Raw genomic sequence first — 71062 nt, 5'->3', positions numbered from 1 at the left:
AAGGATTCAGGATATCTTTGACAGACAGAGGAAGAGGGGACTCTCCCAGCCCCGCACAAAGGCCAGGATGCGGTCCTTTGGGGGACTCCCTGAGCCTCACCTCTCAGCTTCCGGTTAAGTAACTTCTTTTTTCATGGATCCTCTGACTTCCCTTATGTGACAGGCAACACGGCTCTGAGGCTTGTGTCCTGATGTTTCCGCCACCACAGAGGGACTTACTCGTATTCTCTCTGATCCCAAGTTAACAGCAGCTCAGGGAAGAGCTCTCAGCAGCTCAGCCTCGTTGGGGAGCCCGCCCCTGCACAACTCAGCTCGAGGCAGCAAAGGGAGTGGCACCTACAGCAACGTGAGGGGGCCTTATGGGGCGGGGGAAGGCCTGCTACCAGCAATCAGTAGGTGGCCCCCTCAAATTAACCTGGAAATGCACTTGGACTCAAGAAAGGGGCTAATTGGGGCGCCTGGGTGGCTCAGACAGTTAAGCATTGCCTTCTGCTCAGGTCATGATCTCGTGATTCTGGAATGGAATCCCGCCTTGGGCTCCCTGCTCAGCGGGAAGTCTGCTTCTCCCTCTGCCATTGCCTGCGTGTGCTCCCTCTCTCTCAAATAAATCTTAAAAAAAAAAAGAAGAAGAAGAAGAAGAAAGAAAGGAAGAAGGAAAGAAAAGAAAGGGGCTAATTTGGTTCCTACTGGTGATTAAAAACAAAACACAATCGCCTATTGATCTGACACTCCCCTCAGAAGCAGCCCTCTCCCAGTCGCCAGGACTTACCAGTCACTCCATCACCCGCCTCCCATGCCCATGGTGTTTGCCCACAGACCTGCAAGCAGGCCTTGCAGGTGGACCAGCTGCCCTTGAAGGGTCCCCTCTTCAGAGCCTTCAGCGGCCATCCTGGACCCTAGGACTGGGACCAGTTTCCCAGCCTGACCTCTCAACCTTTCGCCTCCTTCTACAATCATACTTCTCCTATCAGCCAAGGCCCAGCTAACCCCAGACCTCCTCCAGGAAGGATCCCTGACCTTTCCAGCCTCACGATCCCCTCCCACTGACCTCCAAGGGCCTGCTGCCATATTCACTGCTTACATTTCAAGAGCACCTGCTGCCTGTCAGTCACTGAGATTAGGAAGTGGCCTTCCATACTTCTTCAAGCACCACTCCCATTACACAGAGAGGAAGCAGGCTCCTTGAGATTCAGTGACTTGCCTGGAGTTACACCGTTGGTAACCAGGTAACCAGATAACCAGGGCTTGAATCTGACCAATGACCCACCTCAAAACCTTTGCTCTACACCGAGGGTCAGCCAACTGGTGGCCCCCACCGGTCAAATTCTGCCAAGATCAAAGCTTCTGAGCAGCTTCAGAAATACGAGGGTTTTTATGTGGCTGGGAAAAAAGATCGCCAAAAAAGGGTAAAAATTTTGGCACGTGGGAAAACCACACAAAATTAAAATTTCATCATCCATCAATAAAGTTTTATTGGAACACCGTCACACCCATTCGTGTAGATACTGTCTATGGCTTGTTTTCTCACTGCAGTGGCTGAGCTGAGGAGTTATACTATTAGACAAATAGTTTTACTATTTGTCTCTTGGTAGAAGTTTTGCCAACCCCTGCTTGCCCTAAAAGGCACCACCAGCCTGCCTTATTTTGTTGTTACCTTACCTTACAGCTCCAGGAGTCCTAAACACCTGCCTGCCTCTAGGGCTTGCCATCTTTCTGTTAGGCTGAGCCTGCCATGGAATCTTAGAGGGAAAGCAAGGTGGGTTTTGGCCCTCTCTCATCCCCCAGGCACCCAAGACTTGCCCCAGATGGGACTGAAATTTCAAGGCCCGAGAACATCCAGAAAATCTCCCTCAGCCAACCTCTACTGGCATCCCCCAGGGCTGAGCCAAGCTGTCCATCCCAGGGTGGGCCTCAGGAGACCTTTGTTCCAACAGGATCTGACTCATCTGGAGTATGCTTGGGTCTTGTTTGATTTTGCAAGGAACCAGCTTCAAGGAAAGAAGCAGAAGGAATGGTTCTTATCCAGAAGAATGAGTCCAAGAGTTGTCCTAGGAACTAAATGGAATCATGAAAGAAACCACTAACCCTAAAGACTGGCATGTGCTTGATGATCTGAAGCTCTTGGGAGGAGGAAGAGGAGTGAAATGGGGAATTCTGGAGACTCCCAGCTTTTGCTGGCCAGTGTGGGTCTTTCATGTAAATTAGAAAAAGGCTCCCCTACCTCTAGTGCATGGGACTCTGCCCACACCAGGACACCCCTGGTGAGTGGAGTAAGAGCTACACTTCAGCCCTCACTCCCACCTCAGGCCAGGCACCTTTGTGCAGTGCACATACTTCACAACTGTCTGTGGCAGCCCTGCTGGACCTAGAGTAGGGAGGCCCTGAATGGGGTTTTCTGAATTCCTCCTTCTTCCCTCACAATTCTGGTCACTACCTCCACAAACCCGCTTGGGCTTCAGTTTCCTCTTTTATATAATGAGGATGCTAGTCCTGTTTTCCTCAGGCAATTCTGAGGATGAAATGAGGGAGCAGATGTGGAAATCAAGTGTGGAAGGTTTTGATGTTAACCGAATGACCAAATGGAAACCTGCCATTTGGGGTCCTCTAGAAGCTGCTATTTACAGAAAGTGCTTTGTTTGTTGACATTTTTAGAAATTATATGTTGTATAAAGTTTAGAAAGTAGAGGGCTATATTGCCCATAACCTCCCATGGTTAATACCATTTCTATACTTTATCTTGCTTTTGGGGGGAAGGAAGGTGGGGGAGATCTGAAAAGGGGAAGATACTAGAGCAGTTCTCAAACTTCTCCTGGGGAGGTTGTTGAAAAGCATTCTGATCCAGTAGGTCTGGGATGCGGCCCGAGAGTCTGCATTTCTAAGGAGCTCTCAGATGATGCCCATCTGGGGGCTGCACTCTGACACCAGGGCCTAGAAGGCCCTAGAGCATCCTGCAAAGGCAAAACCACAGTTTCTTTGCTCCAAGAGCACAGTGGGAGCAGTGAGAGTTTCTACCAGCCCAGCAGACCTGCTTCCGGAAGTGAGAGGCAGGGACAGCCTCCCAGGACCCCAGGGATCAGCTTGGAAGGCCGAAGATCTGGAAAGTGGGACTGAAAGCCCCCAAGGCCCCCCACCCTCAGCGGGGGGACTGAATCTGAGGAGACCAGGAAGGGCTGGGTTTCCCCAGATCAAAGCAGGTTCTCCAGCCTTTGATTCGCAAACAAGCACCTTCTTTGGAGGCTGACTGGAGTTTGGGGCTGGCGGGCCTTGGGGGCCTGGGGTGAGTGGTCAGAGGCCCCAGCCCCCTCTCTTTTTGCATAACAGCTTGGCTGCCTAACAAAAGGGCGGTCCTTGAAAGGCCGTATGGGGCTGTTAAAAGTTTCCGGCAATGGTTTAATTGGGGGCGATTAAAGTGTCCTCCCCAGGAAGACCTGCCCTTCAAAGGCCAACGAGGCCTGGCTCCCCGGCCCTCAGCACCTTTCCCCTTGGCCACGCCCCCCTGTGGTAGCCCTACCCGCCTCCGTTCCCCCGGCTTCGACCCCCCCCCCACCACGGCTTCGACCCCCCCACTTCCCTGCGGCTCCCTGCAGTCCTCGCAAGTCAGCGACTGGCCCCTTTGGCCAGCCTGTCTGGGAAGATTCCGTCGCAGCCCCGGGACCATCAGCACCATTTGCTCACACAGTTTGGTCTCGTGGTGGAGTCTGACGTGGGTGGGAGGGGAGAGCTGAGTTAGAGACACAAAGGGCTCGGAATGGGCCCACCCTGCACACTGTTGCTGCCCCCCCCCCACACCTAGACTGGCCTCTGGGCCCCTCCTCGAGCCCCCGCCTGTCAGGAACTTCATGGTCACCGTTGCGGGTCCCCGGGCCTACCACACGTTCACCTTCCAGACATCTGCAGAGTGCGCTACCTGGGAGGCCTTGGTGGTTCAGAGGTTATCAGACAGGGACCATGATAGGGATGGGGGCTGGGGCGGCCTCTGCGTAAGTGAACAGGCCAAAGTGATCCTGTGTGATAATGAGGTAAAATGAGGCAGGGAAGACTCCAGAAGCAACAGAGCCTAGAGTTAGAACGTGGTCAGCTGATGTGGCCCATTTACCCTGATGTCAATCGCAAGACCACAGCTGGCTCCACTGACAGACTTCGCCCCACAAAAAACCCGGGATCCCTGAAAGGGGAGGCGGGGTAGACTTTCTTTCAAGTCTCGAAATAGTTGCTCTGGGAGCATCTGGTACAGACATTTCCCCAAAACCCAGTGGAGTCTCTCAGTTACCTTCTTTGGCTGAGTCAACCTTCAGGAAGCTCTGTGAAGGGATGCCTTTGAGGCTATTTTCCTCTCTTATCCCTTTACACCCATCCCCCAAGGTCCAAGGCCTTTCCCTTCAGGATGCTCTGGCCGGGGCTTTGGCCCTATTTTGACTGGCCGGAGCCCTTCTGAGGACAGGTGTGTTGGGCAAAAGGGTCTCTGGGATTTCCATATCCCAGGTATGGAAAGTTCTTCCTTTTTCCAGGGTGAGTGTGGGATAAAACCAAGCCTAAGACTGAATGGCATGCTGCGGGATATCCCTGTCCTGCCTTGAGACCTCTCTGTGGGGGTGTCCCTAATTATTCCCCCACACACCTGACAGCTTTCTTGTCCTGTGCCCAGAATGCGCTCTGGCCCTCAGAAACCCGTGCAGGAGAGGCCAAGTTAGCAGGGGTACTGAAAGTGGGGAGAGGGCTGAGGCTCTGGGCAGAGCCTTCTGACTTGACCCCAAAACCAGGTGCCCTCCCTTCGGTTTTCAGCAATTTCTGACTTCAGAGATCCGACGCCTGCTTATGCCTGTAGTGCTGTACTGGCGATCAGCAGCGAGTGGTTCTGGGCCCCAACTCCACCTCTGAAGCTCCTCGCAGAGCAGCAGACCTCAAAGATTGTCGTTCAAACTCTCTTCCCAGGCCTCCCTCTGCTTGGTGAAGAGGCCGTCTAGTGAAGTGGTTCTGCCGGACTCATGGACTGGAGGTCAGACCTCAGGGGCATCCTCGACAGGTGTGTGTGCTGAGGATGAAGAGAGGCAGGTACGTAGGAAACGGGCCTCTGGGCCCCCAGGGAAAGAGCTGTGTGCTCCCCCACCGGAGCCGCGCACCTGACTCTCTCCTTCTCTCCCAGGTGGCCGACTCTCCCCGTTTCCTGGAGGTTTCCCAGAATAAGGAACTTTCAGTTTTAAGAACCTGAAGAGTCCCAGGCAAACCATCCAGACTGAGGGAATTTCCCAGGACAGGCTTTTGGTGTCAAAACTGGAAAGGCCCTGGGCAAGTTAGTCACCCAACTTGTCCCCTACTTCCAGCCCCACCCCCCCCCCCCAGCCTGGCCTCTGTCCCCATCAGTCCCATGAAACACATACAAAGGCCACCACCAAACTTCAAATGCCAGTTCCCGTGGCCTCTTCTCCCTCCTCCTGCCCCACTTGGCGGGGGGGGGGGGGGGGGTGGTGGGTCAGGATGGCAGAAGACTAGGGCCAAACCCCTGGGCTGGAGGGGGCCGTGGGGGTGGGGCGAGGGTCAGGCCAGTGACAGCCTTGCTTGTCCCACCCTCTCTAAGCCAGTTGCTGGCCTTGCACCCTTTATCACGCCCATACACTATCTGGACACTGAAGGAGTATCTCCTCCTAGCCCACCCCTGCCCTGCCCAGACTCAGATAAACTGAGAGGCCACCCCAGGAAGACAGAGGTAAAGCCATGGCCTGGGTCCTTCCCTGCCCAACTCCTCTGCCCGACCCATGGCCCAACCTTGGCCAGAAAAGCAGCAACCCTCTCCTTGGGGTCACATACTCCATCAGGAGGGTGAGTTCCTAGGCTCATTTGCAGATGAAAATAAAATGGAGGCAAGAGAAAGGAAGTGACCTGCCCAAGGTCACTGAGAGCATGCCCAAAGGCTCCTGTGCCACAAACCCAAGGAGGCTGTGTTTATAGTCTCTCCCAGGGGAGAAAGACCCATGGATGGAGATTTAGCCCTTCTACTCCCCTGCTGGCCTCAGGCCAGCCTCCCAGACTACCCAAGCACAGGGCCCCTTTCCCGCAGAAGGCCTTCTGCCTGGGCTTATCCTCACCACCCAGGCCAGCTCTTTGCTGCCAAAGCTCAGCCTTGGTGCTGTGGTTCCCATTATTCCAGAATGTCCTGACCTTCTAAACCTTCCCCAACTACTCCCGGACCCCAACCCCACTTCTATCCTCAGACAGTGGCTGAGGCCACATGGAATTCCTCGTGGTTCCAAAACATGTTTGTCTCTGTCGGGAATGTACACCTGTCCTTCACCTGGATCTGTGGAAGCTGGTCCTTCAAGGGCCTGCTTACATGTCTCCTCCTCCAGGACGCTTCGCTGAATGTGTGAGTCCAAAACACATTTGAAGAAGGAGACCCTTCTTCAAATTGCTTCAGCGTTTATCCTGTGCCAGGCACTGTACTGGGCCCTGCCTCACTTAACCCTTACCACAACCACAAACAGCAAGTACTTTACTATTATTATCCCCACGCTATAGAAAAGAAGCTGAGGCACAGAGAGGTTAGGTAACAGGCCCAAGGTCACACAGCTGGAAAAGGACAGAGTCAAGATGTGACAGTTTGGATACATAGCCTGGGCTCTGTACACCACCAATGGTCGGCCCCTAGTGGTGTTTATATCTCTGTTAGGGTTCCCTCATACACTGGGTGGCACTGAATCTTTTATGTCCTGTTCTAGCTAGACTAGACTAGAAGTCCCTCAGTGGCAGTGACCACGGATCAGGACTGGCTTCCTAGGGAAGTCTTACTCTGTGCTTAGAGAACACAGAGAAGGACCCTTACCTCAGACCCCTACATAGCTCTAGAGGCCCCTCTGGGAGGGAGCACAGGGATGCATAGAGTTCTGTTTCTGTTAGCTCTCAACCTAATTTCTCAGGAGTCTCTGCCTGGTTTCTTTTTGGCTCCAGGGGCCTGGGCCCAGCCTGAGCATGAGATATGGGTGGGGCAGCCAGAGGGGCTGCTGGGAGAGACCCCACCCCAGGACCTCTCTCTATCCTCTAGTCCCTCCCTCCTGAAGGCCAGCTCCATTCCCACCACCCTAAGAAGCCATGCCTGCTGTTCCCAGGCCTGCATGAGACTAATCCTTCGGTCCCCTTCCCACCTGTTTCCTGTCCCCTCTGGGGGATGTGTCTGGATCCCCATCCCGACCCTCACATGCACATGGAGCTCCCGCTGCACCTGGTGGGGAAGAGGGAGGGAAGGAGGGAACCAGAGGGAATGGGAAAAGCAACTGTGCTTTGGAGTGGACCCTGGGGTTTCTTGATGAACTGGGTGTCAGCAGGGCTCAGGGCTGGGGCCGGGGGAGGAGGCTCATTCCGGCCTGAGGGTGCATGCATGTGTGTATGTGTGTGTGCACGTGTGTGTGTGTGTGTGTGTGTGTGTGTGAAAGAGAGAGAGAGTGTGTGTGTGATTCAGGGATGCTCTCCCACAGTCTGCTTATGTGCTTGAATGCTCCCAGCTACGTGGGAGAACCCATGCAGGAGAGTCCCCTCCCCCAGCAACCCTGACTCCTGCTCATCCCTCAGGGTGCTCCCCTGCCCAGCCTCACCCCTGAAACCTGCCTGCTCTGGCCCTCCAGCTCATGCTGTCCTCTCCCCACCAGCTCCCGGAGCGTCCTGCAGCCCTGACCTACTGACCTACATGACAAACACTACCCATCTCATTCTGCTTCAGGCCAGGAGTTTGGTCACCCTTGCTCCCTGAAGGCAAGGCTAACTCCTTTTCAAATCACCCCAGAAACCCAGGTGAGGGCGGGGAACCCAGGCTTCCCTGTACACACTCACGGACCTGGATCAAAACTACGGTGTTGAAAGGAACGGCATTTAAGTGAATAGAAGCCAGAGCTTGCTTGCTTTTCTCTTTCATTTTTTTTTTTTTTAAGATTGTATTTATTTATTTGAGAGAGTGAGTGAGAGAGAGAGAGAGCATGAGTGGTGGGGAGGGGCAGAGGGAGAGGGAGAATCAGACTCCCCATTGAGCAGGGAGCCTGAAGTGGGGCTCCATCCCAGGACCGAGGCAGACACTTAACGGACTGAGGCACCCAGGAGCCCCTCATCTTTAAATTCTTCTACTCTACCTTTCTACCTGTACTTTGCTAATTTGTTCGCTGTCCCAATCTTCCTCTTATACAATACTTCCCTGTATACCCATATCTCATTCGAATCTCTTCAAGATAAGAATATTTCGCCTCCTGGCACTGATGAGGAAACTGAGGCTCAGGGAGGTGACAGGATTCACTCAAGGTCACACAGCCAGGAAGCAGGGCCTGCCATCCTCATGCTTGAATGAACACCGCTCCCCACCCAGAAGTGCCTCCAGGGTCTGAGGGCGATCCAGACCCAGACGGGGTTCTTCCTGACCTTCTCATACCCTCTTCATGTCTTGAGGTCACCTCGGGCAGGACACGAACCAGGGCCCCCAGGGCCAGGGGTGACCCCACCCAGCCAGCACTCCCAGAGGCAGAGGCCATGAGATCTGTGGACATTGTTCCCGGGCCATGGTTACTGATTTGACAACAGTCTCGTTCCTCCTGAGCCAGCCTTGGAGTTAATGATTAAGGAAGGGATTAAATATTAACCACCTGTCGGCCCATGGCGTAATGTCTCTGTCTGCACCTGAGCCTACCTAAAAATACCTCCCACCTGCTGGGGGCTAGACCCATGCCCGGCTCTAAGCCCCTTGCTTCTGGCCTCCACCTCCCCATGTACCCACCCCGGCCCCAGCCCGTCTTTTCCAGACCCATTCCAGACCACCCGATTATACCCTCCCATAACCACAGCACAGACCCAAAAAGGTTTTCTACAGCTTGGCATCTGTGAACCTCACCACTGGGAGCACTCCTGGTGGGCTTTCTGGACGAGGAAGACTTGCCTGCCACTAACCACTGGGTGTTCCTGGGACTTGGAGGACAGCCTGGGTCAGTAGGTTACATTCCTACATGTGATCTCATTTATCAGTGTTTTTATCTCCTCTCCCAACTCCTTCCTCTGCCTAAAGATCTCTCTGGATCTACAGATACCAGGCCCCAGCACCTGGGGCTACAGAGGTTGAGTTCGTGGAAGAATCACGAAGGAGTGGCACCCTCCCCACCCAACCCATTTTTCTCTCTGAGCAGTCAGAATCTGGGGGCTGCCTCCAGGAAGCCTGTCCGACTAACCTGGCCCTAAGCACTGTGTGGCCCTGCTCCTCCAGCTTTCCTCTGCCCTGGGTGATTCAGAACTGGTGTGGGCTGTTGCACAGCTGTAGGAAACGGGGCTGCGTCTGTTAGAACGGCCCTTTGAAGTTCAACGTGTAGCCCATGTGGCTCTCCCCGGGCTGGGGGCAGGGACAACTCAATCACACCCAAGCCTGAGGCCTGCCCTCTGGTGAGCAAGCCCATGGTCAGCTTCCCCACTGCAAGAACCACAGATCTATGATGCATAGCTCGCTGCGTCTTTTTCTAGAAAAACTGAATTCTTGGTTCAAGTAACAACTCCACTGAAAAGCTCTCAGTTTCTGCTCACGGGAACCCCCGAGCGAGCATGCCTGCCAAGCACCACATGGACTTCAATTACCCTTCCCATGTGTCCTGTGGACCTGCATTCCGACTGCAAGCCTGGGGACAGGCATCATCATCCCCAATGGTCGGATGGCCAAACTGAGGCCGGGTAAGGTAAAGGGACTCAGCCAGGTTCAAACCACCAGAAGATGGCAGAGGCTGGCCCAGGTGACCCCACATTTGTGTAAAATTTAGAAAGAACCTCGGATGCTGCTCTTCTTACAACTGCCAGAACCTGGCATCCAGCTCTTCAAATCATTTACTGACGGCCTGTTTCCTTTCTCCTTTTAACTTTCTCCCACCTACATCGGTACTTGTATTCTTAATCTCACAGGGACACCTCTGTGTGGGACTCTCCCAGGCAAAGGGCTCCCTGTCTCCTCAGGGTCGAGGATGTGACCCAAGGAGCCTCCACATGGGGACTCAGGAGCTCTGAATGGGGATTTCCGAGTCCGTTCTAAAACGGGGCTCACCCCTTTAAGATGTTTTGGTAACGCTTTTCACAGAGACTTCTAGAAGGACCCACAGCCTTCCTTCTTTCTGCAGGTTATAAATCATCTTACCAGACCCGGACTGCTTACACTCAACATTGCACAATGGTTTCCTCACACCGTGGCTGGTGTTTACAGATGAGGAAACCCAGGCCCCCAGAGGTCAAGTGCCTTGTTGGCTGTGTGGCTCCCACATGAGTTCCTCAGGACAGTGGGATTGCAGAATGCCGGCATGGCCTCTAGTTTGCACCAGTGGGGACTTCCAGGCCAACACCTGGGAGGTCTCCTTTGGGGGCAGCAGCCTGTGTCTTAGGCTCCAAGCTGAGCCACCCCGGGCTCACCCAGGCAGCTGCAAGCTGTTCCCCTTTGCGCCCCTCCCTAGGCCACCGCTCCTCAGACTCTTGCCTTTGCCCATCTTGGACAGTGACCCTGAAGTTTTCCCAGAGGCTTGGAAGCCCCCATGCACATCGCAGCCATAAAAAACCATCCTTTGGGGGCGCCTGGGTGGCTCAGTTGGTTAAGAGACTGCCTTCGGCTTGGGTCGTGATCCCAGAATCCTGGGATCGAGCCCCACATCGGGCTCCCTGCTCAGTGTGGAGCCTGCTTCTCCCTCTCCCTCTGCTGCTCTGTCTGCCTGTGTCTCTCACTTTCTCTGTCAAATAAATAAATAAAATCTTTAAAACAAAACAAAACAAAACCATCCTTTGATTCAGGCCTCCCTTGCACCTTCCCTCCGGCTCAGAGACACAGATCCCCAGCCCCCAGTCCCCAGGCTGGGCCCCTCCGCAATGTCTTTTGGCTCTGCATTCTGACTCTTCCTCTCACATCGCAGCCTGGTCACAGACACACACTCACAAACATAAACATAGCAAACCGTGCAGGGAGGAGGCCAGCAGCATCCAGTGTCCACCCTGGTATTAAATAGGAGGTGACACTCCATTTTAATTTGCATCTCTTTTGCATATATTTGTATGGGCTGCTTTGGAAGGTCTCCATTTTCCCAAAGAACACAGAAAAGTAACGGGTTTGCAGGCCCAGGGAGCACAAAGGCCTCAGTGAGGTTCCCAAATGCCTTGGGTGGGTCTCAGGGTGTGGGTCCCGAGTTCAGGGGAGTAGAGAGAGGGCAGAGCATTGAGCTGAGGGGCGGGGGGAGACAGTGTAGAGGGAGTAGGTGGGGAAGCAGCCGTCTACAAGACCTCATAGACCTTGACTGCTTTGCTGTGGCAGGGACACCTGCCCTGTGCATCCCTCCGTGTGTGCTGCTTGGCCAGGCCCGGGGCTAGCGGGTTCTGAGTCTCCGAAAGTCCAGGTGCATGGTGAGGCCTACTCCTGGAGGCCAGATATGGTAGGTGGGAAGAAACAAGAGGATGGACCCTGAGAGAGGGGATATTTTAAGAGTCACTAAGGCAGGACCAGAGGAAAGTGGTACCCAAGGGAGTATGGCCCCAGGACTGAGGGTGTTGGGGAAGATGGGTCCTGCCTTTCAGGTGAAACAGACATTGGTGGCCTGCCACAATCTGCCCTTCTACCCTGCACATCACATGTGTTTCCCACAGAACCCCAAAACAGGTTCTAGGTGAGCCAGAGCCCTGGCCTGACTGCAACCCTGGCTGGGTGACCTTGGGTCGGCCTCTGTCCCTCCCTGGGCTTTAGGTTTCCTCTTCAGCAAATCATCCATGAGCAGATGATTTCCATGCCCCCCCCCCTCCCAAGTTATGATATTCTCTTCCACCCTGCCCCTCTCGGTTCCCTGTGGCTCAGGAAACATCTATCTCTAGGATCAAGTTCAAATCCGACGGTTCAGGATCCTTATGAATCCGGTACCATCTCAAGTAATCCGCCTCCCCTTTCCCTCTTTTCAACATACCAGCAGGCCCAGTTCCTCCAAGCCCCTTGGATGCTTGCTCCAGCCTCTTGTCCTTTCCCCCACGAAGTGCCCCCTCCTGGAACGTCCGGTCCTCCCACAGGCCAGGTTCATGGACACATGTCTTGACAGGGCATAGAAGGGCCCCGTGCATCATTGGTTGAATGTTCTGTCAATGCCATCCTGAAATTTAAAATTTTAAGCAAGGAGCCCTGAATTTTCGTTTTACACTGAGTTTCCCAGATGTGCTACCTGGTCCTGCCTTCCTGTCCTCTCACCTGCCCCCCTCTGTCACGCCTCTCTTGGGAGCCCTCTCTGACCCTGGAGAAGGTCTGGGCTGGGAGGGCTAGAACAACTGGCTCATGAGGAAGCATAGGAGATCCTTTGCACCTCACCGGGGAAGGCCTTATGTCCCCTGGGAAAATGGCTCAGTGAGGGGGAGGGAGCCTGAAGAACAGAAGGAGGCAGAGCCTCTGGCTCTGTCTGAGAAGGAAACCTGGCTTCTATTTCAGAAGGCCCTAATCTGATGGGGGAGGCCAAGCCTCTGGCTCAGGAAGACCTTAATCTCACTGGGGAGTTTGTAGTCAGGGCAGAGTGGGGGTGGGGCAAGCCCGCATTTTTGAATCTCACTTTTGTCCTCCTTTCAACCCTTGCTGGGAACAAGAGAGGAGGAGATTTGGGGTGCTTCGGGGGTAGGAAGAGGGGTACCTATCTTTTCTCTGGCCAGAGGCCCCTCCCAGGCCCCCAGGCCCCACCCTGTTGAGCTCTCTCTGCAAAGGCATCTCTCCTTGCATGTCCAAGAGAAGCCTCTACCTACATGCCCCATTGAGGGGTCTGGGGCAGCACCTTTTTGTCTGCAAACAGTCTCACTGAATGGGCTGAGTATGTCCCTTTGGCTGAAGGAGCCTGGACGGGCAGTCTTCCTGCTCCCCTTCCCTGGCCTAAGGACCTGTGGTCTGACCTCCCCAGGGCCTTATGAGTCAAGCCCCACCCCTCCCTGAAGCCGGGGGCAGGGCCAGAAGGAGCCCAATTGCTATGTATGTGGACATGGGGCCACAAGGCCCTGCAGGAGCCTGGGGTCCTCCTGAAGCCCCAGGACAGTCTTGGGCCCCAGAGACTAGAGGAGAGGAGGTGGCTGGAGCAGGCTAGACAGCCCCAGCCTACCTCTGCCTCTCCTCCCAGCACCATCTTCCACCACAACCCTGCCCACATCAGGTAGCTGCCTGCCTCTGGGCCTCTGCTCCTGGAAATACCATCCTGCTTTTCTTTGCCAGGCAACTCATCCTTGAACTTCTGATATGAGAGTCTCTTTTCCCAGGAAATCTTAGGATCCCTGATCTGCAGGACCCCCTGGTCTTCCCCATGCTGTTCTGCTGAAAGTACTTGCCTCAGTATGCTTCTAGCCTCATCTGTTGGGCTGGGAGGCGCTTCCGGAGGATGGGGCTGTGACCTTGGCAGGCCTGCAGCTGGAGTCATGCTCATGGGTGTGGCAGGGCAGCCAGCCTGGGGCAGAAGGTGAAGGGCAGGTAGGAGCTTGAGACAAGGTGGGATTTCTTCCCTTCCAACATGTGCCTTGCAGCTTCTGAACGAATGCATTGTCGGAGTGGGCATTCACAGGTGACAAAGCTGGGCCACGTCTGGGTAAGTGGCCTGCTTGAGTCACACGGTGAGAAGGTCCGCCTGCGTGGGCTGGATTTGGGCCCAGCAATGGTGGAGACCTCTGCCGTCTGGCCCAGTATGTCCTGTACCAAGGCGGGGGGCTGAGCTAACTGACCTCTCAGAGGCCTCCAGGTCATAAGCTGAGTATCCAAGGGACCACAGGCAGAGGCTCCAACCGACTCACAGCAGCCCCACTCCAAGCCTGCCACCCCCCCACCCCCGACCTGCACCCTGGCAAGACAAAAGACAAATATCTTTCCTCCCACCAGCCCAACCAGCTCCCAGTTCAGCTGCACAAACGGCCCAAACGTCTCTCTGGAACCCAAACAGGAAGCTGGGGAGAAGAGGGCCAACGGCTGGGGATCTCTGAGGCTCCTCCAGGAAACATGTGGGGAGGAGGGAGGGACAGAGACAGGCCTGCTCACCCCACCGCCTGGCTCTGGAGCCCACCACAGGCCCAGTCCTCCTGCCTCAGTGTCCTACGGGAGACACTGTGGAGAGGGTATTTTGCCCCTCTCACACCTGGGTCACTCTTTTCCTTTTTTAATAGACTTTATTTATTTCTTCATTAAAAAGATTTTATTTATTTATTTGACAGAGACATAGCGAAAGAGGGAACAGAAGCAGGGGGAGTGGGAGAGGGAGAAGCAGGCTTCCTGCTGAGCAGGGAGTCTGATGTGGGCCTCAATCCCAGGACCCCAGGATCATGACCTGAGCTGAAGGCAGATGCTTAATATCTGAGCCACCCAGATGCCCCTTACTTTTATTTTTTTAAGATTTTATTTATTTGTCAGAGAGAGAGTGAGCAAGCGTGCACAAGCAGGGGGAAGGGGCAGAGGGAGAGAGAGAGAAGCAGGTTCCCTGCTGAGCAGAGAGCCTGATGGGGGACTCGATCCCAGGACCCTGATGACCTGAGCCGAAGGCAGATGCTTAACCAACTGGGCTACACGGGTGTCCCACGGGCTTTATTTTTTAGAGCAGTTTTAGGTTCATAGCAAAATTGAGTGGTAAGTACAGACTTTTCCATCTACCCCTTCCTCCCCCACTATTAACATCTCCACCAGAGTGGTACATTTTTTTTTTTTTTTAAAGATTTTATTTGTTTATTTGACAGAGAGACAGAGAGCACAAGTAGGCAGAGTGGCAGGCAGAGGCAGAGGGAGAAGCCGGCTCTCCGCTGAGCAGGGAGCCCAACTTGGGGCTGGAGCCTGACTTAGGGCTTGATCCCCTGAGCCACCCAGGCATCCTTGAGTGGTACATTTGTCACAAGGAAAGAGCCTACACTGATACATCGTTATTAACGTGGGTCCATAGTTCATAGGAGTGCTCATTCTTGGTGTTGTATATTCTGCCCCTCTAGCCTCCCTCTGCCCGCCAATCCTCCGTGCTCTGCCCATTCATCCTTCTGTCTTCCTTGTACCCAGGCAACCACAGATTTTTTTTTTTTAACCGTTGCCATAATTTTGCCTTTTCCAGAATGTCAAATGGTTGGAATTAAATGGTATGTGGGCTTTTCACACACTCTTCTGTCTTTGCATCCATGTCTTTTCATGGCTTGAGAGATTTTTCTTTTAAGCACTATGTCATTGTCTAGATGTGCCACAGCTTACTTCCCCATTCACCTACTGAAGGACATCACGGTTGCTTCCAAGCTACGGCAAGCTGCAGTAAACATCCATGTGCAGCTTTTTGTGCAGACAGAAGTTTTCAATTCCTTTGGGTAAATACCAAGGAATGCAACTGCTAGATCATAAACAGTATGTTTGTTTAGTTTCGTAAAAAGCGGCCAAACTGCGTTCCAAAGTAGCTGTACCATTTTGCATTCCCACCAGCAATGAATGAGAGTTATTGTTTCTCTGTATCCTCGCCAGCATTTGGTGTTGTCAGTATTTTGGATTTTCTCCATTCTAACAGGTGTGCGGTGGTATCTCGTTGTTTAAATCCACAATTCCCTCCTAACATATGATGTTGAGATGGGTCACTTGAAAGACAGGTCTTTCTTTAAATAATCCTGAGATCATATTAAATTCCTTTTTTCCCTTTTTTTCAGCTCATCCTAAAGGGTTGAGCACCCAGGACTGGAGATAGGCCTTAATCTCAGGCTCTGTTATGTCACTAGCTTGCCATCGGCCTTGGCAAGTCACTTAACCAACCTGGACCTCAGTTTCTCAGGCTATGAAATGGAGCTCACGGCATTCTTCCCACTTGAGGGAGGTATGGGCCAGGGGTGGGGGGAGGGTCTCTGCCCTCTAGGATGTGGGTAATGGCTTGGCATGGCAGTCAGTGGTGAGTAAAGCCAGGTGCTGAGCCAGCTGTGATTGCAAAGTAGGGAGCAGAGAGCTCCTGGCCACAGATCACACTGCACTCCCAACTTTGGGATGGGGTGGGGGTGGGGGAACTAGGACCAGAGGTTCAGAAAGTAGGACAGGCTGTGGTGCCTCATGCAAATTGCAGGCAAAACCCAGACAAACAGACAAAGGTCCTGGTTCTTGTCCCCACAGAAAAGGATTTTTTGCACTTGAAAGCAATAGCTCAAACAACAGGAGAGAGGGCTCCAAAGCATCAACTGCTGGCCTGGGCCCCTCAAAGTCCTCCTGAGCCAGCTGGAAGTGGAAAGGGAGAGTCGGTAAGCAGAGTCCCCTCCCACCCTCCTCTTTCTGGGGTCCATGGGCCCTTCAGCCTCTTGCTCCCAGCCAGGCCCTGCCCTCCACAGCCAAGACCCCATACAACACTACCCCCTCCCAACTCTCAGTGTATATATATATACAATATATATATATACAGTGTATATATATATACAATATATATATATACAATTATATATATATATAATTTTTTTTTTAAGATTTTATTTATCTATTTGACAGACATAGATCACAAGCAGGCAGAGGCAGGCAGAGAGAGAGGAGGAAGCAGGCTCGATCCCAGGACCCTGAGATGATCATGACCTGAGCCGAAGACAGAGGCTTAACCCCCTGAGCCACCCAGGCGCCCCAGTATATATATATTTTTGACACTCCAGACAAAGAGCAGAATGGTTCATATCCCAAGTGCTCTGATCACATCTGTTGGATTAAAAAACTAATTTAAAAAATGAATAACATATGCATGTGGTGGGTAAGTCAAACAAAGGAGAAACATTTATTTTATTTTTTTTTTTTTAAGATTTTATCCATTTATTTGACAGAAGGAGAGAGATCACGAGTAGGCAGAGAGGCAGACAGAGAGAGGGGAAGGGAAGCAGGCTCCCTGCTGAGCAGAGAGCCCGATGTGGGGCTCGATCCCAGGACCCTGGGATCACGACCTGAGCCACCCAGGCGCCCCAAGGAGAAACATTTAAAATAAAACACGCCCTCCCTTCATCCTCTCCCCAGCCTCTGTCTGAAAGCAACCAGGTAACAGACAAAAAGGTTTCGTCCACTCTAGCACGCATAAGCAGGTGTGTCTGTTAAAGGGAATGTGCAGGAAAGAAGGCTGAACTGTCACGTGGATCTTCCCTTGCTCTTTTAACTTAAGTTCACAGCTCAATATCTCTGATCAACATGCGTGGCCCCGGCCCATTCTTGGGCCATGTGTAACATACCACCTCATAGAAGCGTGGGGTGGGGGGCAGTTTTCTCTGAATAGGCCTCTACGCAGTGTCCAGTCTCTTGTTAGCGCATCTGAAATGTTCACTCACCTCTTTTCTAATCACCCCTGGGCCAGAACCTCTGTTCCCCATCTCAGAACCCAGAATTCAGAGTTGCAATGAGCCCAACACAGGCAGAGAAGCTCCTGGAGGCAGAGAGGCCGGATGGCCCTGGGTGAGGCATCTGCTTTCTCTGAAACTCAATTTTTGTCTCTTTAACATGGGGCGGACCCTCTCTTAAGGTGGAGGTGGAGATTTTTAAAAGGTGGCACGGTCTGAAGAATGGGCCTCCTATAGGCCCTGCTGGAAAATGGATGCTATTTGATGAGACAAAACTTCCCTGGGACCTTCAGGGGACAGGAGAATAATAGATGAGGAAACAGAGGCACAGAGGGATTGAGGAACTTGCCCCAGGTCACACAGCTGGTAAGAGGGAAAACTGGGCTGGCATGAGTCAGTCGGGCTCCAGAAGCTGTGCCCGGAAATAGCGGGTGAACAGCGATTTGCTTCTGGAGGGCATGACCATGATGGAGTGTCCGTGGGTCACCCACCTCCATCCCAGGCCAGGGCGGGGGGGTCTCAAGACCCTCGGCATTCCTCCTCCTCCATGGTGCCCCAGTGCCAGGGGGACTCTCTGTGGACTTGCTAGAAGGAGTGACCACAGGAAGACTTGTAGGGACAGTTCCCAAGGAGGGCCCAGAGGAGGCCCTGATATTATTTAGCATCATTGTGTGCCAGGTGTGGTATATTTTATGCATTTAATTCTCATACAACGGACAACTTTACTGCTGGGCCATGGACATCCTGTCCCCCAAGGGTGGGTGACTGCATGGTCCCAGCATTCTAGGGGAACAGACGGAAGCAGGAGAGGAGATCCTGGGTCCTTGGGCCCTCAAGGGCCAGGGCGAGTGGGCAGGGGGCTTCTGCTGTGGGGTGGGGGAGTGGGGGGGGCCAGCCGTCAGCCCCTCGCCTTCACTTGGGCTCCCCCTTCCTTCCTGCTGCCCTGCCCTGTCTTTCACTTCGGCCAGTATCATCACTGTCTCCTGAGTCATCTTTGCTTTCTAGCTTTCTGGTTTTTACTCACCTGGTGCCCTGGTGTGAGTTTCTACCTTAGTGAAGATAATTTTCTCTCTCCCCTCCCTTCAGGGCATTCACAAGGACACACAGCTGGCTTGGTGACAACTTTTCCAAAGGGTTCTTAGGGAAGGACCCCAAGGTCAGCAGGGCCCTGAACCTCCCAGCCCACTGGAAGCCCACTGGAAACCTCCAGCCCACTGGAGCCTTGGCCGTAGGGTCTGAGTCAGAAGCTGGCTTTCCGGGAGCTGACCAGCCCACCCAGGTTACAAGCTCCCTCCTCCAACCGAGTGCTCTCCTGCCACAGACCTGGCTGGGTTGATCTTGGAGCAAAAGGCCCTGAAGGTCAAAAGACAAAGATACAGGCCTTATCTCGTGTGCCTGGGCAAAGTCAGTGGTATCAGGAACCCCGGCCTCCCAAGACTCACTGAGACCATCCATACCTGCTTCTGCCATGACTCCTGCCCACATTTCCCAAAGGGCCTGAAGCTCAATTGAGTCAGGATGGGAGGATGACCCATTCTAGTGGCCCCTTGCCCAGTTAGAGCCAGGCTCCGTCTCTACCACCAGAGAAAAATTCAGCACAGACAGAGCCTTACGGAGGCCCAGGTCAAAATCACCTCCAAGTAACTGCAGCCTGTGCCCATGGCATCTTCCTCCTTTAAGGGTTAGTGTTGGTCTGAAGTCCACCTCTTCCTGGAAGCCCTCCTTGGTTAACCTCTTCCCTCATTGGAGTGGAAAAATGAGAATGCACATTTTTCCTAGAGGACACCGCCCTTGAGCTGAAATTTCTTTAAAGTCTAGAAAGATGGGTTGCCTGGGTGGCTCAATCACTGTGTGTCTGCCTTCTGCTCGGGTCATCGTCGGGGAGTCCTGGGATAGAGCTCCACATCAGGCTCCCTGCTGAGCCTGCTTCTCCCTCTCACACTCCCCCTGCTTCTGGTTCCCTCTCTTGCTATCTCTCTCTGTCAAGTAAATAAATGAAATCTTTAAAAAAAAAAAAAAAAAAAAGTCCAGAAAGATCTCTTCACAACCTCTCCCCACACAGACCTGGATGAAAAATGCTGGTCTGTCTCTTCAATGGGTCTGGGCCAGGAATCTTTTTTTTTTTTTTTTTTTCATTTGCAATCCAGCCCCTCCAATATCTGAGCAAAGCTGTCTCTCTGGGCTTCAGTTCCTCACCCACCTGTACAATGGGGGGAAGAAGCTTGCCCCTGCAGTACTGGCAGCTGGTGTCTGCAGACCACTAAACACAGGTCAGGCGCAGAGCGAGGCCCCCCAGCACGTACAAGCTTGCAGGTGGGACAGCACCACATGTAATCCTCTCTGTAACCTTGCATGAAAGCATGATGGCCGTTCCTGTTCTTCAGATGAGAAAAGTGGGGCTTACGAGGGTTCGTGCATTGTGTAAAGTCACAGGTTTGTGTGATTCCAGAAAAACCCTGCTCTGAACATATCAGGCCCCATAGTTCCGAGGAAAAGATTCCATTCCGTTCGTTCTATGCAGCCAGTTACTCAGTCAGCAAGCAGTTAAAGACACTGGTGACATGGCAGCCACAGAGGAAAGCCCCAGTCTTTATTTGAGCATCTTGTGGGTGCCCAGCCGGCTTTCTGCTGGGGGAGGTAGGAGGCAGAACAGGTTCCCACATGACGTTGGTCAGATGCCACCTTCTAGGGCTGATGTGAGGGTGACCTCGTCATAACAAGGGCACCTTAAGGGACTAGGTTTGGCAGAGAATGTGCCGCACAAATTGTGACCATTAATATTAAAGTGAACAGCCAGAGAACAATGTGGGGATGGCTGTGCATGGCCGGATCTCAGGTTGTATGTCCAGAGGCACCTCAGGATCTCAGAGCAGGAAGAGAGGACCATGGCCGGTAGCAGGCAGGGAAGGCTTCCTGGAAGAGGGGGCCTTGGTGTGGCAGAAGGGCTGAGCTGCTGGGACCCAGCTGGAAGGCAGGTGTCTGGCCTGGGTGAGGTGTTGAAGGCAGGGAGAGATGCATCTTTGTGTGTATGTGAGAGACAGACAGCAGAGACGGCTGGCTCAGAGGACAGAGTGTGAGCATGCACGTGAGTGGTGAGTCTGCTGGTGAGTCTGCACTGGCTCACTGCAGGGCAAGGGGCTCTACTGCCGGGGAGAGGCCTCTGGGACGTGGGGAGCCTCCAAAGGCCTTAAAGAGAAAGCAACTCTGGGGGTAAGGAAGGCAGCATGCCTCATTTGTGGGGGACGCATGGCCTGTGACAGACCCAGGACAGACCCCTGGTCTGGGCTCCTCAGCCTCCATTATCACCCCCTCCTAGGCCAGCCCCCAGGGCTACGGCAGCATGGATGGAGGGCAGGAAGAACCATTCTGTCAGGGCCTGTTTGTGGCAGGCGAGGGAAAGGCCCAGAATGGTGTTTACATTTTCCCTCCTTTCCTTCTGGTGGCCTGGCCTGCCGGCGGTTATACCACTGCGGTTTGTTGGCCCCAGGGAGGGCCTCCATTACATAACACCTCACACAACTGCCCCTAAAACACACACTCACACTGGCACGGAGTGAGGCATGCACACACACTCACCCACACGCTCTCGAAGAGACATACCTGCAGTCTCACACCCTCAGCTGGCAAGACTGTTGTTTTGGGGCACTTTTTGCTGTCTCCACCAACAAACCTGCCAGTGGGGCCTCCCCCCATCCCTGGTTTAAGGGGAGAGTTTTCCCAGCTCCTGGCGCTCAAGCCCCAGTGGGACTGACCCAGGCCTGCTCCGAGGCTCCTGGGAGCAGGGAAGCTTCAGTCTTTAGCATCAGCCCCAGAGCGGGACCAGTCACAGGTTGCCCTCTAAGAGCCTGGAGGTGTGGGGAGATGGGGAGACAGAGAGAAACCGGACCCCAGCGGCAGCCTCTGTTATGGAGAACTCCAGAAATCTGGAACAGGCACACTGGGAGCAAAGGGGTGGAAATGGCCTCCGAGGCATAGCGTGATGGGAGATCAACTCAGCTGTGCTGCCCTTCGGGGTTCATCTGATGGAAATACTCACACAAGGGTCTGAGTAGAAGGAGGTTTGTGCTGCCATCGTCCACAGAACTGCACTCATGTGGAATCTTGGCGGCCATCACTAGGGCCCTCGTGCCATGGAGGACCGTGTCACCATGGAGAGAAGATGTTGGCCCACTGAGTGTGGAGAGTGGGCCAATGGATAGGAGGCCCAGCAAGACCTGATTCTGGGAACTGACACAATGCATGAACGTGTGAGTCAGTATTTATAGCTATAAGCTCACAATCCAGTCTCTGGAGCTCCTCACGCAAAGACCTTACAGAGTAGTCAGCTGTGCTGAGGGGGACTGACGAGGAAGGTGAGAAGGGACTTTTCCAGATGCCAAAAGGGCTGGGGCACCCGTGGGGAAGGAGTGGGAGTGGAGTGGCATCACGGCCCCACCATTCAGGAGCTGGTTGACCTTGAGCGATGGTCTCCATTTCCCAGAGCTGTGTTTTTCTCATCTGTCAAGTGGGAGAGAACAGCGCCACTCTCACAGGGGCCTCTGCCTGTGCCGCAGTTACTGAGGCCTTTCTAGAAGCCAGGCTGGAACATGCAACGAGGAACATGATGACACTCGCGCTCCGAAGGAACTTCCAGGCTAGAGAGCCCACAGGGCCCTAACCAGCTGGTGTGGGACAGTATGCTCTGTAATCCAGCAAAGGTTTTTTCAGGGCCCCGAGGAGCTGGGATGGATGGTGGAGGGGCCAGATCTGAGGCTGAGACTTGGGGGAGGCAGAGGAAGTCGAGGGACCTTGCAGTGTTTTCCAGGCAGCCAGACAGCAGCATGGGGAGAGGGGAGGCCCATTAGCAATCATCAGCCACCAGCACTCACCAGCAGGTGAGGGAGACCCAGGGCAGGTGAGGGGCAGCCAGCGTCAAGGCAGAGACTCACAAAGCGCGTTTGGAAGCCTGGATTTGAACTGGGGGTGAGGGTGCCCTGCAGGGACTTGGGGCAGGAGGGGCACAACTGCCTGATTTATTTTTTTTAAAAAGATTTTATTTATTTATTTGAGAGAGAGAGAGAGAGAGCAAGCCCAAGCAGGGGGAGTGGAAGAGGGAGAAGCAGACTCTCTGCTGAGCAGAGAGCCTAATATGGGGCTCGATCCCAGGACCCAGGGATCATGATCTGAGCTGAAGGCAGATGCTTAACTGACTGAGCCACCCAGGCGTCCCTATTTTATTTTTAAATATTTATTGAGGGAAAGAGAGAGAGGAGCAGAGGAGAGGGAGAGACTCTCAAGTGGACTCTGTTGAGCAGGGAGCCCAATGTGGGGCTCAATCCCATGACCCCTGAGATCATGACCCGAGCCAAAACCAAGAGTCAGATGCTTAACTGACTGAGCCACCCAGGCTACGTGTTTGAGAAGCTGACTCAGAACAATGAATGGTGGCTAGGAGGAGGAGCAGTGGGGGTGGGCGGGGCAGGGTGGGGGTGGGGGGATGCTCCAGCTTCATCGCTGTCCAGGCGAGAGGAGGAGCCTGAGCTGCCAAGGCAGTAAAGATAAGAGAGAGGGGTCAGTGTCTGGCTCTGGTGAGAAAGCAGAGTCATGAGCTTCAAGCAACCAATGAGGAAAGGGGTGGAGGGAACTAGAGAAAGACCCCAGCAGGACACTAAGTTCTGGCATCAGTGACTGGATGGATGTGGTGTCACCCCTGTGGAGACAGGGACCACTGGAGGGGTCCATGTCCCTGGGGTGTCTGAGAGGAGGCATGTGCCAGGCTGTAAGGGAGGGCTGTGAGATGCCACACGCAGCGAGTGGTCCCTTCGTTTCTTCTCCACTGGCACAGGTAGTCTACTGGACAGAGAGGTAGTTTTAGAATATTCTGGACTCTTGGCTGACGGAGAGCTCTCAAGGGCATCATGGGTATGTTCCAGGACTGGCTTTGGAAAAGCCTGTGGCTGTCGGGCACTTGAAATGTGACTAGTTGACTGAGGAAGTGAGCTTTAAATTTTCATTAATGTATAGAAATTAAATTTAAGTAGTCATATGTGGCTAGTGCCTGCCATTTTGGACAGGACAGATGTATCTAGAATTTCTGAAGAAAGGCAGTTACCGCTCTTATCTTAAGGCTTGTGTGGTTGGGAGAGTTTGGCAGAGGCATACTAAGGGGCCTTCCTGAACCCCCCCTCAGATTTGGTGCCTATTGTTTAAGTGTGGAAAAAACTAAGAGATTCAGTAACAATTTGTTACATTGCATTTATGTAGGTATGTATGTATATAGTATGTATGTATTCAATTGGGTATCAGAAGTCTAGTTGACACACAATGCTACATTAGTTTCAGGTGTACAACATAGTGATCTCTGTATGTTATACTCTGCTTACAAGTGTAACTACCGTATGTCACCACAAGACATAGTTACGATACTGTTGACTATATTCCCTTTTATACCCTGACGTATTCATTCCATAACTGGAAGCTTGTACCTCTCGCCCCTGTTCACCCATTTTGCTCACCTCGCCACCCCCCCTCCCTGACATCGCATTTTTGGTGTGCCAGGCTCTCTTCTCACTACAGGAGCCGACTCACGTAAGCTTCATGAGAGCCCTGGGAAATAGGCCCGATATTTTGTAAACGATGACATCAAGCACAGAGAGCCTTGGCAGCCGGCTCCTGGTCTCACAGTGGGCAGCAGCAAAGCTTGGCTTTGAACCAGGCAGCCTGGATTGGGGACCACTCTGCTCGTTGTCACAGTTTCACTGGGGGGACCCTGAACCAGGCCCTCTCCTAGACACTTTACATGTGGAATCGTATTTGACGCTTGCCCAGGCTTTGCGCCGCAGGATTGTGCCATCATCCCCATTTCACAGATGAGGTGACTGAGGCTCAGAGGTCTGCTCAGGATTCCACAGGGAGGGAGTGGCAGTGGGATGAAGTTTGAAGGGAGGTCTGTGGGAGCCTCTGCTTGTAACCCCATGTCACTAGACCCCTCGCAGAGTGGTGGTGACAGTTGCCTGGAGCCCTCCCTTGTCCTAGCCCCTGAGGCAGCTCTGGGCTCACAGGGCTGTGCTTTGTAAGCTCTTGGCCACGGCCACCCCATGGATCCTCAGGCCTTCCCTGAGAGCTGGAGGGACAGAACATCCAGAAACCAGCTGCTCCCAGCCTCTCAGCCCAGAGCGATTTAGGTCTGCTTTGATGAGAGTTGATATTTACATTTTTACCAACAGCCCTACTGGTACAGAACATACCTAGGGAGGACAGTGTCCTGGGTGGTTTCTTTATCCAGGGTTCTTGTGGAAAGCCAGAAATTGGAAAGTCTCCAGAGGGGTCCCCCACCTGTAAGCCTTAGTTTTCTCATCTGTGGAATGAAAGGGATACACTAAGTCATGAGTAGGTTTTTTTTTTAAGGTTTTATTTATTTATTTGACAGAGATCACAGGTAGGCAGAGAGGCAGGCAGAGAGAGAGGAAGGGAAGCAGGCTCCCTGCTGAGCAGAGAGCTGGATGGATGGATGGATGGATGGATGGATGTGGGGCTAGATCCCAGAACCCTGGGATCAGGACTTCAGCCTAAGGCAGAGGCTTTAACCCACTGAGCCACCCAGGTGCCCCTAAGTCATGAGTTTTTAAATCTTTTTAGCATTATAAATGTTTTTGTAAGTTATATATATATATTTTTTTTTCCCAGTCTACTTTCCACGCAAGGGAAATCCTTTAAAAATGTGGATGTGGTTGGGGCACCCGATAGGCTCAGTTGGTAAAGCATGTGACTCTTGATTTTGGGGTTGTGAGTTTAAGCCCCACATTTGATGTAGAGATTATAAATGAGTGAACTTAAAAAAAATGTGAATGTGGTTCTCTTACTCCCTAGCTTAAAATCCTTCAGGGTTTCCCCTGCTCTGGGGACAATGTCTGCCCTCATGAAGCTTAGAGTCAGAAAAGGAAGGACAGTATGTTCATAAACAATGGCATTTAAAGTATATCAAAGGATGACAAATGCTAGGGAAAATATAAAACCAGATGAGAGGGAAGGAATGCCAGATGGGCTGTTGTTTTAGGGTGGTCTGGGCAGCCCTCTGAAAAGGTGACGGCAGAAAACTGAAGGAAATGTGTTATGTGGAAGAGCATGGGTGGAGGGAACAGCAAGTGCAAAGGCCCTGAGACAGAGAGCAGGCGCAGCATGATTGAGGACCAGCCAGGAGGCTTGTGTGGTTGGTGCAGGATGAGGGTAAGGGAGAGCATAAACCAGAAAGTAAAGGGGTCAGGGAAGGGAGCTGGTGGGGAGGGATGGATAATGGAGGACCTTGTAGGCCTCCTTGAGATTGAGATTTTATTCTGAGTGCGGATTTTGAGCTGAAGGGTGACTTGAACTAACAGTGTTTTAAAAGCACAGGTGAGGCAGGATACAGTCTTCTTGGAAATACGGGTTCATAGGCAGTATGAGAAAAGACGGGTAGAGAGGAGTCAGAGAAGTAGCCCCAGGTGATTTGAAGGAGTAACAGTTTAGATTCTTTAGAATTCTGCTCCAGCCTTCCCAGTTTCAGGCATATGACGATTCCTCTGAGCTCAGTTTTCTCCTCTGCGAAATGGGAATAGTAACAGTACCTCGTCTTGGGTAGATATAAAGGACTGTCTTTAACATATGTAAAGCTTTAGTATATGACAGAAGCTCCATAAATAGTAACTACTAGAATCTTTAAGGCATTCCTACCAGGAGACCTGTGGGCCGGGCCTGAGAAGGGGAGGAGGCAAAACAGAAGGTGATAAAGCATGATGGTAATACGGTGGCCCCCCTCTTATTGCAGGGGATATGTTCCAAGACCCTCAGAGATGTCTGAAACCACAAATCATACCCTGCATATACTATGTTTTTTCCTATTTATACATACATATGATAAAGTTTCACTTATGAATTAGGCACACTAAGAGATGAACAATAACTAATAGTAAGATAGAACAATTATAACACTAAACTGTAATAAAAGTTACATGAACGTGGTCTCTCAAAATATCCTCCTATACTGTACTCAGCCTTGTGATGGGAGATGATAAAACATCCCCGTAATGAGATGAATGGAAGTGAATGATACAGGCATTGTGAAGTGCATTAGGATAATATGAGAAAACACGAGTGTAGAAATCATTGAACCAAAAATATGTTGTCCTAATAGAGGAATTGGTGGGAAGCAGAAAGCAGGCAAGATCTTCTGAGGGCTGAGCCCACTGCCCCAGCCCCAGCCTGTGCCACCTCCCTCTGTTCTCTACCCCCTAGAACCATATCCTTCTTTCCTTCCCTCTCTGGAACAATGTTCCCTCTAACCACAGGGCCTTTGCACTAACTCCTTTTACTTGGAAACTCTTTCACTGGCCCCCTTTACCTTATTAAGTGTTACTTACCCTTTGCCCTTCTTACATTTGTAAGGGCTTCCTGGACCCTAGGTGAGGTTGGTTTCCCTGATTGAGGCTTTCTTCCTGTCCTTTCCTTTTGCAGCCTCGATTTCAGCTTGTGGGTATACATTTTCTAAAAGCAAAGATATCATTCACATACACTAAAGCTCACGAGTTTAAATATACACCCACACAAATTTTAATATGTCCATGAGGCTGTGTAACCGTCATCATTATCATCATTCTGGAATATCTCCATCAACCCCAAAAGAAACACATCTACCAGCAGTCATTCCCCATTGGTCCCCTGGCTCCTGGCCACTGCCAGCCTACTTTCTGTCTCTATAGTTTTGCCTATTCTGAAAATTTCATGTAAGTGAACTCATACAATGTATGGCTTTTTGTGTCTGACTCCTTTCACTAAACATTATATTGCTGTTGTTTTAAAGATTTTATTAATTTGAGAGAGAGAGGAGAATGAGCAGTGGGAAGAGGCAAAGGGAGGGGAAGAAGCAGGTTCCCCGCTAAGCAGGGAGCTGGACGTGGGACTCTATCCCAGGACCCTGGGATCATGACCTGAGCTGAAGGCAGACGCTTAATGGACTGAGCCACCCTGGCACCCTGAATATATTGTTTGTAAGGTGCATCCATGTGTCAGTACTTCATTCTTTTCTATGACTAAATACTGTTCTAAGGATTGGCCATATTTCATTGACTTACTTATCTGTTGATGGACATTTGGGTTGTTTCCATTTCTGGCTATTGTGAACAGTGTACAAGTTTTTTTTATGTGGACCTCATGAAGGCTGCATGAGGTTGAGAGAGGGAAACTAACATTAATAAAACAGTTCCGGGGGCACCTGGGTGGCTCAGTTGGTTAGGTGTCAACCTTTGGCTCAAGTCATGATCTCAGGGTCCTGGGATTGAGCCCCAAGTCAGGCTCCTTGCTCAGGGAGTCTGCTTCTCCCTCTGCTTTTGCTCCTCCCGTCCACTCCTGTTTGAGCTTGCATTCTCTCTCTTTCTCTCTCTCTCTCTAGTAAATAAATATAAATCTTAAAAAAAAAAAATCTTAAAAAAAAACAGTTCAGAAAACCAATGTATCACTTTGGAAAATAGTACAACAGTTCCTCAAAAAGTTAAACATAGAGTAACTATATGATCTGGCAATTCTACTTCTAGGTATATAATGCAAAGAACTGCAAACATGTTCACACACACACATACACACAGAGACAGACTTGGACACAGGTGACAGTAGCAGCATTATTTAACAAGAGCCAAGAAGCCAGAACCACTCAAATGTCTATCAACTGATTAGGGGAGAACCCAAGAGTGGCAGATCCATATAAGATAGGATGTTATCCTGTTCTACGAAGGAATGAAAGCTGGTTCGTGCTACTTCAGAAACGAACCTGAAAGGTGGGGACACTCCACGAAGGCAGGAGACGACATCGGTCAGCCCATCTCTGTTACCCCAGGGTAGGCATTTACTAGACAATCCACCTGTGGGACAGTTGAAGGGTCTCAGCCAGCAGCCCCAGCGCCCCAGCCCTCTGATGTCTGGACTGGATCTCAGGGCAGTGAGGGGACAGACTTGCCGGCTGAATTTGCCTCCCACCCGATCTGGTCCTTGGTGACACCTGCTCACTGGTGACCTGGGTTTCAGCTTCATAACATGCTGCCTTGGGAGTCTGGGGACCCTGTAGGTACCCAGTAAAGTCCTGGCACTCTGGCCTGACTGGACTGGAAACTTCACCAGCAGTCGGGCCAGGAAGATGCCACCAGGTAGTGCAGGACCACCTGCCACATCCATCAGCCCAGCGTCCCCGCCGCCCCAGGTGGTGTGCCGCCTCCTGTGCTCCGTGTTGCAGGCAGACAAACAGCTTCCCAATGACCCTACGCCTTCTTCTCAGGGGGTGCAGGGCTCAGAGACAGCCTTGCAAGCAGCCTCTCACCTGTCCCTGTGAGGGTGCTGGGATTTGGTAATATAAGGCCCTGGACCTGCATTTCCAAGCACCCCTCTCCCCCATAAAACTGACCCAGGGGAGGGGTCCCAGGTCATCCCACTGCTTAGCCGGGCCTCTTGAAAAAGGGTCATTGGGAATTCTGTGTCTCATCAAATATTGCTGGGCTATGGAGTTTTATTTAAAAATAATTTTAATTAGCTGGAAACTAGGAGTTTAATAAATGGAAAACAGAGAAATTTCCAAGGCCACGGCTGGGAAACACTTGCTTTTTAAAAAAAAATTCCGCCTGGCTTCACAGGCCAGCTAAGCACCCTGACACAAGGGCCCGATTGCCAGAGGAATCCACAAGGAAAACAAAGCTTATTTTTAGAGAAATATTTTAAACTCGGTTTCAGCGAGCTCAGGAGTTTTCTTGTCTAAAATCCTTAATATCTTTCCTTCTATTTCAGAGCTGCCTCTCACCACAGAGGGCTCCAGAAGTCCTATCTGATGAGAGCTATTTCTGTACCGAGGAAAATAAAGGGGTCCCCTCCCCCTCCAACTAGAGAATGGTTTCTAAATATGTCCCTGCAGTGAGGCTCAGGCAGGGCCTGTCCTTGGCAGGTGTGCAATGCAGTAAGGAGGGTCTGGGGTCCCTGCCGACTTGGAGGCCCGTCTGCCACCTTCCCAGCTCAGCCCTGTTCCGCCCCGCGCCCCAGAGGAAACAGATGACAGCTTGGCCACCATTTCCGGGTTTTGAAAGCAGTTTTTAACTTGAAGGAGGTCTGCTAAAAAGGGCTGCTTTTCCTCTGTAGGTGTTGTTAACACCCTCACCCCCACACATGCTTGTCCAGACCCAAACATACAGCAACACCCACGGAATCTTCCTCACGCCCCACAGAGCCACATACCTAACCACACAGCAACAGCTCGCAGACACACTCACCCACAGCAACAGACACACCCTCACCCACAAACACACACACACACACAGCAGCAGACACACCAAACCAGACCTCTACCCATACACAGACCCTTGAACGTACCTACACACACATGCACGCGCACAAACACACATACCTACACACAGAGCAACGGACACCCCCCTACCCCCACATAACCCTCCACACCACCACACACAAACTCACACACACACACTTACACATACCCCCCCACCCCTACACACCCACAGCAACAGACACACCAAACCCAGACCTCTACCCATACAGACCCTTGAACATACCTACACACATGCACTCACACAAACACACACCCCCACACATACCTACACATACACACAGCAACAGACACACCCACATCAACACATACTCTCCACATATCCATACACAAAAAGACACCCACACATACCTACACACACACACAGAGCAACAGACACACTAAACCCAGACCTCTACCCATACACAGACCTTTGAATATACCTACACACATGCACACACACACACAGCAACAGACACACCCGTATCCCCCCCACACCTACAAACACCTCTACCCACACATACCTACACACACACACACACACACACGCAGCAACAAACACACCTAAACCCATACCCACACTCACAGACTCTACGGACATACATACGCCACGCACATAGCAGCCCTGCTAGCCAGTACTCCCTGCGGCAAGAGCACACAAACACAGACCCCAGAACACCCACATACAGAATGATTCCGTCGAACATGAGCACACCTAGCTAGCCATGCAAGGACACAGATACGCACACACATACCCTACCTCCATATGGACCCCCAGACTTCTCTCCACACACAGACACACCCTTAGACATAGACACACTCATGTGCTTTCCAGGTTTAGCAACATGGTCAGAAGAGGTTGGAGAACCCACCTAGGTGGAGTGGAGAGCTGGGGAGAGGGGAGTGGTGGGGGGTTGGGGAACCCTGGAGGGGCTGAGGGCTTCCTGCTGCGGGGCCCCTCATCTAGCTCCTGCCCACGGGGCTCCTCCTGGGCCCCCTCCGCAGCCCCTCCCTTTTTTCCTCCCTTCCTCCTGGGCCTTGCCAACCCCAGGGAACTGGAACTGTCCTGGATGGTCACAGCTCAGCACAACCCGCAGTGTGCATGGCAAAAACCAAACAATGAAATGGGGTAACAACAATGGACAGTGGCTCCGGTCCTCTGACAGAAGGGGACCCTGGCTGTGGCTCAGCCTCCAGGGGCCCACTTAACTTAGCTGCCCCAAGTCACCAGGCCAAGGACTTGGCTAGTCACCATCAGCAAAACTGGGGGACAGCAAGTGCCCGGGGATGGTTCTCCTTGTTCAAATGCTCTCTAGGGTTTCCTCCTTGAACAAGTCCAGCCCAAGGTGGGGTGGGGGGTGGTTCTTGGACCCCAAGCAGATTTTAATACCCAGCATCCTCTTGCTGGGACAGACCTGGGGCCAAGAGCTGTGCCTCTCTGTCCTTCCTTCTCTGGGCCCTCCCAGGTCTGGACCTTTCATCCAGGCTCCTGAGCTATGCTGGGGGACTTGCAACCCCTGCTGCCCACAGTTTCTTCCCACCGGTGGGTGCTGGGCTTTGGCTTTTTCAGTCTTTCTGTGTGTGTTGTTATTGTTTTTCCCTTTGTATACTCAGTAGTAGATTTGGACCGAGTGAGGAGCAGCAAGTATGTCCATGTATGCATTCCTTCTCTGAAATAATCTAGAAGGTGGCACATACTAATTGGGCTGCTTGAAAAAATATCTTTGTTTTCAAGCAGCCAGTGGCAAAGCCACTACTGAGACATTCTTTTTTTAAAAAGAATTTATTTATCTGACAGCGAGACTGAGACAGAGAGATCATGAGCAGGGGGGAAGTGTAGAGGGAGAAGGAGATTCCCCGCTGAGCAGGGAGCCCAACACAGGGCTCGATCCCAGGACCCTGGGATCATAACCTGAGCTGAAGGCAGATGATTAACCCACTGAGCCACCAGGCGTCCCCACTATTAAGACATTCTCAGGACCCCTGGGTGGTTCAGTGGGTTAAGCATCTGCCTTCAGCTCAGGTCATGATTTCAGGGTCCTGGATCGAGCCCTGCATTGGGCTCCCTGCTCAGCAGGGAGTCTGCTCCCCCCACCCCGCCAGCTTATGCTCTCTCTCTCATCACTCTAATACATAAACACAGTCTTAAGAAAAAAAAAAAATAATAGAAAAGACATGTTCAACTCCCTCCCATCCTGGGCTCATTTTCACAACTGGCTGCGAAAGAATTTTATCTTGAGTGTGACACAGACTTGGACCCAGTAAGCTTCAGTTCTGCTCCCCAGCCCGTGACAGGAATCCCGGCTTGTCCTTACTTGCTTGCAATTTTTACTTCTAGTCTCCTTCCCTTACAAGAAGACTTTCCTAAGGGTGATCAAGCAATAGCAGAAGAGTTTTGTGTGCTGCTCATTCCAGCTGCTGCAGAAAGACAATGACCTATATATACCCTCCATTGATCTGCAGCAAGAGGAAATTTCTGAATGACCCCCCCCCCCCCCAGCTTGCCATGCTCCACTGGGTCTCAAACACAAAACATCAGATCCTAGCACTTGGGCTTTCAAACAAACCAATTTTTAAAAAATGAATGTGGCTTACCCCAACAAGTCTGACATTCCAGCTGATCAAAAGTACTTGTTTAGAAAAATAAGTTTTGGAATGAGGTGGAAACAAGGCCTTTGAAATGCAGCTTGGCCTAAATAGCACTGCATTTCAGACTTTTTCCTCCCCACTGCACATTCTTTATGGTGGAGAGGCCCTGGAAGCCCTCCTGGGCTCCAGGCTTCCCTTCCCCCACGGCCCAGGCCTTTAGCCAGGGGCCCGGCATCTGGGAGAACTTTGAAACTGTTCTCCATCGCCTTCGGCAGCCAAGCACCAAAACGCTCCAGTTAACACCAGCGCAATCATCGCTAACGCGAAACAGCTGCCCGAGGCCCGAGGCCCGGCAGGCTCCAGACCCCACCCCCACCCCCCACCCGCACGACTCAGCTGGGAGACGCAGGAGACCCCGCAGTGAGGAGCAAGCAGTGGTTGATAGGGCCCAGCTGTTGTAGATAAGAAAACAAACTATTGCTAAATCTTTTACCTACTTTGGAAAAAAGTGTCTGAACTGGGGGTGGTGGGGGGAGCATGGGAGAAGGGAAAAACATGAGTTGATTTATGAACCTGATTTTGAAGTCTTGAAAGTGATGGTAGGAAAAAAAAGCAAAAACAAAACCCCCAAACCATACCAAGGTTTTGTTCATTTGTGCGAACCGGCAGACAAATTGGTGCTGTTTCTTTTTTTCTTCCTTCTTCTGGAGGCCTGGGTTGCATTTACTTTCTGGCCACTTAACAGTCGCCCGAAGCAGACACTAATCCTCCTGCATAAATACCTAGTTCGCTCACTCCCAGAGGAAGCTGTCCGCATAAACAAACATTACCCAGATAGCCCAGATGTAAGCTTGACCTGTTTCATCTTCCTCCCTTTTCCTTCCTCTCCAGACAAGGACACAGAACCAGGCTTCCCGAAGTCCAGGTCAAACTCTTCCTTTTCCAGCCCGAAAAAGGCTGGGCCTCTTTTGCAGTGGAGCATTCTAGAGGCCTGCAGGCCTGAGGCTGGCGATACCCTCCTGCTTTCCCCACCCCTAGCCGGACCGTTCCCCGGCGTCCCAACAGGAAAAAAAAAATGGGAACTTCAGCTGCCACCGCAAGCACGTGACCCACTTGGTGACTCACAGGCGGGCCACACCCCTCCAGGGCTTCAGCCAGGGCCTGCCACCAGCCGGTCAGCCAACAGGGGGATGCATCTTATTACCAAGGGGAACAGCTAACTAATGCCCTTGACAGTCCAAATAATTACTTTCAGCTAAAGAACTTGCACTAAAATACATAGGGGCAGGCCCTTCTGAACCCTAACTTTGCCAGCTCCCCAGATCTTAGCCCCACCGCCCCCCACCCCCGAGGGCTCGGCGTTGCCTGACCAAGTGACAAGGAGTGAAAACACTTGATGTTTTAAAAAAAAAAAAGTAAAGAGAAATCGATCTTACATATTTGTTTTTTCCCAAAAATTTTATTGGGGGAAAACTACAAAACATTTACAGTACAATGTTTACAGTCACAATTTGTAGTGAACTGATTCCCCAAAATATATTACAACTCAAGTTGACTTATCTTGTTACATTCAAAACCTACTTCTGTCAAAGTAGTCCCGAGTACATACATACATAGTGCTCCAACTGTACCTACGTACAAACTAAAGCTACTGCTCATTCATCCGCTGTCCAGGAAAGCATTCCTGCCTTTCTACACACGCAAAAAAAAAAAAAAAAAAGTACAACTTTTGGAATTTTCTGTAATGAAAAAACAAGGCATATTCATGTACTACATACCATTCTTAGCACTAAGAGGTGGCCTTTTCACTTTAGATCTTATGTAAGCAAGTGGTAAATATTTTCTCCTTTTGTGCAGTTGAACCCATCCTACATTCAAATGCTCTCAAGCACTGATAGAAAAATACTTATTTGGTTGAGGAAGATTTAAGGCAAGTTCTGGCCCTTTCCAAAGGCACTGTGAGACTAACCCCCCCCCCCACCCCATTATTGCTACATGTCTTTAAACGCAGAGTATGTCACAGTAGAATTGGTGGGATAAACAAAAACAAAATTTTTCTTCTTGCTAATTTAAAAAGCTGGAATGACAAAAAGCATGCCACATTTAAGCCTGCTTGCAAAGTATGTGGTCAACTTTTCTTTCTTTAAAAGTTGGATGGGCTACAACCATTATACATTCTAAGAAAACTCATAAGATATTCCTCAAACTACTTCCACAGCATCAGGATAGATTTCTATAAAGAAATCATGCAATCTTTCAAAATTTACGTAAACAAGGAAAGAAATTAATGAAATAAATATTACATACAATCTCTTAAATTAAGATTTTTTTACTCATTTACAATAAAATAACCAAGTGAAGTTACAAAAGGCATATATTACTGTGAAAAGAACATACACTCCACATTTTGCCGATTAATAATGGCAATTATAATTTAACATAATAAAAGAATATATATCTATTGCTTTTCATCATACTTGATAAATACAGTATGAACAAAAATTTCAATGTATACTTTTCACAAGATAATAAATAAGTTAAATAGTTTTTTCATATTGAGTTGTGGTGCAGTGGTGCGAAATCAACTCAAAACAGCTAAAAATTCAGCAGTTATTCCCCCAAACGATTAGGAACTAAGCTCTGCCCAAGGCTTCCAGAAAGAGCAGACAAAATGGTTTTAAAATTAAACATCCACTAAGTGGTGGCAACAAAACCAGTAACCAGTAGGAAACTTTGGAATGCACGTTTGTTTTTTTTCCAGACATAAAGAACTTTGTGTCAAACAAAAACCTATGGAGCGGAGGACTACAGTCAAGGCATATTCCTGGTAGAATATTGGATTCCAGAAGCTTAGAGGTTTAGCAAGGTGGTGGCTGGCTGTTTGTTTACACTGGTCTGAAGACAAACGACAATTAAGAACTTCTCTCATGTTCACATAAGAGTTCCCACATCTGGACTGTAACTAATGCTTTTCAAGTGAAGATACGGAATGGTGGTTGGTAGCTGCTGGTGTTGGGTTGATTTTTTTTCCCCCCTAAAGTCCCAAACTCCTAGGAGACCTAAAAAAGTTTTAAGTGTTTGGTTTTTTGTTCTGTTCGCATCACAACTGCCCTGTTGTGAGTATTTTGTTCATCAAATACAAAAGTTCGTTGGCTTTTTTTTTTTGCTCAACAAGAATGAAACTTCATAATAATAATAAAAATAATAAAAACAAGAAACAAAAAGAGGAAACCGAAAGGGGAGGGTGGGGCCCCCTCCCGGCACACAAGTTCGAGTCCAAGTGCTCGGTGCGGCCCGCAGTCTCTGCTCATGGACTGTCAGCCCCCAGAGCTCCCGCGCCTCTCCCTGCTCTTAACAGGGCTCCAGGTGGCAGGGGCGCCCTCCAACCCCCAGAATAGCTTTCCCCCTTCCTCCTCCTCGCTGGCGCCCTCTTGCCTCAATCGTCAGAGATGGAGAGGCGGCTGAAGATGGGCAGGCGGCGGCCAGGGTCGAGGCTGGGGGACTCCGAGCCGCTGAGACTGCCCGAGCTCAATGAGCCGCTCAAGTAGCTGTCACGGTCCGACAGCGAGTCCGGGGTGCTAGGGGGCGCGTCGAAGACCGGCGAATCGGACAGGCGGCGCGGCAGCTGGAAATTGAAGGGTGGCGAGGGCGGCGCGGTGGCACTGGCAGGGAGGGGCGCGCTGGGCGGCGCCGGGGGCTGCGCGGGGGGCGCCAGGCCCTGTTGCTGTTGCTGCTGCTGCTGCTGGCTGCGATAGTAGGCGGCGGCCACGGCGGCGAAGTTGTGGGTCTGGATGGCAAGCGGCGTGATTAGACTGCTCAGCTCCGGGCCGAACGCAAAGGCGTTGTTGGCGCACGAGGCAGACGAGCAGGCAGCGCACGGGGCGCTGGGCGCCAGCAGGTCCTCGGCGCCCCCTGTGCCGTACAGCAGCGCCGCCGCGGCCGCAGCCGCAGCCGAAGCACAGCACGTCGGAGCGCCAGAGGGCGTGGAGGCTGCGGAGGCGGACGAGCAGGACGAAGCGGAAGAGGAGCAGGACGAGGCCGAGGAGCAAGAGGGTGGTGGCGGCGGCGTGCGCGACGTGGGGCTGTCAAGCAGCAGAGGGGACTCGAGGCCCCCCGGGGGCTGGTGGTGGCCCGACGGGAAGCCCGAGAAGCTGAGGCTGTGATGCAGCTTGGGCCGCGGCTCCCGGGGGAAGCCCAGGTGCAGCGCGTCCCGCGCGCTAAAGGCGCGCAGGTCCCCAGAGGCGCCCCCAGACGGCGCGGGCCTCCGCTCGTCTGCGTTATGGATGAAGTGGCAGCGTGGCCCGTAGGGGCAGAAGCCGATGGTGTGGAAGGTGCGGCACAGCTCGGTCTTGTACTTGGGGTGCCGGGTCAGGCTGCGTAGCTCGTGGAAGCCGTGCGCGAACTGGCACTTCTCGCCATACTTGCACGTGCCACTCTCTTCGAAGGGCCGGCACAGCTCAGTCTTGTAGCGCGTGGAGTTGATCTGGGAGCCGCCGCCCCCCTTCTGCTGCTGCTGCTGCTGCTGCAGGTGCAAGAGGTGCTGGCTGCGCTCGCCGTTCTCGCTGAACGAGCGGTCCCGAAATTTGTTCTCCTTGTTCAGCAGGGCCGTCCCTCCGCCCCCTGACGGCTCCTTGAGGGTGCCATAGGAGGTCGGGCCGCCCGCCGCCCCGCTGCCACAGCTGCTGCTGTTAGCGGCGCCCGGGAACTTAGGCGAGCAGCTGCCCGGGCTGGGCGCGGGGTGGGCGAGCGCGTGCAGGTTGCTGGCCGAGTGCCGTCGGAGAAAGCCCGGCGTGAAGCCCGAGCTAGGGGCGTTGGCCACGGGCGTCCCCACCGCCTTCTTGTCCAGCATGTTCAGATTGAGGTTGGCCAGGGATTTCTCCGTCTGCCAAAAGGAGGGGGGCGAGGACGGGATGAAATATGTAAAGGAAGAGTTGGGGCGAGCTGCAGAACTTCAGCCTTCTGATTCTTCTTCCTTTCTGCAGATTTCGATCCGGCCCCCACCCTCCACCCGTACACGCGCGAAAAGAATCAAGTTCGCGTTGGGAGGAGCCGACTCCCACCCCAGGCCGCGCTCGGTTTCGACATGTGATCCTCAGCCCGTGGGCCGCCAGCTTGGGCGGCGCAAAGACGGTCCGGGAAGCCCCGGGCAGCGTGGCCGCGGTCGGCGCCGGAGAAACTAAACAGCGACAGCGACTCCCTCCTGCCCGCCCTCCCTCCCTGCTCCCCTTCTCCCCGCCCACAAGGCACGAGCACACACCACAGCGAACTCCAGGACTTTTCCCGACCCCAAAGTCAAGGTGGGGAAGGGTGCCCCAAAGGCGGAAGGCAGAGGCAAAGTCTGAAAACTCGAGGGGCTTCCTGCCTGCCCGCCTTCCTCCCTCCTTGCTCCCGCGCGTACCTTGCACAAGAAGTCGATATCGTAGAAGGCGGACAGAAGTGTGGTCGACATGTTTCTGGATCCTGAAATGGTCGGAGTTGCAGGCGGGAGGTCCGGAGGAGCCCTCGGGGAAGCAAGGCCGGGCTCGAGCCACGACGAATAACGGGTGACCGGCGGGGGAGGGACCGAAAGTTTGCCGGGGGACGAGACAAGAGGAAAGGGAAGCAGTGCGGCCTGGCTTGAGGGTGCCCGGGAGTGCGGAGTGGGGGGAAAGACGACAGAGAAGCAAACAGTGCTCCTCCGCGTCCCGGGGGTGCCCGGCCCCCCCCCCCCCCCTTGCGCGAAGCCGGCGACAGCTCGCAGACTGCTGGAACTCGGCGGCCTGCGAGCGCGCGCCCTATATAGGGCGGGTGAGCGCGGCAGCGGCCGCGAGGGCGTGTCGGGGGAGGGGACAGAACGCTGACCCCGCCGGGGTCTCCAGGCAACGCCGCCCGCCGGCTCGCGGACGTCAAGCTCCTTCGTGGCCTCCCATTGGCCGCCGCCAATTTTTTTTTCCTCCGGAGGAGGGGGCGGGAGGCCTCGGGACGGGGCAGGCTGCCCGAGCGCCTGCGGCGGCGTGGAGAGCTGGTCCTCGATGGGTGCTGCTGGGTGGCGGCGGGAAGATAAGGCTCCCCTTCTCTGGGGCTGCACTGTTGGAAATCCCCTGCACATTGAACGTGGCCAGGATTCTGCAGCCCTGGACGTGTCTCTCCCCGCCCGATCCTGCTAGGCGAAATTGCGGAGCTTTAATCTCTCACTCTCGGTTCTAGACTGGGCGCGGGAATTGCAAAATGCGAGAATATTGCAACCATCCGCGCAGCCGGCTGGCTCGCAAAGAGTGCTCTGGCCGGCTGGTGGGTAGCCGGGGCTCAAGGCCTGCGTCCGGTGGGTGGTGGCTCCGTCCCGACTGCACGTGGAGACGCGGTGGGGGTGGGGGCGGGAGTGGCCACGCGGGCGGCTGCAGCGGCAGTCTCACCCGGAGGAGCCTGGGCCCGTTTCTCCGCCCCCCTCTCCGCCCAGGCTGCAGTAAACAGGGATTCAGCGCCGGGGCCTGCCGAGCTGGGCTGAGTGTCTGAGGACAAGGCGCTGGCTTTGCTAATCACATCACAAGACCTTGAGCTAGGGCCAAAGGCGCGGAATGGCGCGGAGCGTCCCGGGCGGGGGAGCCGGCTGGGAGGACGGGAGGAAAGGCCGGGAGAGCTGCGCAAGCATGGAGGCGACTTCCCGCCACCCCGTTCGTCCGCTCGGCGGCCCGGCCTTCCCCAGCCCTCCCGGGGGATGGGGTGCAGCTGCCGGCTGAGGCTGCCCGCCCACCTTGGCCCGGCGCGCCATCCAGGTCCCTTCTCTCCCAGTCCGTTAGGGGCGCCGCGCCCTGCCTTAGTTCGTTGTGCGCCGCAGGCTGTGGCTGAGGCAGGCCAGCGGCCAGGCAGGTCTGGGCACAGAGGACGCTCGGGGTGGGCTCGCCCCACTTTACTCCTCTCACCAGTCCCACACCCCAAAAAGTCTGCGCTAGGAAAGTCTTCGCTAACAGGCACCCTCTGGGTGCGGGGCAGACACCCCCCCTAGCGCCCAGTTAGGCTAAAGCGGCTGACACCCCGTTTCGGAGAGATCTGGGGGGCTGGTCCAGGGCATTTTATCACTCCGCATTTAAACACGCTGCCAAAAAGCTGGAGCGGACGTGATTTCGCACACCTGGCAGCCTCAGTAGCAATTGGGTGTAAGTTGGAAGGCTCAGTTTCCTCTAGGGAAGGAAGCAACCTACGCGCCTTTCCAAAATTGATCTTATTTCTTGGTTCCTCGTGGTCATTTCCACACGTTAACCTGGAAGGAAAGGAGCCAGGCCTGTCACTCATGAAACTGACCCTTCAGAGCTCAGTTTGCACGCAGTTCCCCTTGCTGAAACTCCCACCACCCACCAGGAGAGCTTGAGCGGCGCTCCCCCCCCCCCCCCCCCCCAGTAGGGCTGCAAGGCCTCTAAGATCTAAAACACAGGGCTGGAGTTCAAGCCCTGCCCCTTCCAAGCCATGTGATCCTGGGCAAATCACATAATCTCTTTGGTACTTGTTTCCTTGTAAAACTAAGGTAATTCCTGCTTTAATCACCTCTCCCCTTTGTCAAGGCGCACAGGAGTTATCTGTTAAGGTGTATAAAAGATGAGTAAGTATAACCCCTATTATTTATTAAAACAAGTTGACAAAGCATAAAAAGGGGTTGTGGCTGGATGGGAAGGGAAATCACCGAATCATGCCTGCAGACCTGAGGGGCACCGAATCTTGGACAGAAGAGGTGACTCCTTCTCTCTGGGGATGGCTGCACCCAGTGCTACACTGGTCCCCAGGCAGCTCTGGGCAACGGGTGGCTGACACTCACAGCCCAAGACCCCCAACTGTTCTGTTTTGTTCTTTGTTGAAATGACCCCAAACACAGGAGTTCCAGGGTAGCTCCCCCTGCCCCCATAGCAGTACTCTAAGATTCCCCTGGGAATGCATCAGGCAAGTGTGAAACTGCCATTTCCTTAGCCACCACTATTGTAGGTCAGTAACAAGATTTCGGATTTGAAACCAGGAGAAATATCTATCCTTCCTGTCCTCCCAGGCTGGCTACAGCCAGCCAGTATAAAAATCTGGGGTAATTCCCAGTCGGCAGCTATGAGAGCACCCATTTTGCAGGCTGGGTAGAAGGATCTTGGAGATATCATGTAATAAATACACCATGCTTACATGCTTTGGTATGGAGTACCTGCTAGTAGAAAGTATTTTTTCTTATTATATAACTGCTTTTATTTCATTTAAATGGAGAAAAAAGGAATGCTGGGCTTTTCCAGTGAGCTTGGCTTTGCCGGGGTCAGTTTCACAGTTACTGAACCATGGTCATCACTGCATCATGCCAACGATTCCCTGACTTCTCACCCAGTCAGGTCGCCTTTCTCAGAACAAAAAGAAATGTTAGACTGGCCACTTTCCCTCATGTGTGGGCTACACAGATGCCCAACCAGATAATTAATTCAGGATCACAAAAAACACACGTTGAACTGAATAGTGCAAAACCACCCAGAGAATTTCCTCTTCTCTTTAGGACAAAGTTTTGGACTCTAAGTTTAATTCATTCCCTGCCTTTTCCCTATGGGCCCTTTCTCTATACTTCCAGTATGGCTGTGTTTTTAGTGTTAGGTGGTTTACTTTTTAAAAAAATATATTCATTTATTTATTTATTTGACAGAGATCACAATTAGGCAGAGAGCCAGGCAGAGAGAGAGAGAGAGAGAGAGAGAGAGGAGGATGCAGGCTCCCCGCTTGAGCAGAGAGCCCGATGTGGGGCTCAAGCCCAGGACCCCAAGACCATGACCTAAGCTGAAGGCAGAGGCTTTAACCCACTGAGCCACCCAGGCGCCCCAAGGTGGTTTACTTTTAAAGAGAAACAAATTTGGATACGAGCCTTTCTGCAGGAAAAAGTGACATCAAACCCTCTCACCTCTAAGCTGCCCCTTTAACGTATTTCCAAGTGACTGTTATATCTGAGAAGTATTTTAAAATATTTACAGACCCTAAAACCTAGACCAACTTTACATACTACTACTAAAATGGCTTTTTCGGATAACCAGGATGAAAAACGAATATGGATGAGCCTATGACCAATCCAAACTATGAATTTCAAGACAGCCGTCTGTGGGCAACGCATATTCTGAGATTATCGGTAGAAAATGGCAAACCATGGAAAGGCTGGACTAGTAGCAAAATGTGTGCAAGAGCGACACCTGCTGGGTATCAGAGGAAGAGGGCTGCGCGGGTCTTCCCTAAGGCAGAAAACCCGTTAAGGTAGGTCTAGATTCAAACACTGAAGTGGATAAATGTGTTTTCTGACATCTTAAATGAGAATCTTATTATTGCCACTGAGAAAATGACAGTGAACAGTGTAGGAAGTGAATAAATCATTTATTCTGGCTTTACCTTCTCTGGGCTTCCTTCTGGCAGGCAAGGGTCTGTGCTTTTAGTGGGTGGCAAAATCAGGTTTCCTGGCATTAGTTGAAACACTTTTGGTAGGTAGGAGCTCTTTTAAGAATTCAAACGGCATGTGCAGGTCACTGCAGGACTCGCACATGTAAATAGCAAAAACAAAACTATTTCTTTGCATTTGATCTAGAATTCTCCCCGTATCCAACATTTGGAACCTACTTCTGCCTTAGCTAAAATAGAATAAAATTTAGAATTCTGACCCATAAGCTGTTTGCCAACGAATCTGGCTCTTCTATCCAATGGAAAAAAGGAAAGAAAAATCACGAGTTACAAACCAGTTTTGTACAGTTAACAGAAAATGCCGGCTGGCTGTGCCTGGACGTTAGAGGTCATGGAAGAAGACAAAAGTGAATTCAGGTCTGCAGGTGGCCTGCACCTGGGAACAGAGTCAATATTCAATGTGGTAGCCTCACTTCCTACAGTAGCTGCCATAAACTGGGCTGCCCTGAATGGGGGAACTGAAGAAAAATTCCTCTGTAGGAAGGGACAGAAGACTAGCTTCACCAAGGGAAGGAAATATTTGCATTGATGTTCAACGTGTTCCCTGCAGATGCAGTGGGGAAACCGTCCACCCTTAGCCCACCCCCAAGTCTTCTTTCTTCAACAAGCCGTTTCTGTTCTTGCAAGAGTGAACTGATTTGCTTCTGCAGGAGAGTCGGAAGCACCGAGAATGGGGCTGTCTTCCCTTCCCTTTCCTTCCACAAGAGCCAGAAGCCTCAGGCAAGCCAAAGTCCTTTCCTCCTGAATGCGCAGTCTCGTGAATTCCACTGTCTTCAAAAATTGAGCAGCTGGTGGCAGCTCTCTGAAGAGCCGGGAGAGGAGGTGGCCCTGCTCTGACGCTGTCCTACGAAGATGCTGGAGGCTTTCAGGGCTGAGGGGATGGCAGCTGGACTTGGAGAGGAGCCGGAAGAGGTGCTCAGAGAGGTATTTCACGAAGATTAGGGTCTCAGCCCAAAAGTTGACCTCTGCTTTTTCAAACAGGTAGTCTTCCACCTAAATCAAATGACAAAGCTCAGGGTCAACATTGCAGGGAATGTCGAAAAGCTCCCATCCAGACCAGAGTCCTGCTGGATATGGAGGAGGGGTGTCCCCTCCCCCTCTCTGGGGAGGGCCCACTCTCACCTGTCAGCACCCACATACACTTGCCACTGGCAGTCTGGAAGGTCACCTTCTATTTTTATTTGCTGTACTTCTCTACTGGGGAGGGATTTTCTTCCCCAGACTTAACATGACCTTTGATAAAGATGTGTCTGCGGTTCTGAGCCAAGATTTGTGGGGGCCTGCTGCTGAAAAGGGAACCTCAACATGGGTGTGGCCCTTGGACCCAAAGGTGCATCTAGAAACCAGAGGGTGGGGGCGGGAAGGAAGAGAAATCTCAGTGGCAGAGCAAAGAGCAAAAAAGAATTACCAAACGCGAGACCCTGCTCTCTGAGTACGAAACCAATGCTATAATGCCGGGAGTTTTCAAGGTTATTTTATCACAGACAATTTATCTTGTCTCCAAATTTCCCATAAACAGGCTGCTTTTTGAACTCTTGGCTTGCTGGGTATGTCAGAGAGAACCAGCTGAGTCAGACACTGGTGGATGGAAACAAATTTCAGTTGACGAGATGCTTCTGCTGCTAGTCTTGGTCCTCAGTTTTCCTGTCTGTTGACTGTAAGCAGCAAATACCCTGGTAGGATCCTGATTCTCTGGGAATGTTTCACCTTCCGACTTAACCATGGGGAGCCTGTAGCCCTTCCAGTGCGGACTAATAAGCATTCTCCATAATTAAACCGTCAACTTCCAAGGGGGCTCTTTCTTTTTTTTTTCTATTGAGGTATCACTGATATACAATATTATACTAGTCTCAGGTGTACAACATTTGTATCCATTGTGAAATGATCACCACATTTAGTTACCATCTGTCGCCTTACGAAGTTAATATAACCGTATTGCATATAGTCCACATGCTATACATTCGTCCCCATGACTTAGTCATCTTATAACTGGGAGTCTGTTCTTCTTGATATCCCTTACCCATTTCACATGACCTTAACCACCCCCTCTCCTCCAGAAACCACTAAACTGTTCTCTGTGAGTCTGGATTAGGTTTAGTTTTGCTTGTTTGTTTTTTAGATTCCATATATTAAGTGAAATCAGGTGCTATTTGTCTTTCTCTGACTTATTTCTCTTAGTATTATACCGTTGAGTTCTATTTGTGTTGTCTCAAATGGTAACAGTCCATTCTTCTTCATGGCTGAGTAGTATTCCCGTACATATATAACACACACATAATATACACACAATGCATGCATGTGTACACACACACACACACACACACACACACACACCTTTATGTACTCATCCATTGAAGGACATGTTAAATTGATTCCATGTCTTGGCTACTGGAAATAAAGCTGCTGTGAACACAGTGGTGCATGTATCTTTTCAAATTAGTGTTTCTTTTTTCTTTGGATAGAGCCCAGGCTATGAAATTGCTAGATCTCCTGTTCTATTTTTAATTTTATGAGGAACCTTCATACTGTTTTCCATAGTGGCTGCACAGATTTACATTCCCACCAACAAGACATGAGAGTTCTTCCTCTATATCCTCACCAACACCTACTTCTTGTCTTTTTGATACTAGACATTCTGACTGGTGTTAGGTGATACTTCATTGTGGCTTTGGTTTGCATTTCCCTGATGATTAGTGATGTTGAGCGTCTTTCCAGGTGCCTGTTGTCCATCTGTATGTCTCCTTTGGGAAAATGTCTATTCAGATCCTCTGCCCATTTTTATTTTTATTTTTATTTTTCTTAAAGATTTTATTTATTTATTTGACAGAGAGAGATCACAAGTAGGCAGAGAGGCAGGCAGAGAGAGAGAGAGAGGAGGAGGAGGAAGCAGGCTCCCTGCTGAGCAGAGAGCCCCATGTGGGACTCGATCCCAGGACCCTGAGATCATGACCTGAGCCGAAGGCAGTGGCTTAACCCACTGAGCCACCCAGGCGCCCCTCTGCCCATTTTTAAATCAGATTTCTCTGGTATTATTGGGTTGTATGAGTTCTCTATATTTTTTGGATGTTAACCCCTTATTGGACATATAAATCATACGCAAATATCTTCTCCCACTAGGTAGGTTGTTTTCTTTTTTTTTTTCTTTTTAAAAATTATTTATTTGAGAGAGAGAGCAGAAGCAGAGGGAAAAGACAGAGGGAGAAGCAGCCTCCCCACTGAGCCAGCAGCCCGATGTGGGACTCAATCCCAGGACCCTGGGATCATGACCCAAACCAAAGACAGAGGCCCACCAACTGAGCCACCCAGTCACCCTTCAGTAGGTTCTGTTTTCATTTTGTTGATGGTTTCCTTCAGTGCACAGAGGCTTTTTACTTTGATTTAGTCCCAGTTGTTTATTTTTGCTTTGTTTCCCTTACCTTTGGAGTCAGATGCACAAAAACATCACTAGGACTGATGTCAAGGAGCTTACCATATATGTTTTCTTCTAGAAGTTTTATAGTTTCAGGTCTTACATTCAAGGCTTTAATCCATTTCGAGTTAATATTTGTAAATGGCGTAAGAAAGTGGTCCAGGTTTATTCTTTTGCATGTAACTTTCCAGTTTTCCCAATACCATTTATAGAAGAGACTATCAATTCCTCATTGTATATTCTTGCTTCCTTTGTCAAAAATTAATTGACCATATATATATGTGGGTTTACTTCTGGGCTCTCTTTTCGGTTCCACTGATCTCTATATCTGTTTTTGTGTCAATGACATACTGTTTAGATTACTATAGCTTTGTAGTATAGTTTGAAGTCAAGACACATTATACCTCTGACTTTGTTGTTCTTTCTCAAGACCGTTTTGGCTGTTTGGGGTATTTTCTTTCTTTTTTTTTTTTTTTTAAGATTTTATTTATTTGACAGACAGAGATCACATGTAGGCAGAGGGGCAGGCAGAGAGAGAGGAAGGGAAGCAGGCTCCCCTCTGAGCAGAGAGCCTGATGCGGGGCTCGATCCCAGGACCCTGGGATCCCGACCTGAGTGAAGGCAGAGGCTTTAACCCACTGAGCCTTCCAGGCGCCCCTGTTTGGGGTCTTTGGTGATTCCATATAAATTTTAGAATAAATGTTCTAGTTCTGTGAAAAATACCATTGGAATTTTAATAGGATTTGCATTGAATCTATAGACTTCTTTGGACAGATGGATATTTTAACAATATCAATTCTTCCAATCCAAGATCAGGGAATATCTTTCCATTTATTTGTGTCTTCTTTAATTTCTTTCATCAGTATCTCACAGTTTAATAAGGTCTTTTGCCTCCTTAGTTAAGTATATTCCTAGGGTTTTAATTTTTTATTTTTTATGCAACTATAGTTAGGACTGTTTTCTTGATTTCATTTTCTAACAGTTTGTTATTTATGTATAGAAATGCACCAGATTTTTGTACATTGATTTTGTATCCTGCAACTTTATTGCTGAATTCATTTATTAGTTCTAAAAGGCTTTTTGGTAGAGTCTTTAGGGTTTTCTAAATATAGTGTCATGTCATCCGCAAATAGTGACAATTTTACTTCTTCCTTTCCAATTTATATGCCTTTTATTTCTTTTTCTTGCATAATTGCTGTGGCTAGCATTTTCAAGACTCTGTTGCATAAAAGTGGTGAGAGTAGGGATCTTTGTCTTGTTCCTGATCTTAGAGGAAAAGCTTCCAGCTTTTATCCACTGAGTATTTTCAGCTTTTATCCACTGGGGTTGTCATATATGGCTTTCATTATGTTAAGATATGTACCTTCTACACTCACTTCATTAAGGGTTTTGTTTTTACCATAAATGGATGTTGAATTTTGTCAAATGCTTTTCTGCATCTATTGCGATGATCATGATTGTCTTTCATTTTGTTAATACTGTGTATCACATTGACTGATTTGTAGATGTTGAACCATCCTTGCATTCCTGGAATAAATACTGTGTATCACATTGACTGATTTGTAGATGTTGAATCATCCTTGCATTCCTGGAATAAATCCCACTGAATTATGGTATATGATACTTTTAATGTGTTGTTGAACTCAATTTGCTAATAGCTTGTTGAGGATTTTGCATCTATGTTCACCAGGGATATTGGCCTATAATTTTCTTTCATTCTTTCTTTTTTTTTTTTTTTTTTTTTTTTTTGGTGGTGTCCTTACCTGGTTTTGGTATCAGGGTAGTGCTAGCTTTATAAATCAATTTGGAAGCATTCCCTCCTCTTCAATTTTTTGGAAGAGTTTGGAAGGGTAGCTATTAAATCCTTGAATGTTTTGTAGAATTTACCAGCGAAGACTTCTGGTCTTGGATTTTTATTGTGTGTGGCTTGCCCCCCTTTTATTTTTTATTTATTGGGAGTTTTTTTTTTTTAATTTTATTTATTTATTTGACAGACAGAGATCACAAGTTAGCTGAGAGGCAGGCAGAGAGAAAGAGAGGGAAGCAAGCTCCCTGCTGAGCAGAGAGTCCGACGTGGGGCTCAATCCCAGGGCCTTGGGATCATGACCTGAGCCGAAGGCAGAGGCTTTAACCCGCTGAGCCACCCCGGTGCCCCTACTGGGAGGTTTTTAATTGACTCCCAGTAACTGGTCTATTCAGATTTTCTATTTCTTTATGAATCGGTCTTGGAAGATTATAAGTTTTTAGGAACTTATCCATTCTTTTTTGGTCATCCAGTTTGTTGGCATATAATTGCTCACAGTAGTCTCTCTCTCTTTTTTTTAATCCTTCACAAATTTATTTCTCTCTAAATTCATTACAAATAAGAAATAGCTTAGAAATACCTTCCAGTATTTCAGAAAAAATGGATTTGAATAATAGTACTCTAGTAACATTCACCAACCATTCATTCATTCATTTATTAAGCATCCACCATGAGCAAAGCACTGTGTTAGGTATTGGTCAACACAGTGATAAATGAGTAGCCCTTTAATGAGTCCTCTTAAGGCTCAGTTTAACAGAGGAGAAAATGTAAAGAAATTCCCCTAAAGCCTCAGTTTTATCAACCAGTTTTTAGAATCATAATATTTTTTTTCAAAGGTGTTTCTCCATAACCTTTACACACAAAAAACACACTAATTGCTAATCAACTGCATTCACTGACCAAGTAGGTAGGTCTACGGGAGAGTGGTTCTCATACCGCAAGTTGTAACCTTTAAGAGGTCATGAAATCAATATAGATTACAACCAGTTAAAAATAAGACAAAGGTTCAGAAACATCAGCACCATGTGTTAGAAAGTATTATTTAGTGAAATGTTTGTTTCAGAAGTACAGAGTGAGAGGGAAGTGCTTCCCTGTCTTCCTATATACACCTCCTATCCTCCTTCCACCTGCCCCAAGACACAACCTTAGCATAGACATCCAATTCACAGTAGTCTCTTCTGATCTTTGTATTTCTATGGTATCAGTTGTAACCTCTTCTCTTCATTTCATATTTTGTTTACTTGAGCCCTCTTTTTCTTAGTCTAGCTAAAGTGTTGTCTATTTTATGTTTCAAAGAACAAGATTTTAACTTCATTGATGTTTTCTATTTTCTTTTTAGTCTCTATTTCATTTATTTCCACTCTGATCTTTATTCTTTCTTTCCTCCTCCTAATTTTGGATCTTGTTTGTTCTTCTTTTTCTGATTCCTTGAGGTAGAAAGTTAGGTTGTTGAGATTTTTCTTGTTTCTTGATAATGGGCAATTATCACTTGAACTTCCCTCTTAGAACTACTTTTTCTGCATCCCATTGATTTTGGTATGTTCTGTTTCTGTTTTCATTTGTTTCTGGGTGTTTAAATTTTTCCTTTGATTTCTTCTATGACCCAATAGTTGTTCAGAACGTATTGCTTAATTTCCATGTATTTTTAGTTTTTCCAGTTTTCTTCTTGTATTTATTGAGACTTGTTTTGTGGCCTAACATGTGTTCTATCCTGGAGAATGTTCCATGCACATTTGAGAAGAATGTGTATTTTCCTGCTTTAGATGGGATGTTCTGTATATATCTATTAAAATCCATATGATCTATTGTATTGTGTAAGGCCAACATTCCCTTATTTATTTTGATTGGATGACCCATCCATTCATGTAAGTAGGATATTAAAGTCCCCTACTATTACTACATTACTCATAATTTCTCCCTTTAGGTCTGTTATTATTTGCTCCTATGTTGGGTGTATAAATTCATAAATGTCATATATTCTTGTTGGATTGACCCTTTTATCAATATGGTGGCCCTCTTTCTCTTTTATTGCGGTTTTTGTTCTAAAGTCTATTTTGTCTGATATGATTATAGCTATAGCAGCTTTCTTTTTGTTTCCATTTGCATGGAATGTAATTCTCTATTGCTTCACTTTTGGGCTGCATGTGTCCTTACTTCTGATGTCTCTTGCAGGCGGTATACAAATGTATCTTTTTTTTTTAAATTAATTTAGCCACTCTATGTCTTTTTTTTTTAAACACTTAAAAAAAAAAGATTTTATTTATTTATTTGACAGAGATCACAAGTAGGCAGAGAGGCAGGCAGAGAGAGAGGGTTAAGCAGGCTCCCTGCTGAGCAGAGAGCCCAATGCAGGGCTCGATCTCAGGACCCTGGGATCATAACCTGAGCTGAAGGCAGATGCTTAACTCACTGAGCCACCCAGGTACCTCCACTCTATGTCTTTTGATTGGAGAATTAGTCCATTTACATTTAAAGTAATTATTGATAGGTATCTGCTTATTGCCATTTTGTTAACTATTTGCTGGCTATTTTGTAGGGCCTGCATGTTCCTTTCTTCTTCTCTTGTGATTTGATGACTTTTTCAGTGTTTAGATTCCTTTCTCATTTTCTGTGTTTATAGTAAGTTTTTGCTTTGTGTTTATTATAAGGTTCACATGTTATCCTATATATATAACAGTCTATTTTAATTGATAGCATCTTCAATTTGAACATATCCCAGAATCCAAATTATTACTCCCTCTATTTTTTTAAAATTAATTTCTCCTCAAAGATTTTATCTATTTATTTGACAGACAGAGACCACAAGTAGGCAGAGAGGCAGAGAGAGGGGGGACAGCAGGCTCCCTGCTGAGCAGAAAGCCTGATGTGGAGCTCGATCCCAGAACCCTGAGATCATGACCCGAGCCAAAGGCAGAGGCTTAACCCACTGAGCCACCCAGGTGCCCCCTCTATTTTTTGTTTTTGATGTCACATTTTACATCTTTTCACACTTCCCTTAATTATTTAGTTTTAGTACATTTTACTAAATTTTTTCTTTTTAACCTTCAAAGTAGCTTTGTAAGTGATTTATCTACTACCTTTATTATACATTTACCTTTTCCAGTGGGATTTTTACTTTCATATGTTTTCTTGTTATTATTTAGTAACATTTCTTTTCTTTCTTTCTTTCTTTCTTTTTTTTTTTTTTTTGGTGGGCAGCAAAGCAAGGTTTATTGACCAATAGCAAAGTGATAGTTACAAAGCTCCCAAGGAAGAAGGGGACCTAAGGGGGTTGTCACTGGAGTTTCTAAGTCTAGGGGTTTTTATGGGATTGTTAGTATGCTGTTTTAATCCAATTAACCCTCCTGCTTGTCATCTAGTCAGATTTTTGTCACCTGTCTTATCATATGCAAATGGTGGAGGGCTCCTTCCAGGGTAGTATAAAATCCTTTTAAGGATGCTCTCCTCTTAGGGCTGGGGGTGGGGTGGGGGTTGTCCCTGTCTGCCTGCTTTCCAGCTGTCCTTCATCATTCTCCCTTTGAAGAAGTGACCCTAACTGCTTTTAGGGAAGAAGGGTGACCACCCTTCTATCATAGCTACCTCCTATTGGTCACAGGTGTTGGATGGGGCTGCAGTCAGGGTTCCTCTTATCCCATCTTCATTTGTGCCTTTTTTTTTCAACTTAAATGAGTCCTTGAACATTTCTAAGCCCAGGTTAGTGGTGACGAGCTCCTTTAGTTTTTGCTTGTCTGGGAAACTTTTTATTTTTCCTTCCTTTCTGAATGATAACCTTGCCAGGTACAGTATTCTTGTTTGGAAGGTTTTGAGTAAGTCATGCCACTCCCTTCTGGCCTGCAAAATAATTGCTCAGAAACCTGCCCATAGCCATATAGGGATTCCCCTGTACGTAATAATTTGTTTTTCTCTTGCCACTTTTAAGATTCTCTCTTTAACTTCTGACATTTTAACTATGATGTGTCTTGGTGTGGATCTCTTTAGGTTCATCTTCTTTGGAATTCTTTGGGCTTCCCTGGGCCTGGATTTGTTTCCTTTTCCAGGCTAGGGAAGTTTTCAGCCATTGTTTCTTCAATTTAGTTTTCTGCCCCTTTCTCTCTTCTCCTCCTGGGACCCCTATGGTGTGAATGTCATTCCACCTGATGCTGTCCCAATAGCTCTCTTAAGCTAACTTCTTTTTATTTTTATTATTTTATTTTTAAAAGATTTTATTTATTTATTTGACAGACAGAGATCACAAGTAGGCAGAGAGGCAGGCAGAGAGAGAGGAAGGGAAGCAGGCTCCCCGCTGAGCAGAGAGCCTGATGCGGGGCTCAATCCTAGGACCCTGGGATCATGACCTGAGCCGAAGGCAGAGACTTCAACCCAAGCCACCCAGGCACCCCTAACTTCTTTATAAAATTTGCTTTCCTTTTTGCTGCTCTGTCTGGATGAGCTCCATTGCTTTGTCTTCCAGCTCACTGAGCCATTCTTCTGTTTCATCTAGTCTGCTATTGAGCCCTTCTAATGTTTCTTAGGTCAGTTATTGTATTTTTTGGCTCTGTGCCTTCTATTTGGTATTTATGTATATTTCCTCCTTGTTGCAGTTCTCACTGTGTCCATCCTTTCTTTTCCCAAGTTCAGTGAACTTTTTTTTTTTTAAAGATTTTATTTATTTATTTGAGAGAGAGGGAGAGTACAAAGGGAGAGTGAGAGGAAGAAGCAGACTCCACGCTGAGCAGAGAGCCCGATGTGGGGCTTGATCCCAGTACCCTGAGAGCATGACCTGAGCCGAAGGCAGACACTTAACTGACTGAGTCACCCAAGAGCCCCAGTGAGCTTCTTTATGGACACTACTTTGAATTCTTTATCAGATAGATTCCTTACCTCCATTACCATTAAGGTCTTTTTCTGGAACATATTTCTGTTTCCTCATTTTGCTTGACTCTGTGTTTGCTTTGTGTATTAGGCAAAGAAGCCACCTCTCTTGGTCTCTTGGCCTAATGGGTGATGAAACTTCTCCTTCAACTTTGCCCTAGCTCTTGGTTGTCTCTTGAACCCTTCTGATTGTCTGAACAGCCTGATTTATTCTTAATATGGCTCCATTGTTGAGGATGTGCCAAGACCTGTCTGTGTCCCAAGGGGAGGAATCTCATTTAGCACCTGCTTTCAGGCTGATTGGAAGCCAGATCCTTTGGCAGCAGCTTTTAAAATATATATAATACTGCGGCATGGCAATTGTAATCCTTCCTGGCTTCCAGACCAGGAGATCTTAAGGTGTCCCTTGGGCAACTGTTGCAAAAATTGGGGCTCCGGATCAATGTATTAGGTTTTTGGGGAGAGGTCTCATGGAGCCGTAGCAAGGCCAAGGGGAGCATGCAAGGATGTCACCTTCTGCTTATGTTTCCTAGGAACACCTCCTGTGCCTCTAGATATGTGGGAAACCGGAAGCCTATCTCTCAGGCTGAGGATCCAGGCTAAGTAAACAGCCTTTTTTCCATGAAGACTGGGGTTGTGTTTCAGTCCACTGTCTGTGCAGGGCCCTGGGATGGTAGACTGCCGAGAACGGTCTTCCTGATCACCACCTTCCTGCGGAGTTCAGGATTACAGCTCCCTTGGCCACCAGGGCCAGGCAATCAAGGGGTGTCCTGGGTGTGGAACAGCCAAGGCTATTGGCTTTAGCTAGGCCGTCGGATAGTGAAGGCAGTGGGGTCTGCCCACGGGCTTCAGAAACCCAGGAGGCTCTTTCAAAGTCCTTTCCCCTTGTGATCTCAAGACTTACCACTGGAACCTCAAAAGTAAGCATGAGAGCTACCCCCTCTCCCCCAGTAGCATCTAGCCAGCTGCTGTGGTCATTTTGAGACTTTCCTAATTGGTTATTGATCTGTATGTGAGCACTCAGAAGCACACTTTCAGCAGCCACTGGAAGCTGCAGCAAGCCTTCCGCGCTGATCTAGTAGATTTGGGCCACCGCTCTGATCCCACCGCCATGGCCCTGAGACCCTGGGGTTACCTGATGGGTGCTTTCCACATGGAACGCAGAATCATCACCCTCTCCCAATAGCCATCCAAGCAGGACTGGGAGTCCAGGGGCCAGCTGATCCCACTGCTGGAGCATGTCACACAGCACTGCCAGGGCCAGAGTCAGTGCAATTGAAGCATCCACCTGACAGAAGGCAAATTCTGTGGAAACGAGAAAAAGAGAGAGAGAGAGAGAGAGAGAGAGAGAGGCGAGCGGTCAATGTGCTGCTCAGGGCCATCCTGGGGAGGCTCTGCAGGACTCCAGGAACGTTAAGGGTCTCAGGTCAAATCACTGCTACCAGCCTGCAGGGAGGTGTCTAGGCTCCTCAGAGGTCATTAGTCCATTTCATTCTGCTGGAAGGAGTCAGAGGCCCGAACCTCACCATTTTCATGCCCCCCCCATCCCTGTGTGATCAGAAGCAATTCCACCTGTAAGATGAGACATTTAGCTCCCGTCAGTCCATCTACTGTAACTGGAAGGACCTCAGGACAGCTTCCCACCCTGTGTCTCTTCTGCAGGCCTGTCACAATGCCTGAATGCCACTGGTCTGCCCCTCCCTCTGAAAGCAAATCCCGCTGGCCACGTGACACATAAACCTCTTGCCATTTTACCATTTTAGAGAAGGGCATCAGCAAACTTTTTCTTCTTTCTTAAAGATTTTATTTATTTATATGACAGACAGAGATCACAAGTAGCCAGAGAGCCTGGCAGAGAGAGAGAAAGGAAGAAGCAGGCTCCTTGCAGAGCAGAGAGCCCGATGTGGGGCTCGATCCCAGGACCCCGGGATCATGACCTGAGCTGGAGGCAGAGGCTTTAACCCACTGAGCCACCCAGGAGCCCCAGCGAACTTTTTCTTAACAGGTCAGAGAATAAATATTTTAGACTCTGGGGGGTCTTCAGGTCCCTTTCACAACTCCTCAACTCTGCTGAAAGCAGACACAGGCAATATGGAAACTTTATTTAAGTTCCAGTAAAATTTGAATTTCATGTATTTTTCACTTGTCATAAAATATTCTTCTTTTGATTTTCTCCCCACAACCATTTACAGACCTAAAAAGCACTTGTAGGGGTGCCTGGGTGGCTCAGTGGGTTAAGCCTCTGCCTTCGGCTTGGGTCATGATCTCAGGGTCCTGGGATGGAGTCCCACATTGGGCTCTCTGCTCAGCAGGGAGCCTGCTTCCCTCTCTCTCTCCACCCACCTCTCTGCCTACTTGTAATCTCTCTCTCTCTCTCTGTCAAATAAATAAATAAAATATTAAAAAAAAAAAAAACCACTTGTAGTTCATAGGCTGTATGGCAGCAGGTGGCAAGCTGGATTTGGCTCATATCTGCTACCCTCTTGTCTTCGAATTCATTTTTCAGATCCTTGTCTTACTCGCTGGCTAGGAAAGGGTGCGGAAAGAGTAGAATGGGGTGCAGAAAGAGGAAGCGGGTGCCTTGGGGAAACCATTGCTTACTTCATCATTTGCCTTAGACGGTCCTAAATATAGGTTTGAAGAGAGGCTCTGGGTGTTGACACTTCCGCTAACAACTGGAGGCCTCCTACCTGCAACCTGGAAGAGGTCTGAGACATAGGACTGCAATACTACCACCAAATGAACCTCTTTGGATCCCTCCATGCACCAAGGCCTGCCTTTTGATGACCCACTTCTACTGAAGCTTCATTGTTCCCTAATCCCCATCTCCAGCATACAGACCTGGCCTGGACCACTGGCCCTCACAGAGACTTGCTCAGCACACGGAGAGAAGGCTCAGAGTCTGGACTGAAAGCTTGAGCTCTCAGGGTACTGAACCGGTCCAAGTAGGATGCCCCTGCCCCCACCCCAGGGCCCATTATGTGCCAGGCCCTAACCAACTACTTTCTATCCACTCCTTTGACATCCCATGGGCTGGGTATTGTCATCCCTACTTCACAGGTGCAGAACCCTGGGCTCAGATTAAGTTACTTGTATATAGTCCCAGTGCTTTGAGTGACTATAAATACTCAGAATGGGCACAATGTTTCATGGTACCTCCAGAGCAGATTTGAATTAGCATCAGGTCTCCCCAGTGAGATAAGCCGGGCTAGTGACCCTGAAGCGGGCCCAGTACTACCTGAAGCCCACCCAGCAGAGCCTGGACTCATGGAAGCAGCCCCAAGATTGATGTCACCATCCCCGAATCAATCTCCCAGGACTCTGCCCCTTGGTGCCTCTGCTCCCCAGCCTGCTGCCTCTTGCTGCCTGGAACCAGGATTTAACCCAAGCAACAGAGAAAGAAGAGAGGGATGAGAGAGAAGCAGCGAGCAAATGTGCATTTTGGCTCTCGGTCTGGGGCACGTGTTAGTCCGGCCCTTACCTACAGTATAATCTCTATTTTTATCTCTACCTAACTCCTCTGTGTAGTTCTCAGATCGTTTAGAATCTGTATGGGGAGATGGTACAATTAATTAGCATCTTTCACACCTAAAAGAATTGAAAATATACATGAAGATTAGCATAGGATTAAACACATAGCAGATGCTCAGAACATTCTAGTGTGTGGCTCTGGAGATCATGAAATCTTTTCCTTTGCCCCCAATTTGACTTAATTTGAACACTAACATAGGGACTGCCATAAAGAAAGCATTCACTAAATGGTTACCTAGGGTTACTGGTGATAATAATGAACACTGGCCTAGCTAACCCTTATTGCTCCCACACGAGCAGGGAGGTATCCTTATTTAACCAATGAGGAAGCTATGCTCATGGGGAATGGATCCAAGTTTGCACAGTCAGCAGTGGCAGCAGTGAGCTAAGTCTGCCTCAGCCCAGACGCTGCCCCCACCCCATGGGGAAGCCATGCAGAAACAGCCCATGGAGATGAAGAAGTCACACTTGGCTTTATCACTTGTACTCATGATGCCACCAGGAAGGCCTGCTGCACTTGCCCCACCTGCCAGAACAGATGTTTCCCATCCTGTACCAATTTGTCATGAATTGTGCTTAGGAAGTGGCAGGTGAGTGACGGGCATGACAGAGACACAGGGGAGTGTTGGTGTGACTTGGCTAGGAGTAGATCCAGAGAGAATTAGAGCCATCCAAATACTGATTCTGCCAGATGAAAAAGGAAGGGGAAAGAAAGCGGGATGGGGAAGGGGGTAATAAGTTCTATTTAAATCTGCTTGAGGGGCCAGATGCACCCCACCAAGTTTCCTCTTTTATTACTTTGCCTTGAACTAGGATGGCTTGGCTAGAACAACCCAGATCGCTACTGGCCACATGCCCTGTGAAGGGAGGCAGAAGAGTAGGAGAGGAGTCTTTTTTTAGCTCAGCACACAAGCCAACTAGGCTCTCATGGGCTGGCCAGTCCATCAGCAAAACAAGAAAGCAAGTGACCAAACCACCAGTGTGTCTGAAGAATCTGTTGCATGTCCAGAACAGCTAAACAATTTGGAAAAACACAACAGAACTGGAAGACTCACATTTCCTGATTTTAAAACCTAACTACAAAGTGACAGTAATCAAGACAGTGTGGTGCTGGCATAAGGACAAATATACAAATCCACGGAATAGAACTGAGAGTCCAGAAATAAACCCTCACACTTACATTCCACTGTTTTTTTTTTTTTTTGTTTTTTGGCAAGAGTGCCAAAACAATTAATGGTAGGGAAAGAACAGTTTTTTCAACCAATGGAGGTAGGACACCAGGGTATTCATCCACAGGCAAAACAATGAACTTGGGCCTACTTTACAGCAGGTACAACAACGGACTCAAGATGGATCATTAAGAGCTAAAACTATAAAACACGTAGAAGAGGGGCGCCTGGGTGGCTCAGTGGGTTAAGCCTCTGCCTTTGGCTCAGGTCATGATCTCAGGGTCCTGGGATCGAGTCCCACATCAGGCTCTCCACTTGGCAGGGAGCCTGCTTCCTCCTCCTCTCTCTCTCTGCCTGCCTCTCTGCCTACTTGTGATCTCTCTCTGTCAAATAAATAAATCTTAAAACACATAGAAGAAAATACTGAAGTGAAGCTCTGAGATCTTGGATTAGGCAGTAATTTCTTAAGTAAGATATCAGAAGCCCAAGCAAGAAAAGAAAGGTCAGACTCCACCAGAACCGTAAACTTTTGTGCTCCAAAGGATATCATTAATAAAGAGAAGACAACTCACGGAGATGGAGAATATATCTGCAAACCCCATATCTGACAAGGGACATATATTTAGAATACATAAAGCACTTTTAAAATAAAATAATAAAAAGATAACCAATGAAAACATGTGCAAAGGATCTGAATAGACATTTCTCCAGAGGAGATCCACAAATGACCAATAAAAACAGGAAAAGATACTCAGCACCATTAACCATCAGGAAAATACAAATCAAAACCACAGCGAGATACCGCTTCATAACCATTAGACCCACAATACAAAAGACAGATAAAAAGTTTTGGTGAAAATGTGGAGAAGTTGGAATTCTCAGACACTGCTGGTTGGGATGTAAAATGGTGCAGCCAGTTTGGGAAACAGTTTCGAAGTTTTGCTCACTCCTAGGCACATACACTGAAGAGAAATAAAAACCATATGTCCACACAAACATTTGTATTTGTGAATTTTCATACTAGCCAATACGCAGAAGCAGTCAAGACATCTATCAACCAAGGGATGGATAAATAAAATGTATAACCGTACAGTGGAATATTACTTAGCTGTAAAATGGAATGAAGTACAGATACATGCTATACCACAGACAAACCTTAAAAACATGCTGAGTGAAAAGAAGCCAGACACAAAAGACCATGTATTGTATAATTCCACCTATGTGAAATATCCAGATCAGGTGAATCACAGAGACAAAAAGTGGATTAATGGCTGCCAGAGGTTGGAGAATGGGGAGATGGAGGAATGACTGCTGATAGAAACAGCGCTTCTTTTTTGGGTCGACAAAAATGTTCTGGAATTACACAGTGGTGATGGCTGTATAACCCTGTGATATACTAAAATGTGTATATCCGTAGGCTTTAATTTGGTGAATTTTGTGGCATGTGAATTATCTTGGGCCAGGGGGAAGGGGGAATGTGGCAGGCTGAAAAATGGCTCCTGGCCTCTGGAACCTGTGAATGTTACCTTATTTGGAAAAAGAGTCTTTGCAGATGTGATTTAGTTAATGGTCCTGAGATGAGGAAATTGTCTTAGATGATCTGGGTGGTGCCTAGATGCCATCACGAATGTCCTAAAGAGAGCAAGCAGAAAGACACCCAAAACCTATGGAGGAGAAGGTGATGTGAAGCTAAAAGACTGGAGGGATGAAGCCTCTGGAAGCAATGAGACATCCGGTGCTCAATGGAGTGGTGTGGATCCCAAGAGCTGCAGGAATCAGGGGAGGGAAGAAGTCAGTGTGCTCGAATAAATCATTGCCTGCCAATCGCTACTGGCTAAGGCTAGAGTGAAATACACCCTAGACCCCTGTGAGTGGGCTTCAGGTGAGTGAGGAGTGCTGGTACATACTCTTGTCTGTGCTAGGCCTACACAAGGGGGATTAGCATTCGGTCAATAGGAAGTGAGTTGGAAACCCAACGAATCTGCATTTAGAACTAGTTAATCCTTGACGTCTCCACTTGTGAATGGATCACCTGGGTGGTAGGGCTTCGGGGCCGATACAGTGTGGACATCCTCTTGCTACTGTCCCCCGCCCCCCAGCATGGGGCTCTTCTGCCAAGGCAGACACCTGGCTGCCAGAAGATACAGGCTGAGACTCCTGAGGCGAGCATGGGGAGTCCCACAGCCCTGCTGCCCATGTTCTTTCCCACTCCTGTGACGAGGCCCCCCTTGGGGTTGGCAGTTAGAGGCAAGCTCCACACAGGGCTGGGCACACCTCAAGTCCCAGGCTTTGAGGTTGTCTTCAATCACACTGATGAAAATGAAAATGCCAATGTCGACTTGTTCTGGGTGCCAACCTTGAGCTTGAGACTATGGATTCAAAATGCAATGTCTGACTCTAGAGTTATCATGGGGGAAAGGCCTTCTAGACCAAGGCCATTGGTCAAGTCTCCTTTCCAAGAGGGGCCAAGTCAGCACAGTAAATGCTGAGGAAATGGAGATGGGTTGAGTATTTCCTGCCCCTAGCTCAGGAGCATCCTGTTCTAGGCATCTGTGGAACTCCCTCAAACTTGCCATCCCACCATCTCCCTGTCCACAATTCAAGCTTCTATCTGCCCATGGTACTTATTGTCACCTGCTGTGTGTGTGTGTGGAGGGGAGAGCGGTACTATGAGAAACACGAGGAAAACTCCAGTCCCTTCTCTCTGAGAGAGGAGAGTGTGGTCAGTGGTGAGCTGACACAAACGAATGGTCAGGAAATAATCCAAGACGGTGTATGACAGGGACTGATAATATCATGAGTAGCAGTAATGAATGAGCAGAAAAGGAAAAAAAATGTGGGGAATGGGAGGTGGGAGCTTTATGGAGGGAAAATGGGCAGGCCGAGGATAAGGGGCCTCGCAGAGCTGGGACAAAAGGGAGGAGCAGGGAGCTTGGGCCTGCCCCTGAGGAGGGGCTCCTGCCAGAGGAACTGGAGGTGAAGCTGGAGGGCCCGACAGGCTGGAGCAGGCCCAGGGAGGCAAAGGCAGTGTCTGAATAAGGTAGTATTACTGGGTCTTCTTTTTTGCTGAGAGAAAATATTTTAAGGTTACACTAGGCTGCTTCCGGACAACTTCATTATTTTTGGTCTTCTCCACAGACTTCTTCACTTCCCCTCAGCAGAGCAAGAGACTGTATTTTATTTGGTCATGAGAAACAAGTGTAGACGGCCGCTTGGTTCAGCTGCTGACTGCCGTTTGCCTCTTCCTGAGGCTGCCAGGGCCCCTCTGCCCCCTGCCTTTCCTGGCCCTCTACCCCGGAGCCCATGGCTCTCCGCTCCTCAGGGCCAGCACAGTCAGGACTCAGAGGTGGGATTTCCTGGCATGGCAATCAGTGCCCGGACTTCAGGTTCTCCCAAAGGTCACTGCCCTAAGGAAAGAAAAGGGGTGGCTTCTCCAGTTTTGAAGAACACAGCAGCAAGGCTGGGCAGGGGAACATGGTATTCATGATATTAGTCTCTGTTCTTTGGCTGAATATTTAAAAAAATTTTGTCCAAGAACCAAATGCTCTGGTCAGTGCTCTTAAAGGGCAGCTCCAGCCTCAGTCTCCGCAGACACTGGCTCAGATGCCGGGGCGCTGACAGCACTGAGCCTTGGGCCCACCCACTCAGAGCTCCAAGCCAGTGCCTCTGGGCTGTCCTTCCCTCCTGCTCCCTAACCTATCAGCGCTGTTAGGTCTGGAGGGGAACTCTGACTTCACCTGGCCCAGGTGGACCCCTCCTTTTCCTTCTTCTTCTACTACTTCTTTTTTAAAGCCCTGGGAGCTATTGCTTAAAAATAAGTACGCAGGAGGCAGAACCCAACCAAACACACAGCTCAAGGATTCTAAGGCCCCAGAGGGCCCCTCAGAAACATCTGTCTCCAAATGGATTGTTGGGTCTGCACACAAGTCTGGTATGGCTTGCATGGTTTTTTAAAAGTCAGAAGATTTCTCGGGATGCCTGGTGGCTCAGTTGTTAAACATCTGCCTTCGGTTCAGGTCATGATCCCAGGGTCCTGGGATCGAGCCCCACACTGGGCTCCCTGCTCAGCCAGGAGCCTGCTTCTCCTTCTCCCACTCCCCCTGCCTGTGTTCCCTCTTTTGCTGTGTCTCTCTCTGTCAAATAAATAAAATCTTCAAAAAAAAAAAAAAAGTCAGGAGATTTCTCATAAGAATCCATATTTCTAGCATCTTTTGAAAATTCAGAGAATTAGTACCTGGTGTCCCAGGGATGCACTCTGGCATGTTAATAGATGCCTGGAGCCAAGCAGTGGCCATGCCCTGTAGGAGGCATAGATGTATCCTACTGCCTCCGACCTTACTCCTATAGCCGTTTGAGTTTATGACTCCTACACCCGAGTACTGAGGAAGGCGATGGGGGGTGGGAGGGAAGAGAGCACCAAGACCCTCTACCAAAGCTGTCTGATCACCAGTCTCCCCCTGGAGCTCTCTCTGGGCCTTCTCCTTCCCTCCAATTCTTTTCTTTCTTTTTTTTTTTTTTTTTAAGATTTTTATTTATTTATTTGACAGAGAGATAGAGAGCACAAGTAGGGAGGATGGCAGGCCAAGGGAGAGGGAGAAGCACCCTCCCCACTGAGCAGGGAGCCCGATGCGGGGCTTAATCCCAGGACCTCGAGACCATGACCTGAGATGAAGGTAGATGCTTAACCAATGGAGTCACCCAGGTGCCAACTTCCCTCCAAGTCTTACAGCTCCAGGTTGCTCACCATCCCTACCACCTGACAGTTCCTGTCTTCATGACTTAGCTAGGCCTACTCATCCCTCAGGGTCCAACTCAGTCCTGTGGTCTAGATTTTTCCAGCCCACTATGACCTTTCTCTGCTCATACCTGCACAGCACTCAGTGTGCTGACAGACGGTGAGAGACAGCATTCTGTGGTGGAGCCCTATGTCTTTGCTTTTCCCAGCATTGTCCATAAAACAGCACTGGGCATGCAGCTGATACCATCTACTTGGTTAAAGCCACGTACTGAGCAGTCAACTAGGATGTGTTTCCCCAGTGGGAAACCTCCAAGATTGCAAGCCTAAGGTCACATGTAGACAGAATTATTGCTGTCCTTCTGCACCTGAGGTTACTGAGGGTTAGAGAAGTCACTTGTTCAATATCACACAGGTGAAGTGGTAGGGGCCGCACAGAAGCCTACATTCTTGACCATTGCGCGGAGCTGCCCATATAGATTGGATGATCACACAGACGGATGAGCAGACCGATTGTTTGTCTTTGTGCCTTCATCCATTCTTTGTCCTTCTGCACCCTACTCAGTGCCCCTGGCGCTGACCCTGATGGCCTGTGCCACACAGGTTCCCTGTCACCCGGTTTCCAGCAGGCTTCATCTAACGGGGAGGGAATGCTGAGAATCTGGAGGACAGAAAGAGAGAGAAGCTGGATACTTCTTTGCTGCAACCTCCCCTGTGAGTCACCAAGGTTCTGGCCATGGCTGCGCCACCCCATTCAGTTCTCCCTGGGTGCAGGAAACCCCATTCCCTCTGCTCTCAGCTAGTCTCTGGGGTCCCAACATCACGTCGGCTTCCCTTCACCTGATGGTTCCCAACCTCAACCAGAGATAATATTGCCCTGCAGATGTCAACATCTGGCCACATTTCTGGATGTCACGAGTCAGGGGAGGCCAGGCTGCTGGGATGGAGTGAGTGGAGGCCCGGGGTGCTGTGAACCACCTTACAAGGCACACGATACCTCCCCCAAATGTCAACAGGGCTGACACGGAGGAGCCCTGTCTTACCCCTGAAACAGTCCGCAACCTTACACAACTGTATGAAGTCCCCGCAGTGAAGTCCTTGCCAAGCAACAGTTTGGCGGGTAGATGGATGGACTCCTCAGCTCATAGGCCCCGGCAATAGGGGCCTATGTCTCTAATTGGGGCAGAAGAGAAGAAGCGCATCTCCTCTCAACGTTTTTCTGCAAGGCAATCCCTAGCTCCCTGCCTCTTCAGCTCTCTGGGCAAAGAGGTGGCAACAGGTGACAAACAGCCACTTGAGGTAGACAGCTGACCACAGAGCCCTTTCTGTCTGGAGGTGCAAACATTTTTCCAAGTCTGAAGGGAAAGGATAAAAACACCACTTGAATTCTAAAAATAGTCTGGGGAAAACCTTTCAAATATTAGTAATTTGCTTTTCCTTAGTTTTCTAGCCCTTTTCATAAGGAACAAATGGCCTGGATTCCCCAAAGTTCCTGTGGACCCAACTCCCCAAGATGGGAGTCAGGGGAGTCTATGACGTAGTCAGATGCCCAACGTCAACATTTTCCTGGTGACCCATCACGAAACCAGAAAACATCCGGTGGAGCTTTTGTTTTCATTTTAAAGAAAAGATATATTTAAAAAAATTATTCTTAAGGTTAAAAAAGCTATAATTTAAAAAATGTGGGCCCACCTCAAATCACTGGGTAAATAGATGTAGATTTTCCGCTAATTTTAAAAATGGATACAGCTAACATGAATAATAACATGTTAATAGGAGTTAAAAGTGTGCACTTCTCACTTGGGAGGGCCACACTTCACAGAAAAGGGGGCGATCGAATAAATTACAGCTGGTGAGTAGCACATTCAGCTCCAGGCTTATAAAAATGCTTGCAACTGTTCACTTCCAACCACACCAAAGAATGAGGAATGGATCAAAATCGACGTCACTCTCAGGCAACAATGGCGGTGAAAAAACCCGGGTTCTCCTGGGCCATTGAGCCTGGGGAGAAGAGGAGCACCTCCCACCTACTTAGACCTTTCAGGGTTCTCAGTTTTCTGGTTTTGTGTGCAACTCACTGTCCTGTTCCTTGTGGCTACCTCCGAAGTCCAGCGGGGAAGGGTAAGGTGCACGTGAGCTTTGTTCATGGCTATTCCATGGCAGGCTAACAAAGGCCTGGTGTGTGACGAGGTCACAGGGGAAGGAGTGAGTTGGGTTCAGACTGGAGATGCTCTGGACAACAGCATCTGGCCCTCCGTGATGCCCTCATGCAAGGTGCAAAGTCAGCCCCTCCCCGCAGATGAGCCCTATGCTCTCCAGCATATCCTCCCTGCGCTCTGCCCTGCTCCCGGGTGATCTCGCTCTGCCAAGCCTCCCCAAGTGTTCAGTTACCTCCTCCTCTTCATGGATGGTAAGCACCTTGTACTTATTCCTTTCTGCTAGATCACCCACCCCAAAGCACTCCTCCTGGAAGGGGCAATCAGAGCCCTTTCCCCACATCTTCCTGAACCTGCCAATGAGCCAGTGTAATGGGGTAAAATGGGGGTGCCTACAGACTGAGAAGCTCTCCTGGGGGTGGGAGGTGGGCAGCTGGGCAACTTGATGTCTCCTGCCATCAGCCTCTTCTTCCTCTGCCTGGGCAGAGTTCAAGGGCTCTACATTCTATGTTCCTTAGTGACCAGCTTGGATCTTAGCATTTCTCTTTCCCCTTTCCTTGAAGTCATTCCAGTTTTCTTTAGTTTATTCCACTTCTTTCTCTTACAGGAAATTTCTCCTCCACCTGAGCTCTGAAAACTGACTAGCTTCTTCAGAATTGTTCCTAAGTTTCTCTGACCCTCAGCGCCACTACACACCTGCCTTACTCCTCCTCTTCCCCTCCCTCCCACCCCGACCTCCAACTCCTGCTCCTGTTCTCAACCCTCTCAGTTTATTTGGGGCTTTAGGTGGTGGAGAGGAAGAAACCAAATGACTGATTCATTTCAGCAAAGCTGTCGTGAGCATGAAGTGCTGTGCCAGTCAGAAGCCAGGACTCCCCAGAACAGTCGTTCAGGTAATGCATGAGACACACGGTGCAGAGCACAAGATGGGGGTTTGCCGGGCTCTGCCAACACACTAGTGTACTATGGAAGATAGTGGTATGGATGGTCCTGAAGTATACCTGAAGACTAGAAATTAGGAGTCAGGGAAATGAAGAAAGAGAATTCTGTCACACAAGGAGACAAGGAATTCAATTGGCTTGACAGAGTTACAAATAATTTCTTGATGAAAATTAATTAGTGTTGGTATAATCCAGACAAAAACTGTATTATTTGGCTAGCATTTCAGACTTCAGTCATCTGTCAAGAAGGGGTAGCCTGGTCTGCTTCCCCAACCTCCCTGTCTCTAGACTCACCCCTCCTGCCTCTTCCCTGACTGGATTCTGCGGCGGGAGCAGTGCTCTGGAGCTCCTGGGCTTCTCCGCAGCCCCCCCCTCGGCTACTGGCTGCCCTGTCTTCTCAGGAGCATCTGGTCCTCGGCTGCCTGGATGATGGCACTCCGCCTCTTCCTCTGCACTGCCACTTCCTAGGGACCACCCTCACCAGTCTTCCTTCAAGAGCAATGGTAACCTTCTAACCACCCTTCCTGGTTCTAGTTTTGTCTTCCTCCCCTCCAAGCCACCCTCCACCCTGTAGTCAGGGTGATCCTTCTAAAGCCTCCTCTCATAAAAGCCCTTCGATGGACCCTCGAGGCTGAGTGCCCTAACTGCTCAGCCTGAAGGGCTCTTTCTGCCCAGCTCCACTGCCCCATCACTACAAGGATAAACCAGTCTATAACTCCCTTCCGTCACTCCTCTATCACCAGGGGAGTGACCCTACCAGCCACGGGGGGTTTTAGGTTCACGCCTTCCTTTATTCTGGGCAACTGAGTTCCCTTCTCACTAAATTCTTCCCCTGCTTTAGTCCAATCTTCTTGTGGCCCTCAAAACCCTTAGAACCTAATCCCTTCCCCAGACTGTCTTTCTTCTGATTACCAGCATCTCTTTGGTGACCTTATTCACTTCGAGAGAGACTCCGGGCTCCTCAGTCTTATTCCTTCAGTTTCTTTCCAGAGGTAGCAGAATGAGGTCAACATGTCTTGAGGGCTGGGGCTGGGTGGTATATACCTACTATTCCTTGACAGAGTGGACCTAGGAGGCTGCCCTTTGAGAAGGGACCTCTAGGGACACCCGGATGGCTTATAACTACAGCATGTGACTCTTGATCTTGAGAGTCACAAGTTCAAGGCCCACGTTGGACAGAAAGCTTACTTAAAAAAAAGAAAAAGAAAAAGAAGAAGAGCCCTCCAGTTCCTCAAAAAGCTCAACGCAGAATTACCACATAATCCAGCAATTCCACTCCTAGGTATAGATCCAGAAGAAGTGAAACCAGGTATTCAAACAAAGACCTATACGTCTGTGTTCACAGCAGCACTGTACACCACAGCCAAAAGGTGGAAATAACCCAAAGTCCATCAACAGATGAGGGATGAACCCAATACGGCACAGCCGTATAACAGAGTTATTACTGAGTCATAAGTTATTACACGTTACCACATACCCCACGGAGGAACCTTGTGGACTCTACACCTATTGAAAAAGGCCAGGCACACCAATATCCTATGCTCCCATTGACACAAAATACCCAGAATGGGAAGAGTGAGAGACAAAGAGCAGACTGGTGGTTGCCAGGGGCTGGGAGGGAAAGGGAAGGCAGCCAGTGCCTCCTTAATGGACATGGGTGTTCTTAGGGGGTGAGGGAGCATGAGGAAAATGCTCTGGAACTATGATGGAGGGGGACAGTTGCACAATACTATGAATGTACCAAACACCACTGACTTTATTCCTAGGATGGTTAATTTTATGTTAAGTGAATGTCACCTCAGTACAAAACAGAAATCCAAACAAGAAAGGATTTCCTTGGGGTTGGAGCCAGAGAGCGTGCCGAGAACACAAGATGGCAGATAATTCGATTCTGTGCCCCTGTGGCTTGGAGCAAAGAGGGTAGGTAAGAATGGGCCTCCTCCAAAAAAAAAAAAAAAAAAAAAAAACAAAACGGGCCTTTTCAGTGAGTAGTGTTGCCTGGCACACACTTCCCCAAGACTGACCCTGAGCAGGGGTGTGAGGGGTGCATGGATAAAGGCACACATGGGGGTTAAAGGAAGTGTACGTGGGACTGGCCTCCCTCCCACTGCTGGAGCTGGGCTCATACAAAGATGAGAGATTTAGGACCTGGGGTACTAGAAAGGTGACAAGCCTAGGAGGGTGGTCTGAACAGCCACTGAGGAGGGAGCCCTTGCTTCCCTGCTCATTTGGTAATAAAGCAAGACATATGTCTGAAAGCACCTGCAAGGTAAGACGCCTATGTAAGTGGACGCCGTGAAATGGAATTTTATGCAGAGAGCAGGGATCAGATCACAAAGCCGTAAGGGGAAATCTCTTTACCCAAATTACACAGACCCACTTGTCTGGTTTCCATTTCATTGCCCGAGTCTGTTTTATAGTTGTGCTTTTTCATGAGCGCTTTTAAGGAAGGCCATTCCCTGACGTCATGCAAAAAAAATGTCCGAATACAATTACAGTACTGAGCGGTGCTTTTGGAAGAGAAGGCAGCCACGGAGCTTGCTGGTGTTCTGTTCCCCTCCCTTGAAAGCCATTTGTCTGCTCTCTGAAAGCAGGGGCTCCGAATCCCAGTTTTCCCAGTCCTCTGCCCTCAGAGCACCTAGCAGCACCCACACGGGGCGCTGCATGCTCATGGAGCTGGAGAAGTGGGTGGGGGAGGCGGACAGGTGGGTGGCTGGTTGGGATGTGCCTAGCACCAGCACACAGCCCTAAGCCTTTGTGTCTGAGGCTGCACATCCTACAGTCAAGGTGAGGGAGCAGAGCCCCCATCTACCGGCTTTTCTGGGAATCTACTCCCAAACCTCCTTCCCACGTCCTCCCTTAGCTCAAGCCCTCTTCAGATTTGCCCTCGGGCTTGGAGAATAGATTTTCTTAAAAGCTTTATGAAAAACATCTCTTCTCAATCAAAATCTGTTCTCTGTGAGCCAATTCTCCACTTTTTTCATTCTTGGCTCCTTTCTTGATCCTCCTGGCAGAATACTACTCACTTTTCAGTAGGCTATTCCCTTTCCCTTGGTCTCTGACTCAGACAGATCAGCACCTCCTTCCACCACTTCTAGACATGGCTCTCTCCTCTCAACAATCTCTCTTGCCTTTAAGCCCATAGGTTGCTACCTCCCTATTTTTTTAATGTCAGCTAGAGACCTGGCCTTTCTCAGTGACGCAGGGTTTCACCAGCGCACTGCTGACCTCCACGCCCATAAACATGCCCCTCCCAGAATCTGGGTTCATCATTCTTCAGCCTCCTCAATTCCATTACTTTCAATCTCCAATTTCACTCCCAACAAGCATGATGGCATCCGAAAACCTGGCATTACTCAGAATTGTTTCAACTTCAAGATCTCAAGTTCTTTTTGTTTTTTTTTTTTAAAGGATTATTTATTTATCTATTTATTTGAGAGAGACAGCGTGCAAGCAGTGGAGTCGAATGCAGGACTCAATCCCAGGACTCTAGGATCATGACCTGAGCCAAAGGCAGATGCTTAACCAACTGGGCTTAACCGCCCAGAGGCCCCTCAACATCTCAAGTTCTAAGCCTTCTCATCACTTTTTGTTTGTTTTGTATTTCTTCCAAGATTTATTATTTGAGAGAGAGAGAGAATGAGAGAGAGTGAGAGGGGGCAGAGAGAGAGAGAAACTTCAAGTCGACTCAAGGTTGATCTCATGACCCATGAGACCATGATCTGAGCTGAAACCTAGAGTCAGACATTCAACTGACTCACCCACCCATGTGCCCCTGCTTTTTTTTCTTTTTAATTATTTTTATTAACATAAAATGTATTATTTGCCCCAGGGGTACAGCTCTGTGAATCATCAGGCTTACACATTTCACAGCACTCACTATCCTGCTTTGTTTTTTAAAGTAGGCTCCACGCACAGCATGGAGCCTGACGAGGGGCTTGAATTCATGACCCTGAGATCAAGACCTGAGCTGAGATCAAGAGTCAGATACTTAATGGACTGAGCTGCCCAGGTGCCCCCTTTTCCATCTCTTTTAAACAAACATCCCCATCACCAACATTCACTGAGCACTTACTACACACAGGCACTATCCTAAGTACCTCATATGTATTAATTACAATGACCTTTTGAGATTTTTTGAGCCTCACTTTATAAACAAGGCAAGTGGAGACACAGGTTAGGATGTGTTAAATCACATAGTCTACACACCACGTCATACACCATATGGCCTCTCTAATATCCCCAACCTAACTGTTGAACCTTCTACTTCTTCTCTGGGACAACCCCCTGACATGAATCCTGACCACATCTTTGACCCTACCTTTTCTCTTAGACCATCACTTGCCTTTCTTTATATACCCGGCTCTCTGGGTCTGAGATGATCTTCTAGCCCCCAACCTCCATGTCAACTTGACCTGAGACCAGGCTGAACAGTGCTTCATAACCACCTCTCCTCAAACCCAATCCACCACTCTACTCCGGGCCACTGATTTCAGTCGAAGAGAGGCAGTATGCTGATCAGGCTCTCCATAAACTTAAGCTATTCGATCTCAGCTGGCCTCCCACTGGCCCCTGAAAATTCTTTGATTCATCTTTTGGTGACCCCCAACTGAACCTTAAATGAACTGTTCCAACCCTTTCTCTGTCCCTATATCCCACTCCCTAACCACTCATTCTTACAGATAATCTTGTCTTCCACAAAGGATATTCAACCTAAGCTCAAACTTCTGTCCTCCCCAATTTCAAAATTTCTCTAATGGTTCTTTTGAAACATGAACTTAAGGCAGAGCAGGGCCTAAGAAATATCATCTTAGGACAAGAGAGTAATGTCAATATTTATATGAGAGATAGCCCTGAAGAGGGAGGAGAGCCTAAAGACACATGAGAGAAAAGGACATCATGGCTGGATAAAGGTCATAGGGATGGCATCAGGTGCTTTGTGAAGAATGTATGGAGGTGAATGAGGTTTTTTTGTTGTTGTTGGGCTTTTTTTTTTTTTTTTTTTTTTTTGCTGAGTTGAGCCAGAAGGGGAATGGGGGAAGAGAAGGTGGATGATGTTATACGTAGCTTCCTACTTACTTCTGAACTCCTTGAAGTTGGCTTCTGACCGTCCTACTGGACCTCCTCTTTCAATTCTGCCTTCTGATATTTTCTCAGTCCCTATCCTCCTTTCCCTGGCCTTTTGATGGTATTTGGCATGACTCACCAACCTTGTCCTCCTGATAGCTTTTCCTTCTGTGGCTTTCATGACAACAGAACCTCTTGATTTTCTTGATCAGTCTTCGTTAGTTTCTTTGCTAGCTCCCCTTTGAAACTATTACAATGGCCTCCTACAATGACATTTCTCTCTTTCCCCATCCCCAATCCATCCATTTATCTCCCTCATTCAATGCAGATTTATTGAGATCTTACCATGGGCCAAGCACATGGCAATTATTAAACTGTAGCTGGATTAATCTTAATGCATAGTTCTGATCACTGTTTTGTTCAGAAATTTTTACTGGTTCTCTCCTGCAAATGAAATCCAGATTATCTGGATTGGTACTCCAGGTTTTAGTGGATATCTGTCGTTTTTGTGGCCTAGCTTCCATTAATCCCCAGAGAACTGGACCCCACTCTTCCTCTAGAGCCAGCCCCTCCATATCTTTTAGTCTGTGTGGTTCCGCTGGGGCCAGTCCTACTCTCAACTCCAGGCATGGGTACCTGCCCCAGTTCTAAGCCAATCGGGGCACCATGTTCCCTGACTCAGAGATTAATTCCAGGATGTTCCTGGGACCCAACTGAACCATTAACAAAGCATTTAAAAGTAAAGGGACTGTTTGACACAGGCCTTAAATAGACGATGTGAAGGCTAGAGCTGCTGCGCCCATCTTACAACTCCAAGGGCAGTGAGAGCTTACCTGATAATAGAACCAACCAAAGAACAGAGGGGAGAAATGGTAAGAAACCAGGTCCTTGGGCCACTGTTTAAACCCCTGAATGACAGCACATCGGAATCCAGCCCTAGCCCCAGAATTCTCAGTTATAATATGACTTAATATGCCCCCTGGTACTGAAGGGGGTTGGGTCAGACTCTGTTTGACCTTTGCATGTAAAAGAGACCTACTTGATCCAGGGGTCCTGCACTGTATCCCAGCCCCATTTGACCCCACCCTATCTGTACACTTGAGGCTTGTACTATGCTCATGTCTTCTTTTTCTGAGCAGACCTTATACTTGGCCGCCCCTGTCTTTCTGGAACGTTCCCCATCTTTCCTCACTGAAATCATACCCACCCTTTAAGGTTCACTTCTAATGAAGCTTCCTCCAAAAGGCCTCTCTTCTTCAATTTCTCCCAATGACAAATGTTTGTTGAATATACAACCAAACGAACAAAAAAATGACACGGAGAAACAGGGCCCAGTCAGGGTCGGGTGCTCCAAACTGAGGTACAGAGCTGGGTTCCAGCAATCACATCCATCAACCCTCAGGGTTTGGGATTTGTACCCCCCCAACACCTCCCCTCCCCCAGTCTAAAATCCCTGCTTCTGATGGACCCTCCTTTGCCTATCCTTTGCCCAAACATTTTCCTTAGGAAACTGGCTTTTTAGAATGCTAAGAGATACTGAAAACAAAATGAAACAGAAAAATTCCAAACTTCAAAACCAACCAAAGGTTAAAAGAAAAGATCTGGCTATTAAGTAAGTTTGGAAAATTCTGGGTTAAACAAAGGTTTTTTTGGCTCTTGTTGTTAGTTCGTTTGAGATGCGGGCAGTGGGGACTAGAGCAGGGCATGTAGACCTTCTCCTACTTACTGGGGAAACAGGTACCCCAGTGCAGAAGGGAGCACCACACTCTTCCCCGCAGACATGCTTCGGGGTTTAAGGCT

General features: G+C 49.4%; 1 protein-coding gene and 1 long non-coding RNA gene across 2 annotated transcripts; both read right to left on the bottom strand.

Moving 5' to 3' along the window:
• Window positions 1-10993: 10993 nt before the first annotated feature.
• LOC309858341 lies at window positions 10994-24857 on the bottom strand. Its single transcript, XR_014308154.1, has 3 exons — window positions 24501-24857; window positions 11931-12110; window positions 10994-11392 (listed from the first exon to the last, which is right to left on the bottom strand). It is a non-coding gene; the product is annotated as an uncharacterized lncRNA (long non-coding RNA).
• An 8752-nt stretch (window positions 24858-33609) lies between these two features.
• Window positions 33610-39101, bottom strand: ZFP36L2 (ZFP36 ring finger protein like 2). The gene is made up of 2 exons (XM_082751027.1): window positions 37569-39101; window positions 33610-37052 (listed from the first exon to the last, which is right to left on the bottom strand). The coding sequence occupies exons 1-2, from the start codon at window positions 38256-38258 to the stop codon at window positions 35607-35609; spliced, it is 2136 nt and encodes a 711-aa protein (XP_082607153.1). The 5' UTR covers window positions 38259-39101; the 3' UTR covers window positions 33610-35606.
• Window positions 39102-71062: the final 31961 nt, after the last annotated feature.

The sequence above is a fragment of the Mustela nivalis genome, assembly GCF_964662115.1.
Source record: "Mustela nivalis genome assembly, contig: HAP1_SCAFFOLD_2213, whole genome shotgun sequence".
NCBI lineage: Eukaryota > Metazoa > Chordata > Mammalia > Carnivora > Mustelidae > Mustela > Mustela nivalis.
Note: the sequence above shows the minus strand (reverse complement) of the source record. Positions and strands in the feature narration are given on the sequence as shown.

What these genes read in the sequence shown, in the direction of transcription:
- ZFP36L2 (XM_082751027.1), bottom strand. Translation starts at nt 38,258, where the DNA reads ATGTGCAGGGGATTTCCAACAGTGCAGCCCCAGAGAAGGGGAGCCTTA. An exon ending in ATATCGACTTCTTGTGCAAG is followed by an intron (nt 37,053 to 37,568) that starts GTACGCGCGGGA and finishes TCCTTTTGGCAG; the next exon opens with ACGGAGAAATCCCTGGCCAA.